This window comes from Aulonocara stuartgranti (genome assembly GCF_965226115.1).
Source record: "Aulonocara stuartgranti genome assembly, chromosome: 4".
Classification (NCBI taxonomy): Eukaryota; Metazoa; Chordata; class Actinopteri; order Cichliformes; family Cichlidae; genus Aulonocara; species Aulonocara stuartgranti.
The window spans coordinates 23,505,186-23,561,110 of NC_138942.1; the positions used below are offsets into that span (position 1 = coordinate 23,505,186).

Below are 55,925 nucleotides of genomic sequence, written 5' to 3' on the forward strand. Positions count from 1 at the left end.
ACACACTGATTCACGCATATGTACAATGGCAGACTGGCACACTGAGCAACGGTGCAGCACAAACCCACATGTCTATTGCACTCAAATTTCATTTGGGCTCTGAGGGTTACCAGCGAAACTGTAACGTAATCTCATTTAGAGAATGAACCCAGAGGCAGAAGTGACCCCGCGGCCGAGCTTCACCTGCTTGTTTATTAGTTTTGCTTGTTTGGTGCAGCGCTGCTGCCCAGCGGCCTCAGTGCACTTCAGAGGAGTCTGCACTAGCTACACACACACACACACACACACACACAGGCGCTAGGGGACGTATGATTTAATTCCACCTCAAGAGGCAGGTGCCCTCGAGGTCTGCCACAGAGACAGCTCTTTGAAGCTGATGGAGGGAGATAGAGGGAGAAAGAATGGGAGATGGAGGGAGGGGGGCTGGTTTGTGTGAGGGTGAAGAGTAGGCAGGCAGACAGGAGCGAGCGAGGACGAGGGGCTAGAACAGAGATATTACAAAAGGAGAAACTGGCAGCAGAAAGAAAATGATGGAGGGAGATGAAGGATAAAAAAGAGAAAAGAGGAGAGGATGGAGCCCCGTGTCTCTGCACACGGCTCTGTAATACACATGACCTTTAAACAGCCACGCTGCCACTCTCTGCCTGTTCATCCATCCCTCACCGGGCACATCCTTTTAGGTTTTTTCAGACTTTTATCCATGTTTTACTTAAAACTGCCACTTTTTTTCCTCCTCTCGGCCTTGCAAGAAATTTCCTCCCTTCCCCCATTTGTAAGTGTCACTCACTTTTTTGCTCATTTCCTCTCTTTCTTGTCTTTTCACATCGACCTGTTCTTCTCCACATTGTTACAGATGTCCTTTTCTCATCGTTCTCCTGCTTCCGGTGACCCGGATGCTTTTTTTCCCCTTCCGGACGCCCTGAAATGTAACAAAGGTGGGACGGTTAGTGAGCAATAGATTTAAAAGATTTTCTGTTACTACAGTAGTGTCATTAGAGATATGTAGATCATCAGGGGAGAAACTAAAAGGAGATCACAAGCCTGATGAAGGTCCCACAGGAAACTGGTGGGTGTGTGCGTGCGTTAGAGAGTAGGTGAGCCAGCAGGGTGGGGGGGGGATGGATGCTACATGCACAGAAATGCTCCACAGGGAATATATTATTCATTGCAGTGATAATGGCTTCATCCCCTAAATCAAACTTTCTCATTCAAATCCAATCACAACCTTAATTGTAAGAGGTGCTAATGGCAAGCGGACTAATCAAAGGCACACTTGTGGATGACCTCGATCACAGATGAGCATGTTATACATTTTTTAAGAGAGCTAAAAACCGGCTTTCAGTTTACTGTCAAATTAATTGGCTGCTTTATTTACAACGTGGATCCCGAATGCTTGTCAGCATTGCTTGTTTTCATTTATTTAGGACAGCACCCAGCTGACTGCTCATTTAACCTTGAAGAATAATTCATGGTTGGAAAGCACGACGCCTCTGAATTTCATCACAATCTATGTTTAGTCGAGAAACAATTCAGTATATATTTTATTCTGCGTCCATGTTTTTCTCCACAGTTACTGTTTATTTAGGCTTGTATCTGTGGTTTGCTGTGCTTTATGTGACTGAACCCTGTAAAATTGCATTTTGTGTGTTGTGGATGTAAACACGCGGCTAGTCTCAAGGGCTGGGAATTAACAAAAGCTATAAGATCAGTTTGACTCTCTGTACCGGAACCATGTTCAACTGCATCGTTCTGCTGCAAACTTTGCAGTAATATTACAATCTCTATCATACTTAGTTTGATATCCTGAACTGATAAGAAAGAAATGCATTTTTACTTACAACTCGAATTCCAGTAAAGTTGTTGTGCTGTGTAAAATGGAAATAAAGACAGAAAGCAGTGATTTGAATCCACATTTTATTCACGATAGAACATGGAAAACATATCAAATGTTGTAAAGCGAGGCGATGAAATGAAATTGTGAATGTGATGGCAGTTTACCACTGTGTAGCATCAACAGTCAGTAAACATCTGGGAACAGTCCAGTCTCATTTGGGAGATATATACCTCCTAGTTCAGTCTTCTACAAGAAGCTACGCCACTGTAATAGATGTAGTTTAGCACTATCTTGCTGTAAAATGAAGAAGACTTCATCTGGATGTACAGAGAGTGCAGAATTATTAGGCAAGTTGTATTTTTGAGGAATAATTTTATTATTGAACAACAACCATGTTCTCAATGAACCCAAAAAACTCATTAATATCAAAGCTGAATGTTTTTGGAAGTAGTTTTTAGTTTGTTTTTAGTTTTAGTTATTTTAGGGGGATATCTGTGTGTGCAGGTGACTATTACTGTGCATAATTATTAGGCAACTTAACAAAAGACATATATATACCCATTTCAATCATTTATTTTTACCAGTGAAACCAATATAACATCTCCACATTCACAAATATACATTTCTGACATTCAAAAACAAAACAAAAACAAATCAGCGACCAATATAGCCACCTTTCTTTGCAAGGACACTCAAAAGCCTGCCATCCATGGATTCTGTCAGTGTTTTGATCTGTTCACCATCAACATTGCGTGCAGCAGCAACCACAGCCTCCCAGACACTGTTCAGAGAGGTGTACTGTTTCCCCTCCTTGTAAATCTCACATTTGATGATGGACCACAGGTTCTCAATGGGGTTCAGATCAGGTGAACAAGGAGGCCATGTCATTAGTTTTTCTTCTTTTATACCCTTTCTTGCCAGCCACGCTGTGGAGTACTTGGACGCGTGTGATGGAGCATTGTCCTGCATGAAAATCATGTTTTTCTTGAAGGATGCAGACTTCTTCCTGTACCACTGCTTGAAGAAGGTGTCTTCCAGAAACTGGCAGTAGGACTGGGAGTTGAGCTTGACTCCATCCTCAACCCGAAAAGGCCCCACAAGCTCATCTTTGATGATACCAGCCCAAACCAGTACTCCACCTCCACCTTGCTGGCGTCTGAGTCGGACTGGAGCTCTCTGCCCTTTACCAATCCAGCCACGGGCCCATCCATCTGGCCCATCAAGACTCACTCTCATTTCATCAGTCCATAAAACCTTAGAAAAACCAGTCTTGAGATATTTCTTGGCCCAGTCTTGACGTTTCAAGCTTGTGTGTCTTGTTCAGTGGTGGTCGTCTTTCAGCCTTTCTTACCTTGGCCATGTCTCTGAGTATTGCACACCTTGTGCTTTTGGGCACTCCAGTGATGTTGCAGCTCTGAAATATGGCCAAACTGGTGGCAAGTGGCATCTTGGCAGCTGCACGCTTGACTTTTCTCAGTTCATGGGCAGTTATTTTGCGCCTTGGTTTTTCCACACGCTTCTTGCGACCCTGTTGACTATTTTGAATGAAATGCTTGATTGTTCGATGATCACGCTTCAGAAGCTTTGCAATTTTGAGACTGCTGCATCCCTCTGCAAGATATCTCACTATTTTCGACTTTTCAGAGCCTGTCAAGTCCTTCTTTTGACCCATTTTGCCAAAGGAAAGGACGTTGCCTAATAATTATGCACACCTGATATAGGGTGTTGATGTCATTAGACCACACCCCTTCTCATTACAGAGATGCACATCACCTAATATGCTTAATTGGTAGTAGGCTTTCAAGCCTATACAGCTTGGAGTAAGACAACATGCATGAAGAGGATGATGTGGACAAAATACTCATTTGCCTAATAATTCTGCACTCCCTGTATATTGCACTAAAACCTGAATATACCAGTTATGGTGCCTTTCCAGATGTGCAAACTGCCAATTCTGCAGGCACTGATGGACCCCCGTACCATCAGAGACTTTTAAACCGAGCGCTGGTAACAAGCTGGATGTTTTCTCTCCTCTTTAGTCCAGAGCAGTGGCCCCCAACCCCCGGGCCTCGGACCGGTCCGTGAGAGTTGAGGCTCAGGTGTGAAATGTATAGTTTTCAGGGTTTTTATCGGTTTTCAGCGTTATTTTGTTATCGTTTTTATCGTTTACTCGGTTTTCCTGGGTCTTTTCACGTGTGTTATGAATAAATTTTCTTTTTTTCGGTATCGGTACTAGTTTTATTTGTATTGTTGCATTTATCCGCGACACCTTAAAGGCCGGTCCATGAAAATATTGTTGGGCATAAACCGGTCCGTGGTGCAAAAAAGGTTGGGGACCGCTGGTCCAGAGGACACAATGTCCATGTTTTCCAAAAAGAATGACAAAAAATGACCACGGAGCAGTTTTGCACTTTGCGTCGGCCCATTTAAAATGAGCTTTGACTCAAAGTAAACAGTTGTGTTTCTGGATCATGTTAACATATGGCCTGTTCTCACGTGCATTTGTAGATGGTACGGTGAAGCGCCCTGACTCCTGTACACAGAGGTTTCTCCAGATTCTCTGAATATTTTGATGCTTTTTACTGTAGATAACGAGATATTCAAGGCTTCACAATTTCACAGTTTTCATTTACATTTCTTTCCAACTTTGTGGATAAAGTTTTATGTAGATTGGTGAACCTCTACCTCTCTGAGGTGCTCTTTTATATTAAGTATTCAGTCATGTTACTGACCTGTTACCAGTTAACACAAGTAGTTGCAAAATGTTTCCTGGCTTTTGATGCCATAGTGCCAACCTTTTTTGAAACATGATGGCTCCATCAAGTTCTAAACACCTGATATGTATTCTGTGCCTCACTGTGTATGAGATTTGTAAATCATTGCATTCTGTTTTATTTAGACTTTACATGCCACTGTGGGTATTTTGGACTGGACTCACATTTATCTGTTTAATGTACGTCCACTATTCCTGTCACGAGGCAGGATGGACTCAAGCGCAGACTGAAAAGCACAATTCAGTTCCTTTTATTAACACACAACACCAGGTGCTTGTACAGGTGAGAGAGGGGAATCCAGAGGCGGGCACAGGGGAAGTCCAGGAACAAGGGGTCTTCACACAGCTCCACTCACAGAAAACAAACGCCACACACAAGTCACTTTGCTCGCCCAGAGCTCCAAGGAGCGGGAGACCTATGCACAAGAACAAGAGGTTAATCCAGTGAAACACGAAGAGAAAACTAGAAACATGCGAACGAGTGGCTTTACTAACGAGGGAACTCAATAGTCCAGAGGTGAGATGTTCTCAGCCACTGCCTTAAGTAGTGGATGCTGGTGAGGTAATGAATCACAGGTGCATTATAACTTACAGGTGTGAGGGCCAGGGCCGGGGAGCCCGCAACGAGCTCCGCCCAGGCGATGCATAGCTGGGCAGACACAGGGACCATAACAATTCCAGCTTTTAGACCTGTTTTCATCTTCACTACCTCCTGACAGAAATCCTCTGTTAGCAGGAAGTGCTCAGTCGCTAACTTTGTCTGTGTGTCGTTTGACGCTGAGCAAGTATTGATAGAGCTTTTCACTGAGATCAACTACAGACTGTGTCTGAAAACCATCTTATGAGAGCTGAAACAACAGAGTATCAGAGAACCATGGCCGCCCTGTGCCGGAGATTAAACACAGATTGGTCCAATTGTTTGGCCGTAAAATACTGCAGCGTGGGGCAAAGAAACATAAAACCACAAGCCACACATTGAAAGGCACACAATAAAACACGCATGATGTGTTAAAGCCGCGAGCAAAGTAAGTGAAGTGGTGAAGAAGCTCCTCGTTACATATCAGCCTTTAATACACACAAGAGGGAGGCAGTGCTGAACTCTGACCCTCCCAGTGTCAGCGATACAGAGCACGATGTTTGCATGTTCACACACACACACACACACACACACACACACACACACACACACACACACACACTAAGAAGGTTAAATCAGTGTGTGTGTGTGTGTGTAATTTGAATGCTTATGCATTGTGTCTGTGTGTTTGTGTGCATTTTTGTGTTACATAAAGGAAAAAAAGAAGGAAAGCAGAGACTTGCTGGGATTTGCCTGTGTTGTCGTGTAATTCCGTCCCAGCACTGATCACTGCCAAACATAACAATAGTGTGGATTTACAGCAAGTGCTTTCCAAGTGCTCAAGGCACTCTCCAGTCTTCACAGCTTCCTAGAGTGTGTGTGTGTGTGTGTATTCTGTCTGAATGTGTTTTCCTTGTATATGCCCCGCGAGACAATAAAGACACTGAGATAATGTTTGCATGTGTGAGAACAGTAAAGATTAGGAGCTCATGTTTCCGTTTCTTAGGTGTGTATGTGCAATAGCCACAACCAGGCTCCTGAGACAACATTTGATTCCTACAACATACAGGAAACCGTTTTATTTTACGCTGAAGGCCTGAATCATGTTCTTCTCATTAACCATAGTGGGTTTTTCACTGTGTGAGCGTCTCTGCGTGCAGAAAATATTTGCTGAAGCTCCTCTTTTTATTACAGCCTTGTTATGGTGCGCCTGTTGTTTTGTTGTGTTTTGATAATCAAAAAAAAAAAATCTGGCACCAACTTTTAATTTTCATTCATAGCCATTTTTAAGTCTTTTTTAATCCTGAAACATTAAATTCTAAAGTGTGGTTGAAAGTAGCAGGCACTTCTAAAACATGTCATCTCGGACACAAATATGATATTCTTGTGCTCAGGATCATATGCACAAAATACTCCTGTGGACAAAGTGACCACTGTTAAAATAACTTTGAGTGTTGTACAGTGACGTTCTTGCTCTTACACAAAGACATCGTCTTCTCATACTGAAGGACTGAAGGACAGCCTGTGCAGCAAATGATTCCTGCTGATAAATGTCGTAGGAATCTATGTATGACATTCTGTTTACGTTCCCAGGTGAAACAAAAGCTTGGTAGTTAGGAACTGTGTGATTCAAACATTTTCACAGTCCTGTAAAGACCTCACTGCTTCCATTGGAATTAAGAGGATAAATAGCAGCAGGCGCTGATAACCAAATGCACTTGACTGATTGATCACCAGGAAGTATGAGCACCTCTATAAAAGCAGATGTTCTGGAGCAAGTGTTAAGAAAACGCCGCAATCTTCCCGGCAAATTTACCCCCCGGCCTCAGCGCCCACAAGCAAAGCAAATATTTATCTGGCATTATTCACACACATTCGACTGTTGGAGCATTTACACAGTCTGTGATCGTCCAAGGAATCAACACATGGTCTGTACAGATGTCAGGCTGGGTTGCACTGAGCCTGTTCTGTGAGGCTGTTCAGCTGAACTCACCTGCAGTGCTTTGATTTCCTTCCAGTTTCTCACACTTTCTACAGATTTGGGTGGCTAGCTTTGGCCGTGAAGCTTTAGATAATTAACATGAAAAAAAAGAGCGGTGTTGTGAAGTTAAAATTCCTAATCAGGTCACAGCTTCTGAATTTGGTATTACCAGGAGCGAGCAGTGAGTCAGTGCCGACCTCACTCTCTCTCTCTCTCTAGTCCATGATGCATGATGTCTGTTGAAAATCCTTCAATTTTCCTCTCTTTTCTCTCTTTGTCAGATCTCACTGGAGCCTCTGCAGAGTCAATACACTCCCTCTGCCTCTTTCTCCCTCCTGCACCTGTTCCTGCCTCGCTACTTTTCATTTTCCCTCCAAACTCACATCAACTGAGCGCCTCTCCTCTGTTTGCTACAGAAAAGCCTGTAGCCTCCACTTCCTGTACATGCACTTTTATTTTTGATTGAACTATCCTTTACTTTTCACTCCCTCTTCCACGCTCTCTCCTTCCTCAGACACAACAGCTATTCTCCCCTGCTCTCTCACCCTTCGATTCGTGTGTCTTCATCTCTGCTCGTGTGAACTCCCCACCTCCTCTTCCCGCTTCAGCTCTCTCTTTTCCCCCTCCTCGCTCCATCTGTCTCCATCTCCCGATGCCTCTGCCTCTTTTTTTTTTGCTTCCACACCTGCTCTCTCCTTTCATCTCTCTCCTTCACCTGCCTGCCTCGCATGTCGCCGTCACCTCCTTTTCTTCATATTTCTCGTACTCTTTCCCGTGTGATAGGATGAAGGCCTCCATCTGTCTTTGATTGTGGGGTTTTTTTGGGTCTTTTTGCCTGTTTTGCTCTCATCTTCTTGTCATCGTTTTCTCTCATTCGCTGATCCTCCTGCTTTTGTCTCCCTCCGTTCCGCCTGCTGCCTTTCTCCATCTCGTTCTTCGGAGGTGAGCGGAGGTGGTGATAGGCAGGAGTACTATCAGCATGCAGAGTCATGGCGCTGTGGCTCTGCCGTCATTGATTGAACCAGGAGCTAAATATAGACACAGCAGAGGCTCAGCATCTTTACCAGGCTGGAAGGAGGGATGGATGAGCGGATGGAGGGACACACACACACACACACACACACACACACACACACACACACACACACACACACACACACATTGCTCTAAGGCAGTGTGGTAAAGAGCAGGATAAATATTGGATACAGATAATAAACTAGTACCACACATAGATGCTACTGTCAGTGCAGCACCTCGGGCTATTGTTGGGAAGAAAACTAACTCCATCTGAGCAAAGGAGGCATAACATACTCTGACCTTTTTACACATTCATGACAGAGAGCTACTGAGGAAAATATTTACGGGACACACACACTCACTCACAAAGTGTTGCATCCATGATTTCGGAGGATATCACACTGACATTTACTTCCTGGAGATCTAGTCTCACCTGAACCCCCACCACAACTTTCTTTTAACAAAAAAAGCTATTAGCTTTCAAATTTAAAGATTTATAGCAAGAAGAGGGAAGTCATAATGTGACTGTGCAAACACATTTAGGTCTTCCACAACATAAGTGAGACGTGGATGCCAACAAATCTACAGGAAGTCTTTTTTTTTTGGACATATTGCTGTGGGCTAAAACAACACGGCGAGCCATTACTATTCAACATGCAGCATAAATCCAGAGATGTGAGCCTTCCTACGAGCTGAGCAGAGGGAGGCAGGCGCGCAGCCAAAACGAGAGAGCCGGTGAGACGGGCAGGCTGGAGACTCAGTTATAACCCAGGCAGACAGGCAGACGGGTGAGAGGAAGACAGGTGCACAAACAAAACAGCCAGCTAAAGAGATAAAGCAGGCACCAGATCCAGGGTATTTCACACAGATTAAATTCATCTTAAGGAAGCGTTTCTGGACCACCGTCAGAATGCCTGCACCTCGGCCACAAGATCTTTTTGCATGTCTCCGTCTTCCCCTGTAGCTGTAACCACTGACTTTCTTTCCTTTCTCTGAGTAGCAACCTAAGAACTGAAAGGAATTCAGAGATGAAAGTTCAGCTTTTCAAATTCTCCAAGCAGTAAAGGATGCAATCAGGGAAACCCAACATTTTTTATAATTAGTTTGGCATGAAGTTAAGAAAAAAGTTGCCTGGATGGGTCCACAGGGGATAAAAGCCTCCTAAGAGCCCCTCTTAAAGTGAACCTGTTGTCTTTTCCCTTACGTTTGTGTCAGATACAGTACATACTGTTACAAATGGTACAGACTGCACTGCATTTTCCGTTTCAAACTTCTTCTCTGCTCCTGGCTCTTTATGACATCAAACAGGACAGGCGGCTCAGGCTGTAAACACAGCTGCCCTATCAATCTGCAGCACCAGCTTTTTCTTTAGGAGGGGCAGCCAATGAGAAAAAAGCTGTCAGTGAGGGGAAAGAGTGCCAAACTGGAGCAGCCAGCTCTGTTTATTGAATTTGTTTTTCTTCTTTGAATGGTTTAAAGATACAAGGGAAAATGTGTTGTTAGTGAGCTTTGCATTTTTAGGCACAGCTGTGACAGAGGTATTGATCTTTTAATCTAACTCTGCAAGAAAACCAATAAGTCCCAGATGTAAAGGCCAGTCCTTTACATCTGTCAGACATATGTTCTGCTGTGGGGCATCTACAGTAAAGCGTACATACTGTAATTATGGCTCCAAAATTACACCCACAGTGTGATTCGTTTTGCTCATAATCCCCTGTCAACACACAGGTCTGTGTATAAAGTGTGTGCAATTTTTCTAGCACTGTGCAGCTTTGCTTTGAAAAGAATTAAATGTACAGAGAACACCGAAGCTTGAAATTTAATGACAAGTGCATCTTCTTTGGGATATTTTAATGCTTTTCTTTTTTGTACATGCAGAGTAACACTGGTGTGGAGACACACAATGATGGGTGCACTTGTCTTTTTCATGACTTCAAATTGTTCATTTCTCAGAAATCGGTTTAAAAAAACAAAAAATACACCTTGCTGTGCTGTGAGTCAGCGAATGCACTCTTTGCACTGATGATGTAGCACAGGGCTGTAATTTGGACTCATTTCAGGTATAAAGTAAAGGTCTGAGTGATGCCATTATGAAAAAGACAGACATACGAAATCAGCAGCATCAAAAAGTACTTGCTATGCAGCTGTGATTTTCTTTTCTGTAAAACATGCTTTAGCACAGCTCCCGCTGCTTCACTTTAAAAAAAAATATTTCTACTTGTGTTCTCGCCCTGCGTCTTTTTAATTTGCGTGTCTTCTCTGAATTAGTCTGCCATACACAGCGTGTGCCAGGAAGAAATCAGAAATAGAAATCCAGACTATCAAAGGTTTGCTCTCTGCACATAATCTTTAAGAGATCAGCAAACAGCTATGTGCAAACGTGGCGATTACTAAAATTCACCAAAGGACAAATTCAGCATTCGAATTAGATCAACTTTTTGTTTGATGCTTTACAGCATTGGAGCTTTTCTGTGACCAGTGATTTTAAGCTTGGAGATGAGTGAGCTGAACTCTGCACGAGTGAAATCAACGCTTAAACTAGCAAGCTTCAGAGTGGCATTCAAACCAAGGACCTCACATCATGCACTGCAACAGCAGCAGAAACAATAACAGCAGCAGCAGCAGCTCCTGAGGCTGTTGCTGTGACACTGACAGCAGGCCCACACCTAACAAGGCTGCTATCCCATTTAGTTAATTCCCGCCTGGCTTGGCTCCTTTATGGCAGCAGTGGGGGTGTGCAGCATGACGGAGAGCTTGCCAGTAATAAAGCATTAGCATATTGAACTGAACTGATAAACTTGTCAATCACTTGGAGGCCCCACTGCCAGCATTGTGGTTACTGTGGAGGTGTGCACAATTTATCCCCATTTCCTACCACCGTGTGTCTCATCCACGTGCTCTGGCGACACATGTGTATGCAGGTTATCACATCAGGCCAGTAAATGTTGAAAACAAGTGGGGGGGATGGAGGGACTGTTAAACACATTTATATATGGGCCTGTGACGCACAGAGGACTGTGGTGTGTGAAGTAAGTGCATAATGTCTGCATTTTCTCCCCTTTCTTCCACTGAAATATAATTTTTAGTTGTAGTTTGATGACTTACACCATGGCTTATAAATCATTAAAAAACAAAGCAGCACTTTCAAATATATAAAGCAGGTGATTAAACTGGAAAGTTGTTGGAGACGCACTGGGATGAATTCTCTGCTCTATCGGTGCCTTTCAAAAGGCTGATTGCAAAAGATGAACAGCCACAGGCGGGTGCCCCCCTCCTCCTCCTCCCTCCTCCTCCTCCCTCCTCCCCCCTTCGCTTTCCTCATCCATCCATCCGCGCTTCCCTCTGCCTCTGCCGCTGGATGGTGCGTTTTTAGGACCCCACGGAGGAGGAAACCCGGAGCTTTCCCCCTCTGTCTGATGGAGACGGCGCTGAGGAAAGGAGCGAGTCCGGTCGGCGGAGACCACCTCGAGGATCCTGCAGGAAGGACTTCGCTGCTGCTGTAGGAAGGCGAGAGAGAGGGGGAGAGGAGCGAGAGGAGAGACTCGGGAGGTAACGGGCCGTTAATAACCTGTTGTTGGTGTGTTTTTGTTTGTCGTTCATAAAGAGGAGAGCCGAATGAGCGACGTGAGAGCGACACGTTAGCCGTGCTGGACTGACTGGGCTGGATTTCTAAAAGAGGCATTATTATCTCTGTTTCGCCCTCCGCTCTAACGTCCTGCTCATGTTTATTTTCTATGTATGTATTTATTTTTTCATTAGATTTTATGAAAATCACGCGTTTTCTATCAAAAGCAAATGATTGTGAGTTAATGTGTTCATTTGCCATTTCTGCAGGCGTACGCTCTTCAGAAGGCGTAAAACGAGATGTTAGTTTTTATTGCTTTTCTTTCCTTTCTTTTATAATTTTCTTTGCTCATTTAAGTCAACAATAGAAACTGCAGCACATCAGACTGCAATTCAATTACAGCAGCTGGCTGGAGCCTTTTGATTTAAAAGGAGAAGGGCTGCGAGCGCCGCCCGAAGTCTGGACGTGGAATCTGTACAGAGCGTAAACTGGGATCATATCTGCTCTAGAACAGCAGCCCGGCTTTACTTCATAAACAGAGCTGTCACTGCTTTGTATTTAATCACCTGTTCCTCTGAGGGGGCCACCGGGGCCCGTGATGTTACACAGATGATAACCTTCTTACATCATCCGATCCTACCAGTTTCCAGACAGCAGAGGATTAAAATAGAACATAAAAAGAAATAAAGCCGGCTTGTTCCGCACTCGGGAGCTTCGTGCTGTTGGCCTGGAGTGAAATAGCACTTGCAGGGCACCAGAGGTGAGCAGGGAGACTGGCAGCGAGGCCGCAGGGTTGAATTGTTGCCTCCTCTTTGCATGTCCTCCTTGTGTTTGCACAATCCAGCCAGGTGCGCAGAATAGAAGCGCTTTTGTGCTCTCTTTCTACGCCAGTATGGAACAACATCAGCGGCCATTAATATTGATCCAGCTTGTAACAATGTTGACTGAAGTAAATGCAAACACGTATTGAACCGCAGCTCAGCTGCTCTGATGACAGAAGGGACTAACTTACATTTAAAAGTGAGCAGGGGTTCCTCCGCTCCTCAGCAGGCTACACTTTCAGTCATAGTGCAGAGAATTTATTGGCGTGTGTTCTGACTGCTAATCAAGTTTCTCAATAATTGCTCGGTAGCAAAGGTCAGTGCTTATCTCATTTATAAGCCTGCAAACTGACTAGATTTGGACTGTTGGCTACAAATAAAAATCAGGGTAGTGGTGACAACAAGAGATTCCAAGCGAGTGTTGAGGTGTTTTTGGTATTGCATGCTGCAACTGTGATGAGCATCGTGCTCTGTTTTCTGATCTTTGTAGAGAAAACGATTCAACAGGTGAAAGAATACAGTGGGCTTCTCTGTTGAATTGTAAAGCTGCAAAAATGCAAACTAGTAATCAATGACTTGAATTGTAGATGACGGATATTTCTGTTAGTCAGCTAATTGATTTCCACTTGGACCTCTTCCTCTCTTCTACACTGCACAGCTTCAGCTCTCTCGGCGCCTCTTTACTGAATGCAGAGATGCATTTATGCTCACCTTGTCTGTCACTCATTCATGCATCCTTTGTCATTCTGTTTCTCTCTGTTAATATGCTTCTCACACCGACACACATACACAAACAGGGGGGCCACATTTCTTTTGCTGTCTAACCTTGAGTTTTGTTATTTTCCGGAAAGCACAGCTTGCGTTTTTTCTAGTCTTCTTCTGTCTTTTCTTATATTTATTTCTGTTTCCTGTTCTTTCATGCCCTGCAGATCCTCCATCATCGGAAGGTCTCCTGCATCTCTTCCAGGGCGTGCCTCTGTGATTGCGTCTAGCATGCACGCTCACGAGAGCGCACAGCTTGTCTAATCAACCACAGTGCGTGTTTCTTCGCGAGCGTACGTCAAGTGCAGGAATGGGTTCGGTGGGCGCGGAGCGCCGCAGGCCCACGCCGGCCCAGACACCCGAGGAGAGGGACGTGTGGAGGGATGGAGGAAGATCTGTTTGGAGAGAGGGCTGGAGAGAGGGAAGAGAGAGCGGCATTGTGCAGAGCTACAGCTTCGATTCATACCAGCTGGAGGAGGAGGAGATCAGTAAAGACGCCCCGGAGCGAGGAGTGCTGGCTTTGTCCGAGCCCGGTGAGGGAGTTTTTGTTCTATCTGTGCATGAGTGTGTGTAATCTACTATTTATAAAGAGAGAGGCGAGGAACATGGAAGGAAGGAAAGGGGTAGGTGTACCAACAAACAGCAATTTGTCAAAGTGAAAAAAGGCACATTAATATCCTTCTACTCCTAAACACCAGGAACAAAGTGTTTAGATACGTGGACAGAGAGAAAAGTGTTTGCCAATGATTTTCCACCAGAAAATTTAAAATGCACCTTCTTCATTGTTTACCACACTTTCACATTATATTCTATATATAAAGAATTTAGACAGAATAGCATTTACATGTGCTGTTTACATATTTACTGATTAACTGTTAGATATGTATTCAGAGGGCAGTAAACCTCTGCTCTGGATGTTTTTAAAATATATTTGAGATTGTAAGAAGCAGTGAAAAAGATGCTTATAGGTTATAGGTTTTTCAGCTGGAAGTTTTCAGAGTTTGCACAGTTGTATAGATCGAAGAATCCCAAGATCTTTTATAACACTGCTACTGATACCGCAGATTAACTACCCAAACTGTCTTATCTTTTAAGACCTGCTGAAATTGTATCTGTGTGGACGGGCTGTAATCTGCTCACCCGTGTTGATTTGACCTGAAACAAGCACATACGCCACAACATTATGTGGGATTTGACAAGAGAGAGGTGGAGAGACTCAAACTGCATGACTGCGAACCCGAGCTGTCAGTGAGTGTGGATAACTCACCTTCACTGCATCTATCCAAATCAACTTTGTTCTGGTTTAAACTGCAGTGTTTTTTATTGTTGTTTGTTTAACAGCAAAACACAACACTGTGCAGAAGCCTTGAGTCACTCATAATTTCTTTATATTTAATTAGGAAAATGGGTGCAGAGATTTATTGAAACATGTGCAAACATACATGTAAATACAGTATATAATACAAAACAGAGTTTGTATAATTCTAATCAGCTTGAAAGTCAAGATTTGGTACGACCACCTTTATTCTTCAGCACAGTCTGATCTCTCTTAGGCAGCTTTCTTGTCATTTCTTTAAGTAGTCTTCAGGAATAGTTCTCCAGGCTTCTTGAAGGACACAAACTCTTCTTTGGATGTTTCTGCCTTTTGTTCTGTTCTCTGTCAAGATGATCCCACACTGCTTCAATAATGTTGAGGTCTGGGTTCTGGGGAGGCCAATCCATGACTAATAGTGTTCCACTGTGTGTTTTTCTATCTAGGTATGCTTTTGCTGTTTGGCAGTGTGTTTGGGATCATTGTCAAGCTGAAAAATGAAGCTGTTGCCCGATGTATTGCTCGGTGTATCTAACTGTGATGATACTTTCCTGTGTTCATAATTCCATCAATTTTGACAAGATCTCCAACAACATTGGCTGAAATTCAGCCCCAAACCATGACAGAGCCTCCACCATGTTTTACAGATGGCTGTACACACCCACTGTTGTACTTCTCTAATGACCTCATCTCTACATACTAATGAGCCGTTTTCAGTTAACACCTTTTTGGGAATCACCTCAATGGTACAAAAATACTAAGTTATTCCTGTCAAACTGTGTTGTCTGTGGGATTTTTTATAGATTATACTAAAGGAATTTTAACAAAGGTTTTTGCAACAAAGTGGCTGAAGATACAATTTAAAGTTGATTCTTTGCTGTTCTTCTTCTTTGTCTGTTACGTGGATTACACTACAGTGGTTCATCCCTTAAGTTAGGTGCCTTTTTATATTTGAATGTTCCTCTGAAAAGAGCCAATACCGGACTGAAAGTGAGTAAAAAGGTAGCCAATGTAAAACAAAGAAAAAGAAAAAAAAAGAGAGAGAGACAAGACTATTAAAGTTCTTCAGAAAGTCTGAAGAACTTTCTAGAAAGTCTGGCTCTTTAGAAGCAGAATTGAGAAGTGGCTCAAGACTTTTTCACAGCGCTGTATTGTCATTTGATTTATTGTCAAATACACTTTACAACAGCAGCTAACCAGAAAAAAAATGTTTTAAAAAATCTGAAATAAAATTTTTAGTTATATTAAGCTTTAAGTCTCTTCCCCCTCCCCTTTTTACCATTTCTAACAATGAGACTATCAAACTTCAGCTAAGCTTCTATACCAACAGCTACCACAACAGATAACTAATATGCAGACTTTATTTCAAAAATGAACAATGTTGAAAGTGACATCAGATTTTTTAAATCAAAGGTTAAACATGGTCGTGCTGCTAGATTATTCCAGCCCACTTAACCTCTGGATAAGTTCTTCCAAATGTAGAAAACCGATTGGTTTTCCCAGCTGTGTTTGGGCAGGAGGTGAGGTGCACCCTGGACAGGTTGCCAGTCCATCAAAGGGCCCTTAGATTTTTGTAAATAATAAGTCAGAATGGATTTAATAACCGTCTTGAAGATTTGTATGGGCAGTGCATGTTAGACACAGACGGCGGTCTTGATAACAAAAAACTGCTGTGTTGCCTGGTTACACGGGTTACACAAAGGCCATGTTAATCAGGTCATAAGTGACCAGTGACGCATAATGACGGCCTTGCAGGCAGAAGCCTTTTTCCCTGCTCTCTTCATGTGTTTCTTACTTATATTTTGCTCTTTTTTCCTGCTTCCCTTTCTTTCCTGAAGCTGCCAGTCTTCATATTTCAGTATGCAACAAAACAGACAGGGGATGCAATCTCCACAGAGTCTGCCTTCTCCTAGAAGAAAATAAAAGATGGAGATGTGGCAAAGCAGCCTCCGAGAATGAGTTAACCTTAAGATGCTATTTCAGTTCTGCAGCTGCACAACAACTGTGTTTCTGAGCAGAGGACAACAGGTTTTATGAAGGTGTACATTGATTTTTATTTTCAGCGGCCAAATTAATTTTAAAAGGGTGAAAATCCATTTGTATCAACAGATGTATCAGTAAAAAAATTTTTTGTTTCTATAGTAATAAAGTAGTGACATGAGTCAGTGAGAAGGACATTTTCCCACTCAGTCTGCAGTAAAGCCTAAATTCTCATGATGAATGATTTGGGCCATTAATATTAGGCTTACGGGATTAGGAAAGGATTAAGAACAGTTATATAAAAAACCTGCACATCACACTTTCTCCATGTAACCGATCCGGCTGCAAAACAGAAATGTACGAGTTTTAACTGAAGCTATTTCGACAGCTAGACCATGATCTGAGATCCCCATGATTAATCTTTCACTAACACAAGCGCAACAGTCTGCTCCACCATCAGCTGCTCCATCAAGTGGAACAGAGGCGTTCCTGCTGCCGCTGCACCTTTCTTCCTCCTGATTAGCTTCTCTGAAGACAGAGTGTTCTGGCTTCAGTACTAATTCAGATGTTAATCATATCCCGCCGTCTGATTTCATGCTGCTTTAATTCTCTAACCTATGACTCCCATTTTGCTGCTCAGACTTTGAGGAACCGATCCCTGACGACCGTTACCATGGCATCTACTTTGCAATGCTACTGGCTGGAGTGGGTTTCCTGCTTCCCTACAACAGCTTCATCACAGATGTGGATTACCTGCATCAGAAGTTTAAAGGTATAAATATGGATGAGTGTGCACAAAGTCACGTTTGCGGTTACGGCTCGAGGCTACGCTGTCACATCTCTCCCTTGTGTTTCAGGGACATCGATAGTGTTTGACATGAGTCTGACGTACATCTTAGTGGCTTTGTTGGCCGTCATCCTCAACAATGTGCTGGTGGAGCGACTCAGCATGCACACCAGGATCACTGTGGGTAAGTCAGAGAGGCGCCAAGAGCACAGATCGAGTGGAAAATTAAAAACTGTTCCATTAAAACTTACCCTGTTACTTATTAAATACTTTGGGACCACACAGTCCCGAAGAGATCTACCCACAGGGGAGCTTCACTGAGAACTACAGTCATGAAAAAGAAAGCACATTCCCTTTCAATTCTTTCACAGATCAGGGTGTAAAAAAATCATCTTGGCCTTCAGACTATTTAAATATAACCTCAGATATATTTTTACACCATGCCACTTTATTTTACAAACACTAAGGCAAAATGAACGGTAGAGTGTGTGCACCCTATGATTCAGCAGCTTGGAGAACCACATTTGATAGCAATAATTGAAGAAGCTGTTTTCTGTATGACTTCAGTCTCTCACATTATCGTATTGCAAAAATGTCAGTGCACCTTGTGGGCATTTGTTTATGCACAGCATTTCAGTCAGGTTGAGCCTGGGCTATTGCAACACTTTGATTTTTTTCTTTTTCAGCCATTCTGTTGTAGGTTTGCTGATGTTCTTGCAATCATGGTCCTGTTGAAAGACCAGCCTGGGCCAAGCTGTCAGACAGATGGCCTCACATATGACTCTAGAATACTCTGGAGAATTTAAACACGTTCTCTCTCCCGAGGCTCAATATTTTAGGTGACAAATCGTCAACATGTTACGCTTCCGGGCACCCAACACGTTCCTAAATGACGAAATCAGAAAAATAAGGAAATATGAGAACTGTTTGGAATTAATCCACACATATTCGTTCATTTTCCTCAAATCACTTTGGAAAACACTATTTCACGTCATTAAAGTGCTGGTTAAGGTTAGGTATAAGGTTATGGTTAAGGCTGGAATACATGGCTGGAACATGTTTTACCACGGGATCGTCATTCTACTGTATTTCACCCATAACCCGGCGCTACCTTAAGAACGCCGAAGGTCGCCTTCCACATTCCTCAGGAACGCTGCCAGATGTAACAAATCATCAGGATGTTATGCCTCCGGAGTGAGAATGAGCTGAGGATTTCATGGTCAACTCAGTGGCTGCAGGGCCCAAATCATCCAACGTCCCCCACCGTGCTTGGAAGTTGGTATGAGCTGTTTGCGCTGATGTGCTGTGTTTGGTTTTTGACAAATAGTGTTTTATAGCCAAACATCTTCACTCTGTCCTTTGGACTGAGAAGACCATTGTTCCAGAAGTCTTTTTTTTTTCAGTTCTATCTTTGCAAATCTGTGCTGTCATGTTTCTTTTAGAGAGACGAGGCTTTCACTTCAAACCTTTTGAAAGAGCCATACACTGTACTGTGATGAACATTAACATTTGACGTGCTGGCTGAGGCCTGTAGAGTCCAAGATGAAGTTTCTCTGAGCGTTGCACGTCTGACCTTGTGGAGAATTTGCACAAGAATGACACAAGACTTGGCTTGTGGTTGGTAATGGAGCATAACTCTTATTATGGTCTTTGATCATTTTGTAATCCTAGTTAAGCTTCTTCATGTTGTCTTAATGGCTTTGGTGTATAATTTCTGCCTTATAGCATGCTGAAAGTGAAGTGCTGGTCAAGATATGCAAGATTTATATTTCATTTTAATGAGTCAAAAATCATATTTTACTCCCACACACATGAAGCATAAAGCCAAAAACTTCACTGCTGGTTAAAATCAGTTGTATTTTTAATTCTTAAGCCTAACCTTACAAGCTGTCCTTCACGTGTGGACACATAAAACGGTGCACTACTTCCAGCAGTAGTAACAACTGTCAAAAAACAGCAGGAAGCTCAAAGATTATCAGAGTGTGCAAAAATGGGAAAATGTTATAAAGATAAATAAAAATCCACTTTTCCATGGATCTCTTGTGGTCTTTATTCATAAACACCACAGGAGATCCGTTTTTGGCTTTTGCCGAAAACTGTGAATTGACAAGCAGCGGTTTCAGGATTCATCTGCATCTTCCTCAGATTGCTTTCATATTTCAAAAACATCATTAAAGGTGATTTGCTATGCTCTTTGAATAAGCTGTTTGGTAACAGGCGAGCACATAGAGGCTGATTTAAAATCATGTTTGTTAAAGTCTTAGCTGGAGATACTGGAGAGATGTGGCCGAAAATATTAATCTTTGCAGAAATTATTCTCAAACTGTGATATTGGAGATGAACCTAGAAATATTAAAGCCCTTCAAGCTCACCCTTAAAAAAATCATGATAAAAGGTTCTTTAAATATGCATGTTCCCCGGAAGTTTGAGATCACTGCACATACATGCTAAATTTCAGAACGGGGTTTCACCGCAATAGCCTCTGCTGCTTAAAATAGCTGTGCTTGTATTTTTGGTTAAAGGTCTTTTGAAGTTTGACGTCAGCTTGAGAGCATATCCCCAGGTTAAAGAGTTAATGAACTGCCTCACATATAGTTTCCTCACTCTTATCAAATATGTGTTCAGTCCTGCAGTCACAACATTACCTGGATCACTGACTCAGCCTGTCACTCTCTCTGCAGGTTACATCTTAGCTTTGGGGCCCCTGATCTTTGTCAGCGTGTTCGATGTTTGGCTGGAAAAGTTCACCACCAAGCAGGCTTATGTCATCAACCTGGTATCAGTGGGAGTGGTGGCCTTTGGATGTACAGGTACTTTGATGTTCTTTTACCCTAATAATGGTTAAACGAACTGAATGACAGACTACACTTAAAAGGCAGAAGAGCCACTCTTGACTACATCCTTGCAGCCTTGACTTTTTGGAACTAGATGAACTATAATTGGATGAAAGGCTAGAAAGACAGATTGCCAACATGTTACAATCAGTCCATCTGCACCAATTAGCGCAACTTGTCTGCGATGTGGCTCTTTGCAGTAGGGAACTCGGCTCAGCTACCTGGCACCTGGTTGCATTCTGGTTGTAGTCTATATAAAATCGAGGTGGTCAAGCACTTCTTGCATTTTGCAGTTAAATTACAGAGACGCAGCAATTATGTCACTTTTTGTGGAGAAATTTCAGAATTTCAGTTTCATATCCATTGGGTTCTGGCTGTGCAATGAGCACTTAATATGAATTTCTATGTATGTAGATGGCAAAAAATTTTCCATCTACATGCCAGTTTATCAGTTTATCACACACAATTGCCACAAACAGGCTGCATGTAATTTCGGACTTAACTGAAACTAGCAGCCTTTGAGAAATGTTTGCTAGCCTTTCAAAAGCCTAGCAATCATTAGCCGCTATTACAGCCACCTGTGTCTTGTCTCCCGTGTAAATCAACGCAGTAACAATGCTTATAAGCTTTAAGGCTTAACATCTTTGAAAAATGTTTAAAAATTCACCGCTGCAGATTTTTTTAATGAAGGGAGAAATTAGCTTTCGAGACAAATACTCTCTTTTTCTGTCCCAGGCTATAGAGATGTTAGCTAGTTTTACTGTCCAGGCTGTATGTAAATGATGGCTCTCATGTGAGTTTTTTTAACCATTAAAGACCATTTGTGGATGAAGGGTGCACAGCTCAGATATCAGATGGCACAAATTAGCTTGGTTAGCAAGCTACATTTTTGAAATATACCGATGCAACACAAACACATGTGTAATAATAGCTTTAGGTAACAGACTACTGTTACCTAAAGCAATTCAAATACTAGAATTTGAATCGCCATAACTGTTGCACAAACGTATTTGGAGGGCTGCCTGATAATTCCATTAAAAAAACCCTCCAAAAGGCGCTAACAACACAATCACCTTAATGAGGTTGATTTCAGGGACTCTGAAATTGTCTCAATTGTGCCTCAAGTGGAGATTAGAGGACCTACATTGGGTTTAGTCCTGGAGCTGCTGGTTGTATATGACTATGTGAAAAGTGTGGCTCGTAGCAAAAAGCTTACAGACAATGTACAGTTTTGTCTGCAGGCAGCTAGCAGACAACAACACTCTGCTAAAGCCTGTACATCACCGATTCAGCCTGTAAAAGAAGGCAGAAAAAGTGGAACATTTAGCTCCTTAATAACCAGACAGTTCCCTCATGAGTTTGTGGAAAACAATATAGAGCTATGAGGACAATTGCTTTTATTAAAAGGATAATAAATTATAACTAAATATGTGTCAGAGCTCCCCCTGTTGGGATAAACACAAACCCAATAGAGGTTTTGGTCTTCAGGTGCTGCCGACTTTAATACATAGAGTCGTTTTCCTCTGTGTGTTTGTCAGTGAGAACTCAGAGTTTCTGCCTGCTGTAATATCAGTTTAATTAGTGGAGGTCTGAGGGTCAGAGCAGCTTCTCTCAAGTGGTGTGTGGTGGTTCATTAAGTTCCCCTCTAAATAAATCGTGTTGTTACAATGTTGACTGTTGGGCCTCTATTTACACTGATAACTGCCTCCCTCCTCCCTCTTCAGTGCAGCAGTCCAGTTTCTATGGTTACATGGGGATGCTGCCCAAGAGGTACACACAGGGGGTAATGACTGGAGAGAGTAAGTACACTCAACGATTAGCACACACGTTTTCGTTAGCTCTTGCTGCCAGACTTTGTCATCCTCCTCACCTTCTTCATCTCCTTCATCATTTACGTACCCTCCTCAGGTACGGCGGGGGTGATCATCTCGCTGTCCCGCATCTTCACCAAGCTGCTGATCAAAGATGACAAGAAGAACACGCTGATCTTCTTCCTCGTCTCCATCAGCATGGAAATGCTGTGCTTCCTGCTTCACCTGCTGGTCCGCCGCTCACGATTTGTCCGGTATTACACCAGCCACGCCCAGGGTAAAGGTCCGGGCAAATGTCACGATCCGAGAGACAACGGGACCGGGTACAGGGTTCACCACGATGTCACTGCAGAGGAAGTAAGATTTGTAAGTTTATGGACAGCTTATTGACTCACATGTGTTTTATGTCTGTTCACTGCGAATACTAAGTATTGTTAGCCATGCCAGCAGCAGGCTCAATTACTCTGGCACAGAACACACATCTTAACATATATACTATATATCGCAAAGAGCCAGGCTTTCTTTAAAGTGTTTAAAGTGCTCTTAAACTATTGCCTTTAGATATTGGCTGGTTTTCACTCTTTTATATTACAGTCCTAGTAGCCGATCATTTCAAAGGAGTGTTTTTTGTTTATTATGCCATTAACACTAACCTATGAATCATTCAAACATTAATAAGCTAACTTAGCAGATGGATCAGTGTTGTCTTAGGTGTACCGTTAACAGCTGTGACAAAGACACAAAATTTCTTCCCATTTCTTGAGCTAAATCTATGAAAAGTGTCAAAGATAACAGAGTTTAACAGGCAGAAAATGTTTTACACTAACGTTCTCAAAGCACTATCAGTAGAAAACTTATATCTCAGCATGCTGTGCAGCATATTCTTAAAAAATGAATGAAATTGTAAGTAGCAAACAAAAGAACTAAACAAGTATCTACAGCAGATGAAGAGTATTTGAAAGTCATGGTCTTAAGAAATAAGAAAAAGAAATCCAGCAAAGACCTGACATACGATCAGAGAGATGTATCTGGCCCTTTAGTCGATCCATCTACTGTTCACTAAAGATGGTGGAAGGATGGCTCTCAAGAAGGGAAAGAAGAAAGACTGTACTGTACTGAAAATAGGCGGGAACATGTCTGATGGAGTGATGAATCCAGTTTTGACATTTCTGGTTTAACTGTTCATCAGTATGTTTGGAAAAGGTCAGGAGAGGTACAACAGTGTCTACAGCCATCTGTAAAACACGGTGGAGGCTCTGTCATGGCTTGGAGCTGCATTTCAGTCAGTGTTGTTGGTGTTTTTAAAACTGATGGAATTATGAATGCAGAAAAATACCATCAGATTTTAATTCGATATGCAGTAACAACTGAAAAGCATCTGATTGGCTTCATTTTTCAGCATGATCCCAAACACACTGCCAATGCAGTAAAAGCATAGCTGGCTAGAAGGACACACAGTGGAACTTCGGTCATGGATTGGCCTCTCCAGAGCCCAGACTTCAGCATTATTGAAGCAGTGTGGGATCATCTTGACAGAGAACAGAATAAAAGGCAGCAAACATCCAAAGAAGAGCTTTGAATGAAAGCCTGGAGAACTATTCCTGAAGACTACTTGAAGAAATGACAAGAAAGCTATGCATATCTCCTGTAGTGCATTTGGTACCAAAAGTCATAAATATGCCATACACTATACAGTGAACTGCTAAAGTGCTTGGACTTGATATTTTGCAGTCAGCGTTGTATCTTCAGCGTCTTTGATATTTTTCTCACGTTGCTTTTCAAGTTAGATTAGGATACTGACTCTACACAGACCAACAGGCTCCCTCATTAAAGCTTCCGCTACATGTTTTATTCATTAAATCATTTATAAATATTGTAATGACAAATAGTTTCTGGACTCAGACAGGGAGGAAATGCCAGGCCTCTAAACTGTAATGTCATCCAGAGCGAGCACGCACACAAGTATTGAGGGCTGGTTGTGCTTAAAAATGCAATCACTTAGTAGCTATGAGCTGTTTCTTGGCTGCTGGTCAGAAAGATGCTAAAAGAGAGGAAGAGCAAAAGATATTGGAAGTTGTTCTTTAGGGCTGAGGAATATAGGGAGTGGTGCAGGAGAAAGACGGAGAGTTGACGACGCCTCCTTTGAACCCAGAGAGAAAGAGAGTCACGATGCTGAGAGAGAAAAAAAAGTTTACGGGAAGCTACTAATGCGAGACAAGTGAGAGAGGCAGTGCAGAGAGTGGGGAAGAGCTCATAAAAATTGTAGAGAAAACATAAGACAAAACAAATTAAAGGAAGAGAAGGGAAAGAGAGCAGGACACCGGCCATGACAACGAGAGGAAAAGAGGGAAAGAAAACGACTTTGAATTGAAACCCACTTTGTAGCTGTGCTTTGAGCAGCATTTTGTAGCCTGAAGACATGAAGCTAGTACTGCTCATCCTGCTCTGTGTGTGTGTCTGTGTGTGTGTCTGTGTGTGTGTCTGTGTGTGTGTGTGTGTCTGTGTGTGTGTCTGTGTGTGCATTCAGAGCCTTCAAAGGAAGAAACTGCACCTGAGGCTATCATCGCTTAATGTGTGCATGTTCATATTTGTATGTGCGCCATTACATACAAGTGTGTGATGGACGTCCCGCGGTGTTTTACAGCTCTGTGTGTGTGTGTGTGCACGTGTGTGTGTGTGTATGTGCACGTGTGTGTGTCTGGGGTTGATTCTGGCAGTTCTTTGTTCTGGTTGCCATGGGAAATGAATGCAGCTCTTCCTATTATGCGATAATCAAGAATAGGAGTGCCTTCTGGCCCGGCAGCCCCTCTAATCAACTAATGGATCTATCTGTGTGTGTGTGTGTGTGTGTGTGTGTGTGTGTGTGTGTGTGTGTGTGTGTGTGTGTACGTGCAGTCACCTGGCTCAGTGAATTCGTGTGTATTTGGAAAGACCTCAGCATAAAGGGATGTGCCCATACCCGAAAAGATGTCTGTGTGTGGTGGTGGTGGTGGACATCATTAAGTCAACCTTCAGCCGGTCACAGCCATCCTCTCTAATAGTCACTGTCATAAAAAGGGGATGTCATGTATCCCAGAAGCCATTACTAATGAAAAAAACTAAAACATGTAAAGGTCAAAGCAGTAAAAGTGAATGTGTTTATTTATTGTGTGATGGCTACCTCTAGTGTTTCCTTAAAGAACCTTCAAATGCTTTAAAAAAGTTTTCAGAAATGAGCAACAAAGTCTTAATTTTCCCACTCAGAACTATGTTTAAAAATGAATACAGTTCAGTATTTTCTAGCATAGGGAATTAAAAGGGGACAGAATCACATGTTTTAGTGTTTTTGAGGACAAAGGACCCTTTTTTTTTATCCCAAAGATAAGGATGAGTATACGAGGGAGGCTGTGACTTCAAAAGATGATAAGTACTGCCCACACCTGCAGAATGGATCTGCATTCCTAATATAATAACCAGCTGGGTTTTTGCTCTTTTGTGGAGTCACCGTTTGCTTACTTTAACTCCAAAACTATATCACCTGCAAACATAAAACTCCAAAACCTCCAAAACAAAGTTTGCATCTTGCAGCTAATGCAGCTAACATCACCACCTCTATGCTGCTCGTCTAATTTCTGTACACTTATGTAATATACAGGGAGTGCAGAATTATTAGGCAAGTTGTATTTTTGAGGAATAATTTTATTATTGAACAACAACCATGTTCTGAATGAACCCAAAACACTCATTAATATCAAAGCTGAATGTTGTTGGAAGTAGTTTTTAGTTTGTTTTTAGTTTTAGCTATTTTAGGGGGATATCTGTGTGCAGGTGACTATTACTGTGCATAATTATTAGGCAACTTAACAAAAAACAAATATATACCCATTTCAATCATTTATTTTTACCAGTGAAACCAATATAACATCTCCACATTCACAAATATACATTTCTGACATTCAAAAACAAAACAAAAACAAATCAGCGACCAATATAGCCACCTTTCTTTGCAAGGACACTCAAAAGCCTGCCATCCATGGATTCTGTCAGTGTTTTGATCTGTTCACCATCAACATTGCGTGCAGCAGCAACCACAGCCTCCCAGACACTGTTCAGAGAGGTGTACTGTTTTCCCTCCTTGTAAATCTCACATTTGATGATGGACCACAGGTTCTCAATGGGGTTCAGATCAGGTGAACAAGGAGGCAATGTCATTTGTTTTCTTCTTTTATACCCTTTCTTGCCAGCCACGCTGTGGAGTACTTGGACACGTGTGATGGAGCATTGTCCTGCATGAAAATCATGTTTTTCTTGAAGGATGCAGACTTCTTCCTGTACCACTGCTTGAAGAAGGTGTCTTCCAGAAACTGGCAGTAGGACTGGGAGTTGAGCTTGACTCCATCCTCAACCCGAAAAGGCCCCACAAGCTCATCTTTGATGATACCAGCCCAAACCAGTACTCCACCTCCACCTTGCTGGCGTCTGAGTCGGACTGGAGCTCTCTGCCCTTTACCAATCCAGCCACGGGCCCATCCATCTGGCCCATCAAGACTCACTCTCATTTCATCAGTCCATAAAACCTTAGAAAAACCAGTCTTGAGATATTTCTTGGCCCAGTCTTGACGTTTCAGCTTGTGTGTCTTGTTCAGTGGTGGTCGTCTTTCAGCCTTTCTTACCTTGGCCATGTCTCTGAGTATTGCACACCTTGTGCTTTTGGGCACTCCAGTGATGTTGCAGCTCTGAAATATGGCCAAACTGGTGGCAAGTGGCATCTTGGCAGCTGCACGCTTGACTTTTCTCAGTTCATGGGCAGTTATTTTGCGCCTTGGTTTTTCCACACGCTTCTTGCGACCCTGTTGACTATTTTGAATGAAACGCTTGATTGTTCGATGATCACGCTTCAAAGCTTTGCAATTTTGAGACTGCTGCATCCCTCTGCAAGATATCTCACTATTTTTGACTTTTCTGAGCCTGTCAAGTCCTTCTTTTGACCCATTTTGCCAAAGGAAAGGACGTTGCCTAATAATTAAGCACACCTGATATAGGGTGTTGATGTCATTAGACCACACCCCTTCTCATTACAGAGATGCACATCACCTAATATGCTTAATTGGTAGTAGGCTTTCAAGCCTATACAGCTTGGAGTAAGACAACATGCATGAAGAGGATGATGTGGACAAAATACTCATTTGCCTAATAATTCTGCACTCCCTGTATTTATTCTGTGGTACAGCAAATATCCTCAAAACGCTGTTCTCATTTACATATTTGTTTCTGCCATCACACAGAGATGAGAGTGTGAAACAGGGAAATGTAGCCCATTAACTTACAAGACTGTTTTCACTCACCTCTAAAAATCTTGAAACGATCGTGAATATAAGTTTAAAGCAGCGGCTAAGATCTAAAATGATCACTTAGAGAGAAAGCAGTCTTTTTCTTCCTCTCTCCCTCTAATCAGTTTTTTTGGATACCACCCAAACTGTAAGTAATTATATGAGTAGCTGGAGCTCTGATCTCATGAAAAGTGCTTTCTGATTGTTGTTTTCACAGTCTGCAAACTAACAAGTTTGTCGCTTTAGGGCCCGCGACATAATGTTCTTGCTTTGTGACTCTTATTTTTTTCCACATCTTCACTCATTGTCATTATCGGGTCTATTTCGTGTTGATTTTTTCACATTGGGGTTGTAATGTAGTGATCTTTAATAACAATCTTAATCTTGTAGTTTTTACAAGTATGTTCTGACTAGAAAATTCTCCCTTAGGACATCTTTCCCACAGTGTTGAAGGATTAACCTTCTGATTATTTTTAAATACGTCATTGGATCCAACACAGATGAGTTCCTGAAGCTAGGGTCGTTCAGCACATTGATATTAAATGTTCGTGTTTTCTGTTGCACACCCACTACGTGTAAAGAGAAATAAATGTCTGAATGATTTGATATATCTGACTATTTTACATTCTTTTCATTTCATTCATATATGTCTATCAATATATATATAGAGAGAGATATGTTACAATTAAGATTTGAAAGCATTAACATAAAGTCTCGTGTGTCTATTCAGTTTAGAAGATTACAGTAAACATCTCGTCTGTCTCTCTTCAGGGAAACGGTGGTACAGGAGCGTCTTCTGTGGAGGAAGGCGTCGAGGACATTGCGGGCGGTACCTATGTTCGATTTGATGCCCCAAAAGCCAAGATGAGAAGGAGCTGGCCCGGGCTCCGAGGTAGTCTCTTTCAAAATCTTGTCTAATCACTTCTCAATTACCCTCTGACTCCAACAGATGGATCTGAAATTTAAATGCATCCCCTGGTGATTTTTATTTAGGTAGAGGAGCGATCTCAATGAAATGACTGCTCGAGTGAATCATTTGAATTTTTAATACGGTCATGTGTGTGTGTTCTCAAACCAGACATGATCTTGCATCGTTACGTGGTGTCCCGCGTGATCTGGGCCTACATGCTGTCAATAGCTGTGACCTACAGCATCACTCTCTGTCTGTTTCCCGGGCTGGAGTCAGAGATACGAAACTCCACCTTAGGTGAATGGCTCCCCATCCTCATCATGGCCACCTTCAACATGTCGGACTTTGTTGGCAAGGTGAGCCATATATTAACTTCACAAGTTTGAATTTAAACATTGTGGGTGGTGACTTTTACATGAATACTTCACACATGATACTTTTTATAAAATCGGAGAGATTAGAATCATATATTCATATATTTCACGGTGGTGACTTTTAACCTTTGATTCCAGGGATTTAAGTTTTTGGAGAGAACTTGGAAGAGAACAACCCCAGTTCCAAAACTTTTGTGACACCGTGTAAAATGTGAATGAAAAAAGAAAATCCAAAGCCTTTCCTTTGGCTGATCCATGTTCTTTGGATGAATATGGTTTCTTCTTTGCACGATGGAGCTGTATCTTCATATGTGGATAGCACAGTGTGGTCACACACAGTGATTTTTGGAGGCACTCCTGAGCCCACAGTGATTTCTATGACAGAGTCATGTCTGTTTTTTATGGAAGCCTGTTTCCACCACAAAAAAAAGGGTATCCATATGATATAGCTCAAAATTTTGACTTATTAACTTGAAATTTCAATTTACTTTTCTCAGAATTTCGAGTTAATAACTCGACATTTCGATTTAGCTCTGCTAATCAGTAATCTACATGAATGGCGTCATTTTCTTGCAACCTGGAAGGATACGGCACAGAGAAATACGCACTCAAAACCGGATCGCAACAAATTGGGGCTTTTTATAGTACGTTTGCTGATAGTAACGCCACATGATTCAGCTAATAACACAAGGATTTCATCATTTGTGAAGAAAATAATCAGCAATTTGTGCGTTCATGACTGGCTATAATACTGTTAGTTTAGCTGTAGCATTTGTAGCTGAGGGCTTCAGCTTCCGGGTAACAAGGAAATGACTTCATTCACGTAGATTACTGATTGGCAGCGCTAACGCAATATGTCGAGTTAATAAGTCGAAATTTCAAGAAAATAATTCAAAATTTCAAGTTATGGATACTTTTTTTTGTGGCGGAAACAGGCTTCCGTAGGTTTTAATGCAGTGCTGTCTGATGTGTCTTTCAGCCTTGTCCCTTGTGCACAGAGATTTCTCCAAAATTATCAGAATCTTTTGATCTATATGTATAACAGATGATGAGGAATATTACTGAAATTGTTCCAAAAATGCAGTTTTTTTGCAGATTGCTGAAAGTCTGCCTCTCTAAGATGCTCTTTTTAAATTAAGTTTTAGGTTTGTTCTGTTGTGAATCCCATCATTTTTGGAACTGGGCCTGTATTAACTTACTGCCAATGTATAAAATTCACTGGTTTAACATCAATATTAAATGCTATTGCCCTTCTCACGCTACACTTACTGAGATTTTGGGATTTAAATTTCCATTTACAGGCATCTTGGCATTAAAGGAACAAGAAAGACAGAAAGGCAGAGTTAACCTCTTGAAACCATTAAAGTCGTCGACCCATTAATTTAACGTAAGGCTGGTAAAACGTCTGGTGTATTGTGGGATAATTGCACTTACTATAGCTCGGAGGCTTCATCCGAACACTCTGAAACTTATCTGGTTTCCTTGGGTCATAATTTTGACTTTGAAGGCACCAACATTGGTTTAGTGAAAGTTGTTATGTAGGCTTTGGCTTTGTCCTCGCGGCAAATTGAGTTTTTTCTTCAAATGAAAAGGGAAAGAGATTAGACGAGGAATTAAATTGAAAAAGGAAAAATTAAGGTAGCTTAGAGGTATAAAAAAGAGAGAGAGAAAGAAAAATGTCACGATAAGAGACTGGAAAAGTGTAAAGAGGATTTTTCTTTTGCATTTCTCTCACGGTTCACTTTGTTTTGCACTAATACTGTTATTGTTCTTATTTATTTTCCCTGACAAGTGCTTTCCTTAGAAATTGTTCCAAGCAATGGAGAATTACTGAACATAACGGTCTTAAGTTCAAAACTGCAAATGCTCATATATTTCATATATTATTTGAATATTTTTCCCTGTTTTTCCAAAGTGTAATACACAGCCTGACTGAAACACTCCTGCTGTCCCCTCAGATCCTGGCAGCGCTGCCATATGACTGGTCTGGGGGTCGTCTGCTCTTCTTCTCTTGCCTGAGGGTGGTCTTCATCCCTCTGTTTGTCATGTGTGTGTATCCGGCCAATGAACCCACCCTATCCCATCCTGCCTGGCCCTGTCTCTTTTCTCTCCTCATGGGAGTCACCAACGGATATTTTGGGTCTGTACCGATGATCCAGGCTGCGGGCAAAGTGCCGCCTGAACAGCGGGAGCTTGCAGGTGATTTTTGACTTCTTTTGTCTGATTTGTTGTTAAATAAAAAGCATCAATAATTGAACTGAAGCCAGTTGATTAGACCCAATTAGCTTAATTTTAGCTATATAAGTTGTTGTATGTCATAAGAATACCATTAAATGGTTGTAAATTAGATCATTATATTCTTCTTAGCAGCATAACACTGACCTTAGCACTGTAACTGTAACTTAATTATTTTATCAACTTAATAAAGTTGCCTTTCTTTAGAATGAATGAGGTTTTTTTTGGCCTGACAGCTAGCTTAGCTTAGCTAGTAGCAACAAGGCAAATATAGCCTATATTAGATGTAATTTTATGTTAGCTTAAGCCTTCAGAGAAGGATTACATATAAGATATCAAACAAACTCAACACTGTTATGTGCGCTATAATATTAAACATTATTACCTGTGAGATGCTTTTTAAATTTTATCTTTAACACTCAAAAGTAGTGCATATTTCAAGAGTTTTTTTTAGCTAGCAGTCTGACATTGTTTTCAGGCTGGGATTTTGTGAAGAAATACTAAAGTTACATTTAGATTATAATTATAGATTTTATTATAATTTTCCTCTGAGTGACCTGTGCTTGGTGTCTTGCGCTCCTATTAATGTTAGCTTGCTAAATTAGCATGCTAAATTAGGATGGTTATAATGGCACATGCTATCCCTGCAGATGCTAACATGCAAGAACATCAAAGAGTGGATAGCAAAGATGTACTTTCTTAGACTTGTTACTCACTATCTAACATGTTTCTTGCTTACTTGTTCACGCCGAGCAGTATTCTTTATTTAAAAATGGCATTCCCCCCGGATTAGGCAGTATGATCAGCTCTACAGTTACTCTCTGCTCTCTCTCGCCAGGGAATACTATGACTGTCTCCTACATGACAGGCCTGATGGTTGGCTCCGCTGTAGCGTATGCAGCTTATAGCTTCACTGCTCCACCAACAGGAATACACTCCTCCACGCTCAACATACACACACCTGCCAACACTACCGTGTATTGAATGTCCGTAGGTTTGACACGCACTCACTCATCCATCTGTATACATTTACATGTACACACATGCTGCGTAAGGACAGGACGTTTGCCCTTTCAGCAGCATAAACTGATGTACTAGACTCCAGCTGCAGAATAACTCAACAATAACAAAAGAAAAGACAAGCAGTGGCTTTTAGTGTTGAAAGGGATTAAGTGAAAAAAGTGCAGATTTCTCCACTCGCTCATCTCCCGGTGATCCACTGACCTTCAAGCATCTGCTCCAATGAACTTCCCCGGAGGAAGAGAAGTGGAGCTGTGCGTCTGCCAGCAGGCAGACATTAACCCTCAGAGTATCACACAGTGAAATTACTGTCTGCATATGTGCGAACACATCATCTGACATTTGTACAGTGCAAAGTCAAGTGATATTTTGTTGCGGGGAGCTAATGGCTTGTGGTTTTAGAGGAGACCTTGCATTATATGTGATGTTATGTTTTATGCATTCTCAGAGCTGTCGCCCATCATAGAAGCGAGATGGTGTTCAGACTCACGGAAAAATATGATCAGCGTTTTTAGACGATGAGTTCCGTAAATGCTCATTTTATTCGGACCCTGTTATTAAAACCAGTTTAACCTTATGAGATCTCAGCCCTCATTGAGGATGACCCTAACCCTGTGCTATCAGAATAAGTCATTTTTCAAACAAATAATCATTCTAACTGAAAAAAACTTACATCTTGGGTTAGGGCTTGGGGCTATGAGCTGTTACCAATAACGACTCAGACCTCACAAGGGTTAAACAATCAGTGTCTTTTCTGCCTAAGACTCAAAGACATTTTTTTGACCCTGAGAGCACTGTGTTAGATATCTAATGCTGCAACCAGACTGGGGGAAATAATGGTTGGAGGCAATTATTGCAACTGTGTGCAATTAAATTTTAATGTCATTGCCTTTGAAATGGTTGCTTTGACAACGTAAATCGGATCTGCAACAACTTGCAGTCAGTCGTTGTCTTCAAAGCGAATTTGTTGCATCGAGATGACGATAAAGGAACAAAAAGACTAAATGGAGTCAAGTTGGCAGTCTGTTTGTGATAACAAACACTGAAATTCACAACAACTACTTCAAATTCGGAATCCATCCAGAACCTCACAGATTTGAAAGAGAACTCCCTCTGTTTCAATAGTGACGTAGTTGCTGCAGGATTGCTCAACAACCTTGCATTCTAACAGGAGAATAATAGTTTGCAACCAGTTGATCCAAACCCCTACAACGAGACACTTTGCAGACAAGTTGTACTCTTCGATGCAGACTACTATAGACTGAGTGCAACATGTTGATGATCTGTCTCCATTTATAAAGTCAACTAAACAATGATTATCAGCAAAAATTCACCAATCAGTCTGATTGCTTCGTACCTTGGAGCAGACAACACCCTCAACCTCGGGGTGACCGCTTGGTTTCACGTGAGCGGACCACGCTCCTCTCTAAACTCACCTTCTTTCTTCTTTTTTTTTCAATCTCTAAACACTTGTAACATTTTGTGACTGCATCTTGCATGTTTGTGAAACTGTGTTGAAAGAATCTGTCCACAAAGTACTCGAACCTGTCGGTGTGGTATTTCCTACTACAGCAGAGGGTCTCCAGGACCACGCAATTGTCATCATGACACACAAACAATACCAGCTGTAGGGTAAAAAAAGAAAGAAAGAAAGAAATCGTGTAAAAGGAGAGATTTCACGTCACTTCTTGCGCCCCCTGATGGCTGAAAAAAGTATTTATTTACCAGAGGAGGTATTGCAGTCCTATCACGCTAGTCTTTGTTGGTTTATCTGAAATGCTTTGCACCGCCTTTGAATGGTGTCTGTATTAAATGTCTATGTGATGATGTGGGATATAAGGGGACAAAATAATTAGTGCCAAACAGTCTGTGTTTATGACAGATGCGATTGGGGGAGGGAGAAAAAAGTGAATGTAAAGTTGTAAATAGAATAAAATGCATTCAAGGCAATGAAAGGCATTTATTTTCACTACTGCAAAGCCTGTAGAAAGAATCAGATTCATATCTTTTGTAGCTTTATTTAGTTGAAGTGACCCCTGGATCCCCTCCTTTATTTATCGCTTTCTTTTTTCCAGCTGACGCACAGCAGCGTCTCCGTTCCCTCATGTTTCCTGTTGGACTTGATTAATTTTTCAGCGATAAGAGAAGCAGCCGAGTTCACAGTTTATATATTATATTTAAAAATAAATAAATAAATAACAGACCTCAATGTAAAAAGCTGCAAATGTGCACTGCATTATGTAAGTGATGGCTTGGATGGAGAATGTTGGCACTGTTTGAAATACGGTGGGATGCCATTTGGGAGCTAACCTCATTACTGTATGTATGTCCTGCTTCCTGCGGCCTCTCAGCGAGCTGCTGGGTTTGAAGGTGTTTTTAGTTATTTTTGGTCAATTGTGTCATTAAAGGACATGAAAAGTCTCTCTCCTTCTCTTTCTTTCTCTCCTGCAGACATTTTGAGAGAGGGGGGAATCCAACTTTCCCAGGAATGCTTTTTTTAACCATTCCTCACGATGAACTCGCACATTCATTGTGAGGATTCGTAAAGCAGTCTGGTTTTTATGGAAATTATTTTTCTGTAGGGTTTTCAAGAAGGGTAAACAAGAAACTAGCAGCTATCTAACTAACCAACTCCCCATTTTTACTTTGATGATGGGATGATGGGGGTTTTTTTATGTTGATTTCGCTCTTTTCTGTCTCACCACTGCAAAATATGGTCCTCAAGACGCCCATTGTGGAAGAAACAACCTCAAAGGACGTCATACTTGTACATATTTAAACTTCAGGAAGAGTGAATACTTAGAGACCATGTGGTGTACGATCACACACCACACCTAAACTCTTAATAATGATTTCAGTTGCACCAGCGAATGCAACTTTGTGATCATTCCTGCTGCAGTAAGACCACAAAAAATGAATAAATAGACCGAAACAGCTTTACGAAAGCATCTAAAGGAGCCTGCACAGTTCTGGAAAAAACATTTGACTGATGAAACCAAGATAACCTTGATGAAACTGCTCGGGATCTAAAGCGGACTGCATCATCTGTCAAACATGGTGAAGGATGTTATGCAGATGTGTGGCTGATAATAGTTCATCAGTGTTTACTGATGATGTGACTGCAAAGAAGCAGCAGGATGGCTTGTGAAGTGTACAGGGTTATAGTCTCTGCTCAGATTCAGACAAATGCTCCAAAACTATCTGGACAATGATTTAAAGTGCAAATGGACAATAAACCAAAGCAAAACTTTTAGAAATTTGAGGATTTTGTGTAAACATGTCTGATATTCCTAAACAATTAATGCAATACCAGTCTGAATGAATCCATGGAGGCAGTATGAAGAGGCAACACTATACAAATTGTGAAATATTGTGTCTTGTCCGACAAATTAGACCTAACTGTAGCCACGTGCCAAAAAATGAAAAATAAAAGTTGTCTCCAGGATCAGAACAGGATGAAGACAGCATGCTGTCACAGCTCATAGGAGCAGCTGAGAACATGAATCCAGCAAAATTGATATTAATAATCTACTACAAGAAGAATTGCATGTACACTCCGGGAATTTTTCCACTGGTGATGTCGGACTTTCATCATGTCATAGACTTTTCTCGGATTATCCAAAGTGACACATGATGGGCTTCACAGAAGAACGAGCTTCATGAAAAAATGAATCTCTGAAAATTTCAGAGAGCTCTGACAAAATCACACATGACAGCAGAAAGATCCTCAAAGAGAAAGCGTGTCAAGAAATCACATAAAAAGGGGCAAAAGAGGCAGAAGGAATAGTTGGATGACAATTAGAGTGAGCCTTGGAGCAGTGGGCAAAAGATCCCCAAGGGGGAGGTTTGTGCCTGTGATGGAAAGTGAAGGAGTTTGAAGGTTACGCCACAGCTTTGCAACGACTTTCACTTTCAGCATCATGAAAACAGGGATCTGGTTAGAACAGAAACAGAAGCACGGGAACTCTTTTCATTCTACATTTTATCTCACCCATCGGGGCCGATATCTTCCACCCAGCATGTGACTTCCTGTTTCTGTTTATAAATTCAGCCACACTGTTCCATAACACTTTTATTGAACTATGATATATTTTAGAACTACGTCACGCTGACTATTTTAGGCTTCAACATGTGACTGCACGCTGTGATGGTGTAAAAGGATGGAGCATACACAGACATGCACGCACACACTGTAACGTGATGATATTTCACAGTTAATTTGTGAAACAGAAGAAACAAAGAAGAGTTTAAGGGCTTTGCACGTCCTCTGTAAAGACCTGTTCTGCAAAGAGGTGCCGCGAGCTTCTTTTGGCTAAATTATTGTGTGAGCTTTGGGTCTCTAATCAGCTTTTTGATGCAAAATCCTTTTGCATTAGCGAAGGATTCAACAGAGATCATTCTCCTGACTACAATTTATAGGGTGTTGAAGTAAATAAGGACAGGATACCCTTTAAAAATGATATGTAGTACTTCACCTGTCAAAACATGACAGATATTATTGTAGGAACTGAGCAAATGTGCAAAAATTAAAAAATAAAATAAAATGGCTTAAACTAAAAGTGCTTTTATATGAACTGTTCTCTTTTTGGTTTAGGATCCGTCTGCCCATACCCTCAGCAAACATCTGCTGTTTGTGTTGCTATTTTTGCAGTTATGGAAATGGAGATAAGACTCTTTCGCATGCTATGGTTTAGATCAGAGATAATTTGTGTCTGTGAAAACAGGAAGAACATTGCAACCACATTCAGTCGCTAGGATATGGCTCTTTCCCCCCCTTTTTTCTCATGTTTAAACAGCTGTGAGCAGCACCGATCTGCACCACAAAAGCTCGAATCTCGCGAAATCTTTTTTTCCTTTCGTTTGAGCTCGCACAAATCCAGCCACGATTACGAGTGTTTGAACACCGAATTATCTGGAATTGTGCACAACATGAAACACTAGAGGGAGGTTTGATGCCGGAGCTGCTCTGTTCTTCAGGTGTGGGTTGGTTGCTGTGTGATCTGGGGTCAGTTAGCAGCCTGCTGCAGGAAAGAAACTGAAGAGACAAGAAACTGTGGTTTTATTCATTTCATTCCAGCAAGTGCAATACTCTTAAAGTGCTCCTGAAAAGAAAACAGCTTTTGAAAGCTGATTTGTATTTGCTGCTTCCATCCAGCAGAGAGAGCACAATATCAGAGCACAGCATTTAGTCCCGTGCAGTATCGGGACTTCACAGGACTTCAATATCTACAGCAGATCAGGGGCTCCAAACAACCAATCTTATTCTCTGCAAGGAAAGAAAAAGTTCTCTTTGTGGCACAGAAATGTTTCACTGAGACAAATGACACCTCCGTCTGTGTGCTGTGCTACAGAGGTCAGAGCGCTCTTGTGGAGCTGCTCATCTGCAAGTGCGTGCATGCACCTTTCTGGTTTTTGGTTGGAAACGTCTGCACGCAGACTTGTGTACGCCTGTGTTCTCATAGGTGTCTGTGTGTGCTAATTTTGGATGTGGCTGCAGGGAAAGCAAGTCTCCCGTGTGTGACAGAGTCACTGATCATTAGTCACTCTGCTCCACATACCGTAGCGAGGAAGAGTGGAGGAGAGGGAGGAAGATGGAGGAGATACAGAAAGGTGGAAAGAGAGTGAAAGTGTTGTTGGGTGGATGCTGCAATTTAAAGTCTGAAGTTAAACACATAATGAGAAGCCTCGCGTCAGCTCATTTGTTTCTCTAAACATGTGCATCATCATCCCACTGCTTCCTTTGAAACGTTATCTATCACATCCGTCACATGTTGCAGGAAACTTGCAAGAAAGAGTGTGATTCTGTGCCACGGGGCGCTTATTTTTGCATCCTTTATTTTTACTGATGTGAAATTGCAACAAGCGCTGTTTTTGCATCGTTAAAAATTGTTCTTCTTTACTCTCTCTGTGGTGTGAATCAAACCCCAAACAGAGAAGGAGGAACCAGCACTAGACATGCAAAACTGCTGAGCTGACCACTCACTTTTGTGCAACTTACATCTATTCCCTGTAACCAGAATCAGAATCACTTTAATTGCCAGGGTTGTACATAAATGAGGAATAGGAGAATAATGTTTTTTAATTACAATAAAATCTGATAGGATACAAAACAAAACTGTTGTGGAAGTTGGTTTCTGTGTGAGTCCACAGAAACCAAGCCCTACCCCAGTATTTCAGTAACATATAGCGCAATTTATCACCTTTGTCAACTGCAAATTACGTCCTCAAACTTAAACTTTGTCAGCATCTGTTTTATCCAATAAGATGAAGTCATGCCACGTTGGGTTAACAATGAGACTGTCAAGAAAACCAACAGGTCAGAAAAGACTACCATAAATGTTGCAATAAGTTGGAGTCAGTCTGTCTGTTTCCTATAACACAGCAACTAACTGTGGAAAACTGTTAAAATATAGTTATGGATTTTATTTGTGGTGTTGTATTTTCAGATTTTCAGACACGCAGTTGAAAGACTAAATAATGACCCTTGTATCAGGGTTTTTCCCCACGTCTCACACACCTGGTCAGGTGACTGTTCTTGGTTAGGGAAAGCCAACAGGCTGGTGTGGAATCTGGATTTCCATTAAGCTTTCAAAGTGCTTTCATATTCAAGAGACAGAAACAGCAGATTTGTGAAGATGTTGAACTCTGAAGCAGCCTTGGTGACTCAAACAGGCTGCTGGCTGAACTCCAGGAGTAAATGTCCCGATGGCTCCCCTGTCCACTCGGTGGAAGTCTACACTCCATATGTTCCAGCAAGAAAAGATTAATCACTGCAGTGAGGACACAGACAGATTTAAGGGGTTCATTAGTGCGCTAGCAGTAGTGCACAGTGGAGGCCGGAGTACAGACTGTCCAGTCTGTGAGGCTCATTCATTTCTGTTAATGTGTGTGCAGGTTCTCAAAGCTTTACTGTTGGACACCTTTAGGTCAAATAAAGCAGTAGAAACATGTGTTCACAGTAGCTGTCCATATGTGGTCAAAATATCTGACCAGTCCTTGATGATTGGTCCCCAAGGTAAGGCAGATTCAAGGTGGTACCCAAGTCACTTCTCAGGGACCTGAAGATGGATGTTTTGTTTTTTGCTGAGGTAGATAAGTCGACCGAGCCGTCTGGAGAACCTGCTGCTTCCAGGAATCTGTGTAAACCTAACTAGCTGGCACGCTTAGATGCTGTTCTTTTTTCTTTTTTTTTGATCTCATTTTTATCGCCATTTGAACAAAAATTGTCACACATTCACTAAAACCACAGAGAAAGATTAAGCAAATGACAAAACCACAGGAACCAGAAATAGAGGAATGGAGCAACATAGACGAAGAGAGTGATAAGCAACATCGATAAATGTTCGCTCTGATGATGATTAAGCAAACCATCTTTGAAGCAGCTGTCACGTCGGCAAAAACGTGCTTCTGGGTTTTGTGCAATGGCAGCTGATGCAGGATAGATGGAGACAGCGGATAAGTAATATCTCCAACCACTCTGCAAAAAAGTGGAGACTCCAGTGCATTCACATACTACACCATATAAGGTGCCAGTGGTGCCTATAGGGCATCCTGTGTATGAAAGTTAAGTGTATTTGCTGATAAGCAGGATTTCTGGAGGACTGTTTAACCTCGTCCCAAACACCAGTTAACTAGGGCTGAAGTCAGGGACATCACATCAGACACACTATTTGTCACAGCAGAATGTGTTTGTCACTCTGTCACTCCAGAGTCATGTGCAAGCCCTGGTTTTCACTGAATACAACTTGGGGAAGTTTGGAGTAACTGCAGATGGTTTAAGAGACGTGTTTGTTTACAGTTTTGTCATTAAAATGAGATTAAAGTTCAAGAAAAAAGAAAAATAGACAAAAACAGTACCTGATTTTCATTTTGAATGACAAACTGAACACTTGATTTGTAAGGCTTCTCTATTTCAGCTAACCAACCAGTATGAAGGACTGTGCATGTGTGCAAAACAGAATCCTTCAATTTATAAAGCAGTGAAAATGACACAGTCACATCCTCTTTTAGTCTTTCTGTAACTTTCCATTAACTGTACGCAGTTTCCTGAAAAACCCTTTGATTCCATTATGCTAGACATAAGAGCTTTGCGATGTACGAATCTTGTATTCTAACTGATGAATTGCAGTCACATCACATCAGGACAATATAACACAACCATCTGTGGAAGATCAGAACTCCGTGAAGGGGCCCCAGTAAACATCATGGACTCCTGACAGATCTGTGAACTTGTGTACTTTTGGATCTTTCCAGATACACATCCTTTCTGTACAAAACATCCATAAGAGCATCTGATAGATCAGATCATCCTGTATTCCCTCCATAAACCTCTTGGATATCTGACACGTACGTTTTTTCACTTTTGGCTTGAACGTTGTGCTTGTTGTAGGGTTCAGGCAGTTTTTAAAACTTTGGTTAAAAAAAACATGAGACAGAGAGATGTGAAATATTAAATACAGTAACTGATACAGTACTACAGACATGTCATCATTACTGGATGCTGGTATATAAAGTACAACAATTGCATTCCAGAAAACATTACATGAAGACATAACAGATCAACCTTTTCCAGTCGGCTGTTCTCGTTTTTCTGGCTGAACAGATACACAGAGAGATAATAATGTCTCTGTATGCACCTAACGAGCTATTTGCATGTGACTGTCGATGTCCTACTTTTAGTCTTTCTGTTGTAGTTCAGCATTTCATGGTCACAGCTAAATTTAAAATGTTGCAAGAACATCATCAGAGGCTATGAGAGGAATGTAGGAAATAAGCACCATGATCGCGCTGTATGCAATTATCTGTAACAATCTGCAGCATCCTATCTGAGCATCAGAACATGTAAACTATGCTCGTTCATACGCTTGCTTCCTCCTTGCACATCTGCTGTATCTCCATGCCTCCCTGAGCAGGGATCACTCGTCTTTTTCTCTATGCTACGGTTCATCCTTCATTTCCATTCTACACTCAAAAAAGTCAACTAAGGCAGTTGTTTGATTAATTCAATAGACATTTGTCTATTTAACATGAACATATTGAGTTTAGGTTTTTAAATCATTATCAGTTGTTGGTTTAACATAAAATAACAAAAAGTTTAATGAACTAGATTTGCATTCTTCAGTTCAATTAAATGTAATTATTTTAAATCAACAACTCTAAAACCGATGCCTAGTGCGCATGCTCAAACTTCCCAGAAGTGAAAAGGCGGGAACGCGGAGAAAGTTATGTGTTCAGTGAACTGCCATTTCCCTCTGCGGAATCTTCCACAATACAGGTAAGTAATAAATAACTCAAAATATCTTAGTCAAACGAAGTTGTTCTGTCCGTTAATTGTTTAACAATGTTTTTAAATCCAAATGTGTAAGTTGTCATTAGACAGCGGGAGTGGAGCAAATGCAGTGAAAATCTGGTATTAGACGGTGCCAATCGGTACCGTCTAATACCTGATTTCTAATCCGCTCTGGGTATATTTATACTATTATTAGCATTTCCACTTCATTGTTTTTCTTTTTTTTTTTTTTACCTGTTTTTGCAGTTAGTCTTATAGTGTTTTTAGCGGTTATTGATATGTTTAATTCAATATTTAACACGTTTGTAATTCACTTTCAAAGTAAATGAAGTTAGCTAAAGCTAGTATGGTTGTCTCATTGAACTTTTACCTAGCTCTGTTAGCATTCACTTTGGTTTTAAATGACGGTTATTGCAAGACATGGTCTTTGTTCACTTTTTTTATTATTATTTGCATTTTTTCTTTCTTTCTTTCTCCTTTTATTTTAAGCATTCGGCCTCTCACAGTAATGCAAGTTAAACTAGCATGCGCGAGTTGCTAAATATTAGCTGTGTCCAAATTCAGGGGCTGCATCCTTCGAATTGACTTGATCGCTAGTGCATGGGAAAAAGAGCATAAACACGAGGTCAGAGGAAAAGGCAGTGGCGGATAGTTATGAAAATTGCCTGTCGGACCTTTACCGCAACTACCAGCATCTTTATTGCATAGTGTGAAACACTGCTATTACATTTGGCAACAGATTGGATATTTATCTGTGAATTTTATATTGCAAGAGGTATTTATATGTATTTGTATTTTTTTTTATACATTTGCAACAAAGTTAAAAAAAATCCACTGGAATTTTTATAAAATAATTGTCTGTTTTCTTTACCATAGTAACACCACAAAGAAAGCTGACCCCTTTTGCTGATTGTTTGTGCCTCCTCTTTAATACATGGTAAGCCTTTTACCATCATATATTTATTATGATAGTTTTATGATTTAATCAAAGTGGAAAAAAAGGTGCCAATAAAACCATCCTTAAAACTGCTTTTCTTTTTTTCTTTCAGTGACTTGTATGTGGCAGTGCAAGCGTTGTTCCATCAGGGAGAGTAGTAGGTACAAATTATTGAAACGCTGTACAGGGCTCGCAAAATCGCTAGCCCGACGTCCCGGGGCTAGCGATTTTTCCAGTCGGGCTACCAAAATCTATCTCTGCCCTGCCCGTCCGGCTTTTGTAGGAAGGAAAAATATATGTCAATGCTTTTGCATTCTTTCGGAAATGTAGCTGGGCAATTATGTCATTGGCATCGGTGAGCCACTGTCAATATGTGACATATTGAAATCGCGTTTGAATTTGCGCTTGTTTTTTGCTTTCACTTTGCAATCGTGCGAACTGTGTATAGAGAGCGACAGGACTGATCTGTGAGTGAGGATAATTTGCGCACCAATTCCTCTGACATCGTCTTATCAATCGTTAGCTTACTATGCAAGCATGACAAGTGAAATCTCCCGCAGCTTAAACATGTGAGAGGTTGATCGCGCAGAGAATCGCTGAGCTTATGTGAGTGCGTGTGTAAAAGCAGGAAGATATATATTTCAGTTCTGCTGAGCCAAATAAGACAGGTCAGGGTGAAGAAGTGACAGCCAAAGAAAAGCTTACCACAAAACGGAGAAGTTATGACAAATCAGACTATAAGGCAAAAAGAAAGTGCAGCTTTATGGTTTCATGGACAAAAGGATTTCTGTGGCTGCAATATGACGAGCTAAATAACCAGGGCTGCACATAAGTGGTCCGCAGGTGCGCATTCGCTGTCAAAATAAAAAAACACGCACAAGAGAAGAAGTTGCAACGCGTGTTTGCGTACATAAGATTTTCAGGAGGAGGACAGACATTTGTTTAGAACTCTTAAAGATGTCAAGAAGCTCCTTTAAGCAATTACTTTGGTGTTCCTCCACCTCCAAAGAAATGTCAGAAGGAGTCCAAACCACAAAAGAAGCGCGTATTCTCAGAAAAGTGGTTGAAGGAGGTGAGCTGGCTTCAAACAAATGATGAACGCACAGATGTGGTGCAGAATGTGCCGTGAAAATCCCACTCTAGCGGACAAAAACAGTGCTTTTTATATGGATGCAAACGCGCGTTGCAACTTCTTATCTGGTGCGCGTCTTTTATTTTGACAGCGAATGCGCACATGCGGACCACTTATGTGCACCCGTGTAAATAACATAATGTTCTGCCGGGTGTGTTGTTGGTTTTCCCTCGATTCCTGAGTCGACAAGCGCCTTTGTTACTGGGACCAGTAATTTTAAGAAAGGCCCCCATTAGAAATGGATTATTGCTCAGTCTGCAATATCTTTCCCAGAACAAACACCAATTGCAAATAATATACTAAAAATAAACCTGAAAAATCTGTTTAGAGCAGCATACTATGTTGCAAAGAGTGAACTACCACTGGTGCAATTTAGCAGTCTTTGCAAACTTCAAAAAGCAAATGGCCCAGATCTTGGTTCCACTTGCCTCTTACTTGTGACTTTAGTGGAAATTTCAAATTCAGGATCTGACACAGACTGATTCATGTTCTACACAGACAGCACTGATGTCTGCATGGTCTTCTAAAAGCAGCTTTAGTCAGCTTAGATGTGAAGTGAGTGAAATATACAGTTGAGTTTTTAATCAATGTATTTGTTCTCTATTGCAGATTGACAAGGAGTTTCTGCGAATCACCACAAAGCCTCTGCTATCTACTTTCTTTGCCGAGCTTGACCAATACGCGCCACGCTTAATGGAAATCTTTCTGACCAAAGGAGGGACACGTGGAAAGAAAATAAGAGGTCTCATGCTTGCCATCTCCAAGGTTTGTATTAGGATTGAGTAGACTTTGTCATAGGCAGCAAAAATAACTTTTATTTGGAGATGAAGTTGTCAATTTTGTTTCAGCTTAACAAATGGTACATGCCAGGTTCTAACCTAAAGAATAATTATGCAAGTTAACTGATTACCATAGCTTTAAGAAAAACAGCCTGGTTTTGGCTCATATTATCTCCTCCTCCTCTCCAGCATGACAACATCCATACCAGACGAGCATGCATCTTGAAGTCTTTGTGCATCTACCTAAACGAAGACTATGAGAAGTTAATAAAGGAGTACTTGGTGAGTCACTGTGACAGCATGTTGACCGTAACATTCTCATACAAATTGTGACGTTGCCTCAAATGCAAATCGTTAAAATTAAAATTTTGAGATTAGCAACAAGACACCTGGTATTGGGGAAAGGATGTCTTGAATACCAAACAGTATTAAGCGTTGCAATAAAGAATTTCTGGGATTTGGTATTGGAAGGAAAGAAATTTATGCCTACTTAAACTTGATACACAAACATACAATGCATTTAACATGCATCAAGACAATATTGCTTTTGAATCTGTACTTGGATTAAAACAAGTCCTGTTGTTTTTTCATTGCTATGGTCATCAGTATTTGTAAATAGAAATGTCTATGAACTTTGAGCTGTTTAGTACTAACACTTCTATACCTGTTTTATTTTAGCAGCTGAGTTAGCCTTTTCTCGAGTCCTGTCCCCCTAAGTTACTCTTGCTACGTCCGACAAACAAATGGTTTCCTCTGCGCACCAATGGGTACCCGAATGTGCAAGCAGACATGCTTCATAATGTTCGGTACAGTTACCTGGGAATGGGGCCATACACACTGTTTAATCCATTCACGTTGTTTTTGACTTTGTGAATGGAAAGAACACAACTCCTCCAGACACAATCTCTCGGCGTATCGGTGGGCACACCGCTTCTCCATCTTGCTTGAGGTTAATATTTGTCAGACACAGTAACGGTTGCTATAATGTGTAATTGGACAATGGCCCTTTCGGGGGAGGGGCCGGTGAGAGGTCAATTATGCCACCTCTTTTGACATGAGAGGTGTATTTTATAATTTATGTATTGGAGTAATTACTAACAACTACTTTAGTGGTGTAATTTTCTGTTTATTACTTTAACTACAGTGGGGCAAAAAAGTATTTAGTCAGCCACCGATTGTGCAAGTTCCCCCACCTAAAATGATGACAGAGGTCAGTAATTTGCACCAGAGGTACACTTCAACTGTGAGAGACAGAATGTGAAAAAAAAATCCATGAATTCACATGGTAGGATTTGTAAAGAATTTATTTGTAAATCAGGGTGGAAAATAAGTATTTGGTCAATAACAAAAATACAACTCAATACTTTGTAACATAACCTTTGTTGGCAATAACAGAGGTCAAACGTTTACTATAGGCCTTTACCAGGTTTGCACACACAGTAGCTGGTATTTTGGCCCATTCCTCCATGCAGATCTTCTCGAGAGCAGTGATGTTTTGGGGCTGTCGCCGAGCAACACGGACTTTCAACTCCCGCCACAGATTTTCTATGGGGTTGAGGTCTGGAGACTGGCTAGGCCACTCCAGGACTTTCAAATGCTTCTTACGGAGCCACTCCTTTGTTGCTCGGGCGGTGTGTTTTGGATCATTGTCATGTTGGAAGACCCAGCCTCGTTTCATCTTCAAAGTTCTCACTGATGGAATGAGGTTTTGGCTCAAAATCTCACGATACATGGCCCCATTCATTCTGTCCTTAACACGGATCAGTCGTCCTGTCCCCTTGGCAGAAAAACAGCCCCATAGCATGATGTTTCCACCCCCATGCTTCACAGTAGGTATGGTGTTCTTGGGATGCGACTCAGTATTCTTCTTCCTCCAAACACGACGAGTTGAGTTTATACCAAAAAGTTCTACTTTGGTTTCATCTGACCACATGACATTCTCCCAATCCTCTGCTGTATCATCCATGTGCTCTCTGGCAAACTTCAGACGGGCCTGGACATGCACTGGCTTCAGCAGCGGAACACGTCTGGCACTGCGGGATTTGATTCCCTGCCGTTGTAGTGTGTTACTGATGGTGACCTTTGTTACTTTGGTCCCAGCTCTCTGCAGGTCATTCACCAGGTCCCCCCGTGTGGTTCTGGGATCTTTGCTCACCGTTCTCATGATCATTTTGACCCCACGGGATGAGATCTTGCATGGAGCCCCAGATCGAGGGAGATTATCAGTGGTCTTGTATGTCTTCCATTTTCTGATGATTGCTCCTACAGTTGATTTTTTCACACCAAGCTGCTTGCCTATTGTAGATTCACTCTTCCCAGTCTGGTGCAGGTCTACAATACTTTTCCTGGTGTCCTTCGAAAGCTCTTTGGTCTTGGCCATGGCGGAGTTTGGAGTCTGACTGTTTGAGGCTGTGGACAGGTGTCTTTTATACAGATGATGAGTTCAAACAGGTGCCATTCATACAGGTAACGAGTGGGGGACAGAAAAGCTTCTTACAGAAGACGTTACAGGTCTGTGAGAGCCAGAGATTTTCCTTGTTTGAGGTGACCAAATACTTATTTTCCCCACTGATTTACGAATAAATTCTTTACAAATCCTACCATGTGGATTCATGGATTTTTTTTCACATTCTGTCTCTCACAGTTGAAGTGTACCTCTGGTGCAAATTACTGACCTCTGTCATCATTTTAAGTGGGGGAACTTGCACAATCGGTGGCTGACTAAATACTTTTTTGCCCCACTGTACTTGGATTTTATGAACAGCATAGAAACAGTTGTTTAAACAATCTCTTAAATTTTACTTTGTTGTCTTATATTTTTTCATGTAGGATACGGACAGCGAGGCAAAAAGCTGCATGGAGCAAACTGTGATGGGGGTGTACGTCATCCAGAAGGAGGGTGCTGAACCTGAAGATGACCCAGAGGACGTTGGTGTCCTGATTGAGGGTGTGGAGGCTAACACTGATTTGGGTAACATTGCACAAGCATGTGCTCTGTTGTTTGGACTCGTATACTGTTTGAACCTGAGCTACCCACCAGAACTTAAATGCACCTTTGAAGTCCTCCAGAAGATACTTTTAAATCTTGATGGACAAAAGCTGTCTTCAAAGGCACAGTTTCTGAAAAACAAGCTTATGGGGTGAGGGCACTTGAAAATGACTGATAGGTCTTGAATGGTTCATTGGTGCAATGGTGATTTCCAATATATAATGGTAATATTTGAGTTGTTTATATTTTTTTCTTTCATTTAAATTTTTTTTTTTTAAGTTTTTGGATTCTCTCTGTTGGGCAATTCACCTTTTATACAGCACTGCAGATGATTTTTGTTTGTCCTTATATAGATGGCTCAAAATGGATCAGAAGTACTGACAGAAGTACTATGTTGTGTTTATGTGTCAAGGTCCTGTAAAGTTTAAGACCACTGCCACCTGTTAAGTTCACTGTATTATTGTTTCCATTTTGCTTGCTAGCATGTTTTAAAACACAGCAAAACTATATTGCTAGCTGTGGAGGACTGCAACCAAAATTAAAAAAATAAATACAGAAATGTAAAAATTGGTCAAACTAATAATTATTTCAATGAGATACACCAAACAAATATAGATTTTCATCACCTATGGATTGTTTTGTTGTTGTACTGCCCCCAAATTATTTCTAATTATTTTATTTTTCCAAATTCACACAATAGTAATTCTATTTTGTCACATGTTTTAACTTGCCAAGTGGGAGATGTATTTTTTATCTTTTAGTTTAATTTTTTTTAAAATGCAGTCGATATATTGAGCAAATTTTGCATCTGTTTTTAGTTGTGGAAGCTTTGGTTCCAACATATTACCTATGTAAATAAGTATTCTAACGTTTTACCTTTTGAAGTGGCATAATGCTTGCAGGTGTACAAAAATGGTAAGCTTTTATATTGTCCACTAAATCCAGTTAATAAAGATAATGTTATCATAATCTGATTGTGACTTTTTTTTGTAAAGTAGTGGGTTTCTAAATGTGTAACAAATGTAAACAAATCTAATTGAAATAATTTGGTTGAAATGAGTGAAATCATTGACTTGATTAACAAAGTAGTTGTTGAAACAACAAGATTTAATTCTGTTTTCCTAAACTTTTTAAATTGTGTAGAATGAATTAAAACAAATTTCACTCTACATACTTAAATAAATCACTTCAAATCAATGTAAGTATAGTATGTTGATCCAACGTAATCTGATTACATTAAACCACCAAATGCTAAATGTGTTGGTTTGACATGATCGAAAAGGGTTTATTGTACTTGGTTAAATTGTGTGCAAAAAGGGTGCCATGATTAAATTGTGTTCATCCAACAACAGATTTTTTTGAGTGTAGGGTTGCTTATTAATGGACCACAGATTTGACTAAACAAACTCAATGCTTAAAGCAAGGAAGACAAACACAAACTAATACGTGCTATCTATGCTGATAAAGAGACAGCAGGGGTTCGAAATAATTGCCATGCAGCCAGGCTGCTATTTGCTATCAAGTCTTTTTTTTTTAAATTGTTGTTCAGCCAAAGGAAAAATGGCAGAAAAAGTAGCATTACGACTTCTGACTTAATGAAGATGAAAGAAATAGAAGAGAGCAAAAGAGAAAGACACGATAAAGAACAATGGCTACAGCGTGAAGGTATGGAGGAATGAGGAGGAGGAAGGAGAGGCGATGGCTGAGTGGCGGTGGATTGGTTACAGGGACAGATGGAGGCCTCCTGATAAGAGACACAATGCTCTGAATTGTCTCATATCTGAGATGGATAGAAAACAATAATACAAATCTGTCATATAAAAGATGAAATATGACAGTAAACTTTTCAGGATATGAATGTGAGCTCTGGCCTACCGGTGGCAGCATTGAGCTGGCGAACGCTTCAGCCCTCTGCTACTTTAAATAATAAAACTCAAATTTAATGTCATGACTATGAAGTTGAATGAATCCAAACAGGTTGTAAGACTTAAAAAGCAAGTTATTTATAACAAACAAGCGTGAGATTGTATTCCCAAAGGGACTTTAAGATATTTCAGCATTATTTTCTGACATTCTCCTGTAGGTTTTTTATTCAGATACCAACCTCTAAGATATCGATAATCAACTTTGAATTAATATAAAAAATGTAATAATCTCACCATAGACTGTAAATAAAAGATAGAAGCACCCAATGTCTCTCCATCCGTTGGTTTGCCTTTTTTGTGGCTATATTTGGAGGAGTGAGCATAGCTGGGAGTTATCAGGCAGCAAGGACCATCTCTGGTCCTTGTCACAAGTAACGCGTTACTCGTCACAAGTAACGCGCTACTGTAATCTGATTACTTTTTTCAAGTAACGAGTAAAGTAAGGGATTACTATTGCAAAAATCGTAATTAGATTAGGCCTACCGTTACTTTCCCGTAGGAACGCTGCGTTACTGCGTTACTAAAACCGTGGGGTTTTTTTTGCCAGAATGTCTCATGACAATGACGTAAGCAAGTGCGACATTGGTGACAACAGCTGTGTGCAGATCAACAATGGATCATATATCGAGTGCAGGAGAGAGTATGAGCGTGCAGCGTTTAAAGCGTGGAAATACTGACCTTACTTTAAGTTTGATTCCATAAAAAGTGACAAAAACATTAGTGTCCGTTGTGCGTGGGAAGAAAACTTCTTTTTACAGTGAAAAAAACCCCTAAACACCGCACCCTGAGCAAGCACCGAGTGCGTTACGCCGTAATGGGAAATTCACAGAGAAACTCGTGGATTCTTCCACTGCCCGCTGAGGCACACCTGCACCAGGGTAAACCTCCGCCTACCCCACTCCTGCTTTAAAGGTGAAAATAGAGCAACAGGACCGCTGAGTCTTTGATTTTATTTATTTTCTGCTGTGTTTTACTTGCATCTATTTGAAAGAGTGAGTGTAAACACACAAAAAAATTATTATTTTATGTGCTGGAATGTGCAGAAAATAGGTTTAGATATTAAACAAATTTCTTCCAGTCAGAGAATGTTGCATATAATTACATTTTTGCTTGATGCATAAAGTTAAAAGATTAAAACTAATAAAACAAGTTTTAAAAAGAGACTTTTCCATTTGATTACATTTTGTATGATGGATTATGTAGAAAAAGTAGAATTGGGCTGAAAGATCTATCGCTTTATCACCTATTCAGGTTGTAAATCGTGTTTTTAAAAAGTAACTAAGTAATTAATTACTTTTGAAAATAAGTAATCAGTAAAGTAACGGGATTACTTTTTGGGGAAGTAATCAGTAATTAGTTACTGATTACTTTTTTCAAGTAACTTGACCAACACTGGCAAGGGCTGGCTAGTTCAGCAGCATGGTCCATAGCTAATTTACTGTGATATTCACTGGGATGCTTTTAGTTTGCTAAAAAAAAAAACAAGCTTTAAATATAAGGTACTTTCCACAAAAGCTAAAGCTATATCTTTTTAAAGCATCTTTTAGTGCAACTCAACACTGAGCCATAAATACAGCTTAAGTAGGTGAGTCATGCCCACAGTTATCCTGATAACAAATTCAGCTCTTGAGACCACAACATGTTTTTTTTCCTTACATTTTACAGCCAAAGCTAGCTTGGGCTTCTTAAACATCTGGAACCTTCTAGATTTTGTTTAGCTGTGTATAAAAATGCTTTTTCTTTAAAGATATTTAATTATCAGAACAGGGAAGACAAATGTTGGATATACTGAAAAACTATCTGGGTTTCTTTCTGACTAATCTTTTCTTCTTGTTCAATTTTTCTCTGGTGTCCTTAAACAGTCCACAGAGCAAACCAAGCCAGAAAAAATGGTTTTCATTTTCAGTCCTCCCTTCCTGTGATCCTGCTCCAAAAATGGTAATTTTGCATTACGCCACAGTTATACCAGAGCTGCTTCAACATGAGAGCTAACTAAATAGATTTTTTGTACATATTCATTTCATTTATTTTAAAACTAAATGCAATGTTATTGAACGTGATGAGATAGAGTTTATAAACATTAAATTAATAGCAGTAATAAAAATCCTAACAGGCTTCAGTGTATCTATAGGACCACTGTGGTTCTTCGATTGTTTTATTAAAAATAATATAATAAATACATAAAATAATATAACAAATAGTAAAAAAAATTATATTAATTTCTGTCTCTCTTCCACGCCGTGTCTTTGTCCTGTCCTGAGCCTGGTTCTGCTGGAGGTTTCTTCCTTTTTAAAGGAAGTTCTTCTTTCCCACTGTCGACAAGTGCTTGCTCAATATATGACTGCTGTTATGATTATAAATAAATTGGCCGTAGGTGTGAGTGTGAGTTGCTGTCTGCTCTCTGTGTGAGCTCTCCGACAGATTGGAGATTTGTCCAGGGGGTACCCCACCTCTCGCCCTATGGCAGCTGGGACAGGCACCAACGATCCTGCAACCCTGAACTGGGTTAATGGAAAAAAATCTATTTAGTTAATTATTTCTATTTGCTTTATTTTAATTAAAACTTTATTTAAAAAGGAAGTCCGTTGAGATTAAAATGATTTTTTCAAGGGAAACGTGGCGAAAAAGGAACACGTCATTACACGATTAAATATAATAATGAACACACAAAACACAAAACACGCTCCCTTCGCTAGAAAAATACACTTCTTTATTTAGAAATGAGTAATTACAGTGTACTTCTTTTTGTTGCCTGGTAATAAAAACAAACAAAGAAAAGGAAGAGCTTGACACCAAGTAAACATACACTATTAATGTCACTCAAAACCACACGTACATTTTTTTGTCAGGCAACTTCTGGTCTTGCCAAGAATGTGTCATGCCTCTTTGTGTTTAAATCATCCTCATGGTTTGCTACGTAAAGAACAAACTGCACGTTGAGTCCCCCCCCCTTTAAAACTGCCATTTCTGTGTCTGTACGATCTCTCACGTGGGCCCTAACAACCTCCACCCATCATGAGGGTGAGGGCAGCCTGAACAGAATGTCGCCTAAGAGGCAAAACCCGGGGGGAAAACGCCCACAGCATCCACTCTGATTGCTTTGAGCCCACGATAACAAATGAGGGCAGACCAGCACATGGACATTTTTATGAACTCAACTCTTCTCTGGATTTTGGCACCTGGACCATTTGGAGGACGCTGCTGAGAGAGATTCTGCAAACTAAATCATCCCTCCCTCATTCTCCCTCCAAATGATGTCCTTCCCTCCTAATTACGAGGAGCTGGTTGTCTTTGGCTGGATTCAGCTGTCACATCATCAGCGGGCGCCACCTCGCCCTCGCGGCTACAATGGGACTGAGCTCACACTGCTTCTCCTGTATAAATACGCACAACGGCAGCTGCGTGTGTGTGAGAGAGTGAGAGACAAGTAAACATGCCTGAAATACAAAGCCTGTGATGTTTCATTCATTACACTGTCAGCATGAATAATAGATAGCTAATTGATATGCAGTAGACCACGCACGTGCACGCACGGCGCGCGCGCACACACTCTGCTACGTGGCTTCGCGCTCTGAACTAATATTTGTCTTTTCACATTCAGATTTACCACAAGAGGGAGAAGAACGAGAGACGCAGTGAGAGGAGATCAAACGCCAGAGAAAGCAAAGAATGCGCACTCACAGACATGTCAGGTAAATCTGCACCACCCTGCAGCTCAGCAGGACTTCCACGCTGTTGGAGCTCTGCAGCTTTGCAAAAGCGTGAAACACGGAGTCACCTGAAGCACAATGAATCTGATCGGGAGTAATATATACATGTGTAATCAAGTCGTTACATATTTGGTAAACTCGTCGAGCTGATATGAGGGAAACATTGTGATTCAGGAGGGTTTGGGGCCACCTGATGACTGCACAGAAGTCAGAGGTTTACTCTGCTTTCCTCTGTTTTTCGTCTCCATCAACTTCTGAGATTAATACCAGATTTATTTATTTAAAATGCTAAAACCAGCTGGCTGACTGTATCTGTCAGCTGTGCAGAGCTGAAATGTACGTAGTGGAGCTTGGGAGATTTTTGCAGCTGAAAGCGGTGAGAGCGAGGCTGAAGAACCAAAGCAGGCACGTGATAGCGCTCTACAGGTCCATCCCTGTGTGGCTATTTAATGCGCTGCCTTGATGAAAATGATTATTGTAGCCACTTTAATGCCACGCAAATGTAAGAAACTCAGTGGCAGGTGTTAAAAAAAGTGAAGCTGTTCCTTTTCCGTTTGCGGCCATGAAGCAGAGCGACGATGGCACAGAGACGCAAGACATTTTGAGATGGAAGGGAAAAAAGCACAACTAAGAGAGGGGTGGAGGTAAGGAGGCGAAGCGCGTTGTTAGAGCTGGAACTGAAGGCAGAAATGTCCTTTTCTCTTTCACCAAAGAGAGCTGAAGGACAAACACAGAGTTCTGAAAGTCTGTGGGCAGACTCCAGTCTGAATAACAAGCCTTTCAAACTGTTGTGCTCAGCGTGCATTTGAACGCCCCCTCACTCAGATACCTGTCTCCTGGGAAACTGTGCGACACGCGCACACACACATAAATGCAAGGCTGCCTGAAGCTGAGGGAGGTGGGTGAGAGGGAGCAGGTTCAGAAGTAATGAGTTCAAAACGCTCACATACACAGATACACGCTTCTGCCCCCTGCACAAGCTGCAATGAAGCCTCGGCCAATAGAATGTTTCCATTTGTGTGCTGTTGTCCAATCAGAGCGCTACATGCTGACACACCCACAGGAAGGTGTGTATGGCAATGCAGTGTGTATTTAAGGATGCCTGGTACCTTTCTGTCTTGCCCTGTGTGTGTGTGTGTGTGTGTGTGTGTGTGTTATGCTGATGCCGGTCCTTAAGGGAAAGCAGAGAGGCGTCTGAACCCCTCTGACTGCTGCTCTCACCATGAAGCAGGGACACACACTCACTTCATGTCAGCAAAGATTTAATTACACGCTGACACACAGGAATTCAAAACACACACACACACACACCTTTACCAGCTCTTTGAAAGCACAGTCATGAACGGTCAGCGGTGGAAAATGTGTCTCCTGTGGTCGTCTCTGCAGCTCAGTGGAGGAAGCTGGACTTTTCCTCCATTTTATCACAACCAACAGCTTCATTACTGGGCTGCCAAAATGGAGTCCTGATTGAGTCCACTATTGACTAAAGGAGCAGCGTGCACACGCACACACACTAAACAGGCACAGGAAAAAAGAACAACAAAAAGAGAGAAGAAGAAAAAAGAAAACAGAGCATGCCTGAAGATCCTTGCTGATTGACATACAACTGCAGATTGGGTGAAGGCAGAGTAGGACTTAAGCATACATGCAGCCCTTCAGCCATTTCTATCTTAACCTACAGTCTGAAAAACCAGAAAAGAACTCATATATACTGTCACCAGCCACTTATTAGCTACACCTGTTCACCTGCTTGTTAACACAAATGTCTAATCAGCCAGTCACATGGCAGCAAATCAGTGCAAAGCAGAATGGGGAAGAAAGGTGAGTTTTGGGATTTTTAATGTGGCCTGGTTGTTGGCGCCAGACAAGTTTATCTGAGTATCTCAGAAACTGCTGATCTACTGGGATCTACAGATGATGGTCTAAAAAAAAGAGGAAATATTCTCTGGTTGAAGTCAGAGATCAAAGGAGAACAGCCAAACCGCTTTGAGCCAATAGGAAAGAACAGTAACTCAAATAACTATTTGTTACAACCACAGTTTGCAGAAGAGCATCTCTGAATACACAACACATCAAACGCTAAAGCTGATTAACTACAACCGCAGAAAACCAACACCGGATGATGCTCCTGCAAGCCACGAACAGCAAACTGAGTCTATAGTTCATATAGCAAAGTTGGACAGTAGAAGATTGGCTGAGTCTCCATTTCTACTGCGACATTCAGATGGCTGGCAACCAAATTGAGCTCTACATCCATCCATTCTCTGACAGTTCTTCTTCCATTTTTTCAAATGATCCACTTGAACTCCACAGAGCAATCAAACTGCACCAGTGTTTGAGTGTTTTCGGGGTGGATTTTTCGTCTCCCCCCCCCTCTTTAAAAACAAGGAGCTCAAACTCTTGCATGGGCTACACTGTAGGCTCTATGGATTCGTTGCAGAAGTATAACTCATGCATTACTCAGTCTCAATGTGTGTGCAAGAGATTAAAAGCAACGAGATGGAAGTGGAGAATATAGGTGGGGAACACATAATGGGGGAACCTTGGCAACTAACTAACCTGCCAGCATGTGATGGGCAGCAAGTGGAACATGAATTGCTTTTTTTTTTGTTTTTGTTTTCAGTGGTGTTTCCAAATATGTGCAATCAAAAAGCAGCAGAATTAGAGGGAAAAAATGTTAAAGGTACAGTGTATAAAATCTCACTACTAGATGTCAGTAGATTGCAGATTGCAGTCAACTAAGTTTTGTTTTCTTACCCCTCTAATTTAAGTGCATAATCCTAAGGTGGCCACTGTAGGACAAACATGGTTTAGTCACAATATTACATTTAGATTGTATCGCATAATTACCACGGGTTGCCGTCGTGTTTCTATTACTGTTTGTGTAAAAAACAAAAAACAAAAAAAACAGTATTTCAATAATATCAGCACTCAGCAGATAACCAGAAATTTAAAAAATTTAATATTTTTATTATTAGTTTTTATTAAAAACTCAGGCCACTGTTTATCTGTAGGGAGTGTACTCTGGAGAAACGTGACTCTGCATCAGATCTGTCCTGGATTATTTTGCTATCTGGGTAGGCCATCAGCCCACCGTTTACCTCAGGTGTCAATATGCCAGGTAAAAAGCATTCATGTCTATTTACCACGGAGGAGGCTGTAAAACTATGGGAAAGGACTCCAATACTGATACTGAACTGGTATCGATGGTGGTGAAAGAGGTACAGAGGTGAGTTGTTGAGGACATCCTGAATGTTTCTGT

The 55,925-nt window shown here is 41.2% G+C and overlaps 2 protein-coding genes across 3 annotated transcripts; both read left to right on the forward strand.

Moving 5' to 3' along the window:
• The first annotated feature begins 11,520 nt into the window (after positions 1 to 11,520).
• On the forward strand, positions 11,521 to 34,304 carry slc29a4a (solute carrier family 29 member 4a). 2 transcript variants are annotated; one of them, XM_082531250.1, is made up of 11 exons: positions 11,521 to 11,731; positions 13,498 to 13,863; positions 17,263 to 17,394; positions 17,480 to 17,593; positions 20,091 to 20,219; positions 21,968 to 22,042; positions 22,152 to 22,420; positions 28,135 to 28,255; positions 28,442 to 28,629; positions 30,606 to 30,846; positions 31,721 to 34,304. In XM_082531250.1, the coding sequence occupies exons 2-11, from the start codon at positions 13,641 to 13,643 to the stop codon at positions 31,864 to 31,866; spliced, it is 1,638 nt and encodes a 545-aa protein (XP_082387376.1). In that variant the 5' UTR covers positions 11,521 to 11,731; positions 13,498 to 13,640; the 3' UTR covers positions 31,867 to 34,304. The 2 variants fall into 2 exon arrangements, with proteins under 2 accessions (XP_082387376.1, XP_082387377.1); XM_082531251.1 differs by having other exon boundaries at positions 22,152 to 22,411.
• A 6,797-nt stretch (positions 34,305 to 41,101) lies between these two features.
• On the forward strand, positions 41,102 to 48,029 carry LOC309705228 (uncharacterized protein). Its single transcript, XM_082530891.1, has 4 exons — positions 41,102 to 41,176; positions 43,870 to 44,025; positions 44,229 to 44,321; positions 46,869 to 48,029. The coding sequence occupies exons 2-4, from the start codon at positions 43,954 to 43,956 to the stop codon at positions 47,181 to 47,183; spliced, it is 480 nt and encodes a 159-aa protein (XP_082387017.1). The 5' UTR covers positions 41,102 to 41,176; positions 43,870 to 43,953; the 3' UTR covers positions 47,184 to 48,029.
• The last annotated feature ends 7,896 nt before the right edge of the window (positions 48,030 to 55,925 follow it).

Coding starts and splice junctions, on each gene's coding strand:
- slc29a4a (XM_082531250.1), top strand. CDS start 13,641: ATGGGTTCGGTGGGCGCGGAGCGCCGCAGGCCCACGCCGGCCCAGACA. Junction 22,421..28,134: donor CTGCAGAGGAAGTAAGATTT/GTAAGTTTATGG, acceptor GTCTCTCTTCAG/GGAAACGGTGGTACAGGAGC. Junction 30,847..31,720: donor TGAACAGCGGGAGCTTGCAG/GTGATTTTTGAC, acceptor CTCTCTCGCCAG/GGAATACTATGACTGTCTCC.
- LOC309705228 (XM_082530891.1), top strand. CDS start 43,954: ATGGAAATCTTTCTGACCAAAGGAGGGACACGTGGAAAGAAAATAAGA. Junction 44,026..44,228: donor TCATGCTTGCCATCTCCAAG/GTTTGTATTAGG, acceptor CCTCCTCTCCAG/CATGACAACATCCATACCAG. Junction 44,322..46,868: donor AGTTAATAAAGGAGTACTTG/GTGAGTCACTGT, acceptor TTTTTCATGTAG/GATACGGACAGCGAGGCAAA.